The sequence below is a fragment of the Haematobia irritans genome, chromosome 1, assembly GCF_050003625.1.
Source record: "Haematobia irritans isolate KBUSLIRL chromosome 1, ASM5000362v1, whole genome shotgun sequence".
Lineage (NCBI taxonomy): Eukaryota > Metazoa > Arthropoda > Insecta > Diptera > Muscidae > Haematobia > Haematobia irritans.
In genome coordinates this window covers 7326637-7398725 of record NC_134397.1, presented here as the reverse complement: position 1 = coordinate 7398725, position 72089 = coordinate 7326637, and the positions used below count along the sequence as shown (strand labels likewise).

Here is a 72089-nt window from a genome sequence, read left to right as displayed (position 1 = left end):
TTTGTGATTATACCGAGAGTTATATTAAATTTGCCTGATCCTGTTATGGGTAGCACTAAAACCTTTCCAGAAACCTTGTAATTGCCAATTAAATATATATGATCAGGTTTGTATACAATTTCATGTTTAGTAGCTATCTCTTTATCGAAGCCTCTGAAAATAAATTAGAAATAAAATGGGGAGGATATTTATATATGTGTTGAAAACTATGTATATTGATACTGTTAAAAACGATGTATATTCAATTATTCAAAACAAATATCATTCACCAAAAATAATTAAAACCATTATTTATTTAATTGAATCAATATTATGATTGGTAGAATTAATATACGCAAAAATTGATTTTGTTTTTGGAAAATGGTTTAATTTTGTTTCTTTCAAGATAATGTTTAAACTTTTCGAAGGATTGCGAAAAAATTAAAAAAAGCACAACAACATTCTGTTTTTTGCATGTATGCCTATCATATCGTTGCGTTAGTTAGTCGTACCCAACATTTTTTTCTATCTGTGTAAATTCTATACTTACTGCATTCTCAAAAATTTGGATGTACTGAACCCCAAAAGACTGACATTAGTTAACCTTAAGTCAATATTGACGGGACTTGAACTGTCCGGTTTTATATGCAATTTGTCCATTTTTAAGGGATCGAAGGCCTCCAGATTAATATCAGCATAACCTGTAAAATAATATGGAATATTTTTAATTCATAGACACGTTATTGATAGTAGTCTTACCAGAAGGTTTTTCTTTCGCTATAAAATTGAACATTTTTTCAAAGCACTTAGTGTCAGCATACTTGCAGGGCTTAGGATCATCCGCTGTTGGGAAAAAAAAAATAAAAAATAATTAATAAATAAATATTTAAATAAAGGTTTACTGAAAAAAAAAACTATTAACGTAAGCTCAACGATTTATTGTTCTTAAATTAAATTGGTTTATACTGGCCCCCGTAAAAAACCCCAAAAAAATTCTACACACAAAAAACGTTGCCAAACTAATGCTAAAATGAACTTATATTTATTGCAAACAAAATATTTTGTTTTCATTTATTAGTTTTCTTTTGATTCGACCTTTGACAAATGATTTCATTAGATGTTGTTTTAGTTCATTTTGTAATTAAATTTTCTTTATTCCTAATTTTCTTTATTTTCTAAGTATGTCTCAAAAATTTTTTGATGTAAAAGGGGTATAAAGTTCAATGACCGCGCAAATAAGATCAATGTTAACTAAAGCAGAAGAAATTTTATACACTTCTCCAAAATAGTGAGAATGGACTGCGGTGTGGTTAACATGGTTATGATTTGATTTCAATGATTTTTTTTAGTTAATTTTTACTGTGCTTCTATGATGAGTGGAAAGAACTTCGCAATTGTTAGTTAAAAATCCAAAAATGTCAGTAAATTTTGCATCTCAGAAAATGGAATACAATTTATGTTAGTTCAATTTTAGCACGAAGTAGTTAGTTTTACCCATAAAATAGTTCACTCTTTTTCTGTATATCGCTTTATTTTATTTTACTTATTTTACTTCATGAAAACTAGTTTATTTTATTTAAATTTTGCCAAAAATGTTCTATGCTTTAATTATTTTTGCTTACTTTAATGATATGAACAAAAAATGAGAAAAATTTTTTTTTTGTGCAAATGAAGTACACAATTTTACTTAATTCGAATAATATTGTTCATATTTTTTTGAGATAAGTAAATTTTATAATTCTTCAAAACGGAGTAAATTTTACAAAAAATCGTTAAAGACATTTTAGAAATTTTTAACTCAAAACACATATGGAGCATAATGATTTACTAAATTCGTATTTCGCACAAAACAGTTCAGTATTCCCGAAAATTTATAAATGTTACCACAAACGAGCCCATCAAGAACTTAGTATGGCGCTAAAGACCTAATTTCTAACTTCCATTTTTTCTTTCAAAATTCTAAATTTTTTAACAACCCAGCAAAAAAGCGTCATCAAACAGTAAACATGTTCTTTTTGGATCCGGAAGTGGTGCAAAATGGGCGAGATTCCTACTGTCCCTATCTACTATCTAGCGAAACCACAACCAAGCGAACGGGCTTGGAATAATTAGTGGGGAAAGAAGATCCTGTTGAGTTTGAATTTTACATGCACTCAAAAAAAAAGCGATCTCTCTATTTCACTAAAGCCAATTTAACTTTATTTTAGTTCATGGAATTATTATATATGGATAAAGTTTCTTTTACTCTAATAATTTTTTGCGTACGTTAGTTAAATGAACTAAAAAACAAATGAAGTAAAAAGTTTTACTAAATTCGTACTTCCCACAAAATAGTTCCTTATTCTTTCAATTTTTAAATTTTATTACAAATGTGCCCATCATGAACTTCGTATGTCACTAAAGATATTCTTGCAATTTTGAAGTTCAATTTTTTCTTTCAAACTAAAAACTGTCTTTAACAAGTGAAAAAAATTAATTATGTCTAATAAATTTTCTTAAATTTTAAGCAGAAATAAAAAAAACTACAACAATGCTTAAAGAACAAAACCAACAATAACAAAACAAAACGAATGGAAAAAGAAGAGGAAGCACGCTCAAAATAAACCCAGCCAACTGCATTCAAATCGATGATTTGACAGTGGCATAGGAAAAGAGATATGTTTGTTTCGAATTTATTTCGGCATAAGCCGGCTATCATGCAAAACCTTTTTCGGAAGGTTCAAGTTCGGTTCATTGTTGGGTTTAATAAACTGCCTGAATTTATTCTGATAATTGGTTGATAGTTTTGCTGCAAGTAGAGGATGCTGATGAAGAATGTGGTGCGTCCATCCAACCATCTTGCAGTCTATAGGGCTTTGTCCAAATAAATTTGACAAACATTCTTTTCCTCTGTTGGTTAAGCTACACTTATAGTTTAGTCAATGTATGGTTTTAAGCTGAAATAAAAAACAACAACAATGCTTAAAGAACAAAACCAACAATAACAAAACAAAACGAAAAATATTCACTTATTTTTGTGATATCGGCGCGATATCAGCGTTTGTAATACTGTTTAGTTAAAATTTTCTAAAATTATTTAAAAAATTCTAAAAATAACTAAATGTTTTCTTCCTGGTGGGTTCACTGTTTCTTCAGTGTGGGCTTGTCATTGGACGGATGTCCACCATTTCAAAGCCGTTGCACCTAATTTGCATCAGTTCTACAGGTATGAACCGATTTCAGTGTGATTTGGATGTGAATTAAAAATCTGTGATATTTTCCCAGACAATTAACCCTTTCACTACCAATGTCCACTTAGAAGGACATTCTAAAAAGACACCAAATTCTATTTTCCCACTTAGTTTCGATTTATTTCTCGATGTTATTTTAAAGTAGATGCTTTAATCTAAATATGCTATAAATATTGTCCATATTGGTGAGGTCTAAAATAAATTTTTTATAAACTTCTTTAACAATAAACGAAAACTACGAAAATTTGAGACAATTTTTCTACTGTATGTTTCTAGTAAATGGATATTTATACAAAAACTATAGCTGATACTTTTTCGGGTTCTTTTTTGTATTTTTTTCTCACACTTTGAAAGATATTATATGCCTAATAGCGCTTATTTTCTTAAGGCCATTTCATCACAATTCAAGAATCAAGTTTTCAGAACAATGAGCTTGTTATATGAGCTGTATGAGCTAAATATAGCTCTTGAAGTTCCCAGCAAAAAAACCGTCGCCAAAAAAATAGTGAAAATGTTCTTTTTGGATCCTGAAATGGTGCAAAATTGACGCAGAAGCGATGAATTTAACAAGGGCTTGTCATAGGACGGATGTCCACCATTTCAACCGCCGTTGCACTGAATCCAGTGTTTTCGATGTGATTTAAGAAATTTTGTGATATTTTGACGAATAAATAATTTTTAACATTTTTATTGATTTTTAATGCATTATAACGCTTGTCTGGAACGTTTGATATCAAATATTTTCAAAAATTCGCAATTTTTCTAAAAAGGATTTAGCATTTTTTTCGGCAAAATTAAAAAAAAATTGCACTATTTTTTTAATTCTTAATCTAATTCTTACCCTTTTTGAAACAATAACATTTTAAATTTCCAATTAAAAATATGAAAAAAGCGAGTTATAAAAAAATTGACTCAAATGAACTTCCTGTGCAGTTAAAATAACGAACATCTTTGGCAGGACATTTTTGAAAGTGCTTTTAAAGTTGTGCCTTTAGTAGAACTTCCAAAATTTTTTGCTGACAATTTTTGTTCTACATGCTGTTAGTAAAATATGAAAAAATAAAAATATGAAAAAAGCGAGTTATAAAAAATTGACTCAGATGAACTTCCTGTGCAGTTAAAATAAAGAACATCTTTGGCAGGACATTTTTAGAAGTGTTTTCAAAGTTGTGCCTTTACACACAGAAAAAAGTGCCTTCGAAACTAAAGGAAACAATTTTCATCAATATAGTTTATCCATTTTATTTCCATTAGGGTAAATTTTTGTGAAAAATAATAAAATTTACTTGTTTCAGTAAAAAAATCCTAAACTGTAAGCAGTTAGGAATAGTTCATTAACTAGAATAAGGCATGGAATTTTACTCATACTATTTTCTTCGCTGGGTATAAGAATTTACTACTGAAAACGAAAATTTTATTCACCGATAACAAAGCATTCGTAAAAATAAACAAAAACCGAACTAAAACCAAGTTTCTTCAAAATTAGTAAAATTTCTTATAAAATGATAATTGCGACTTCCTTTATAATAGAAAGTTTTTCATACATACGAACAACACTTGGCATAGAAAAATATTTTAGTTCATTCGTACTAAGAAGTATGCAATCCTTTCAAAACTTAAGGAAACACACTTGTTAGAATATAGGAAATTTTCCTAAATTTCTATTATCTACCTGTAATCGATACCTGTCATCGTAATCGATGTGTTTGCGCGTGGGTGTAATCGATATATTTGCGCGTCGGTTGTTTTTTTAGTTGGAATCGTGTTGTTTTGGTATACGGAGAGATTGTTAAAAAATAATATGGTAAAATAATATAATAAATAACAAATAAAATATATAAAATATTTGTTATTTTAAAATAGTGAGAAAAATTTTCGTTTTTTTAAATAAATCTATCAATGTTCGTGATAGTGTATAAAGAAAGAAAACACCAGCAGAATAACAACCCTTTCATTTGTCTTCATTTTGGAATCTTCAATTATCAGGTAATATTCAGTGACGCTAACCTTTTGCAACAAAAATGTTTTATGATTTTTTATATTTGTAGGTATTGAAATTGTAAAAGGAGGACAAAATAGTTGGGCAGCAACTTATTAAAAGTGAAAAGTACAAGAAGAAGAAAAAGTGCGTTTTACAGTTGATAATATCACACGGAAATTGGAAATAGTGGAATAATAAACTAATATTTCAAAGAGATTCGATTCTGTTGATTCTTAATAAATATATTCAATATATTAATAAAACATGTCTTTTATTGAAGATAAAATTGCTTATAGAAATAAATAAAATTGTATTTAAAAACGAAGGTAAGCAGTTCTAATTATGAAGTAAAAGTTTTACCACAAATGTGTAAGATTTGTCGAAATGAATGAAAAAATTTCAATAAAATCATTCCATATATGAATTCAAATTAGTTAAATTTTTTCATTCTGTAGTATAGTGGTATATAAATATAGGAAAATGTTAACTAATATATGGAATGCATTATTCCTAATTTCTACGAAAATCTCATCGTTCAAACAAATAAAAATGTCTTTGGCGCTATACGAAGTTCAACTTTCTTCACAATGAGTTCATTTTAACTTAAAGAAGGGGTCACTTTTTTCTGGGTGTAGAAGAACTTCCAAATTTTTTTGCTGGGTACTTGAGGTAGGTTTTCAAAATGACTATTTTTGTTCTACATGCTGTTAGTACAAAGAAAAACCGAAGAAAAATAGAAGTTTTTAACATAAGGTTTATTGCGGTAGTGAAAGGGTTAATTATTCAATTTTTTTTAAAGAATTCTAATTTTTGTCTGAAACTAGTTATAAAAAAATGTAATTAAAAGAAATTCCTGTGTAGTTAAAATGAAGAACGTCTTTGGGAGAAGATTTTTGGTATATTATTTTTGCTGGGAAGTGAAAGAAAAATAATTATGTGTAACAAATTTTCTTGAGTTTGTTAAAAAATATTTACATATTTCTTTCCTGTTTTTGAGCGTACATTTTCCTTCATGATAGGGTGTCAAATTTGAAAGTATAAAAGCTTCAAAATTGACAGCTATTAAAATACAGGGCGATTATAAACAACACATCTTGCTGGTTGTTTTTTTTTTGTCCACTTATGGTCCCATTTCGTTATCAACTTTCGTTTTCGGTTTGATGTAGCTTACGAATCGATTCATTTTCGTAAACGGATAGTACATAAATTTGAACACTTTTCTTTCTTGTTATATTATTCTATTATGCCGAACATTCTTGTCCTAGTTCGCATTAATCATCCAAATATGAATAAAAACATTTTCACAAAGGACTTTTCGATGTATTTGATTTGATTTTATATTGGAATCGTTTTTCTAAAATCCTTTATTATGAACACATCTGTAAACTACGTGTTACTGACGATCTTGACTTACGAAATTCACTTTTAACACTGCTTATAACAGCAACTAGCAAGACAAGAAAATTTACAAATCTGCTAAACATCTTTCTTCCGCTTTACCGATATCTATGCAAAATTAAATAATACAATGAAATATCTCGGTGTTACCATAGTATTTATATAAACTGATGATGAGAAAAACTCATCATCAGTTTTCTCATCTCTATTACGATATTGCGGAATAAAGCAGCACTTGTTGGTGTAAGAAAATGTATTATGAATGGACGGTAACAAGAAATCTATTAGGTATTTTTTTCCGATTACAATAAGTGTTGATATATGAATTTATACGTTCACTCGTATACATAGAAAATAAGTATAAACAATGTAAATAACTATAACACTATTTAAAATAAGGCTTGTACATAATGTTCTTACGATAGATATATACATAAAGAGCTATGGTCGTCAGGTGCATATACGAGGAGCACTTTTATCCACGACGATCCTATAACATTGTCACCAGAACTAATAACATGATTGTCATCTATCATCATATCAAAAAAATGTCGGCAACACAAATATAGGGCTGTGGTGCAAAATCTGATCAGTAGCAACTATTTTTTTAAGCATCCGTTGCATTGTTTTAGCATTAGTTCTTCAAATGTGATGTTATTTCAGTGATTGAAATTTCGCTTAAAAAATATCCCAGCAAAAAAATTTGGAAGTACTTCTAAAGGCAAAAGTTTAAAAGCACTTCCAAAAATGACCTCCCAAAGATGTTATTTATTTTAACTACTCATGAAGTTCTTTTGATTAAATTTTTATAACTCGCTTTTTTCATATTTTAAAGGGTAATTTTTACTTTTGTTTTGTTTCAAATAGGTTAAAAAAGAGTAAAGATTAATAAAATGGTAAACATTTTTTTCGAAAAAAATGTTAAATCCATTCTGGAAAATTTACGAATTTTGGAAAATATTTGATGTCAATCGTTTCAGATAAGCGGTAGAATGCATTGAAAACCATAAAGAATTTTTAAAATTATTTATTTATCAAAATATCACAAATTTTTTAAATTCACATTCAAAACACTGAATTCGGATGGCGCCTTAAGAAGTGATAAGTGGTTCAAAAAATATCTATGCGAAAAGGCCAAATTTTCATTTTACAATAAACCTTTAGCGCCAGAAAAGCCTAAACCATTGAAAAAACGTTGGGTTTCTCTTCATGGTCTTATAGATGATACTCTAACGCTCTCTATGCTTTTCTGGCGGAAAAGGTCCATTTTAAAATACGATTTTTTTTTTTAAATTTGGCTTTTTCGCATCGATATTTTTTGAACCACTTAACTTATCAAAGATCCAATTATAAACGATTATTCGCCATCTTAATACATTTCATTTAAATATCAACAAAGATATAATAGGACATTTGTAACGACATGTTTTAATCACTATAATCCAGGATAGACTCAGCGGGTACCAGCGTCGTTACAAACCATTTATAATTGACTGTTAGAGAGAGAAAAACACTGCATAAATTCGTTCACATGCACATACAGTTCTTTATTTACATTAAGTACACATAATAAGTACATAAATCCGGAACACACTGACACTAATAGCTTCGTCACGCTTAGATAGTGGATCCTCCGGGCTCTGGGAGCGATCGTGCGAATACACGGGCACGTCTTTCCAAGGTCAGGGGTTGCAGATCGGCGGGCGAACTTCGGATTCGCTGACAAAACAGGGGAAAACGGAGAGGGTTGACAGACGAAGATTTTACTTCGCTGCACACGGAAGGGTGGAGAGGGGGACAGACGAAGATTATACTTCGCTGTACACGGAGGGGTGACAGACGAAGATTATACTTCGCTGTACACGGACGATCGCCCACACACATCACACAGCTGACTGTCCAATCCACCGTTGCTTTTCAAATCCAATAGATGGCGTTATCCTATACTCCTTTCCGTTACATTCAAAAATATAACGTCAAAGGAAACAGCATTTAAGTTTGTTTTAATTTAAATAAAAGAAACCAACAATTCAATAGGATAATTGATAAATTATTCATCCATTATACTATTCCAAATGAATAATATTAGAATAACTATAGGTCTTGTGGGTAAAAACGAGCTGGCGACTTTTGCCCTTACACATTTCTAACACGAGATATAATTTGTTTAGTGAAAAAAGAGCGAAAAACTAAAAGTAACGGGATATCTCAAAAACAGTTCCATAAAAAATTTTTAAACATTTTTCAAATCAAACTACATAAGAAAAGTCGACTCCCAGTCGAATCTCAGTGTACATTTTCAGTGTAAACTAGTGTAATTATTGTTCAAATAGTAGCAAATATTTGCTAGTGTGATTTCTCATTGCTTTTAATTCCATAGGATAAGATGTATTTTGAGAATTTTCAATTTTTAGTTTTTGAAGTTTTTTTTTGCAATTCATTGCAATAGTTTAAAGATTATTATTATTGTTTGTGATGTCCAGTTTTAATAATTTATAAATGAAACAAATGTAAAACAATTATATTTCAAATAAAAAAAATTCTCTGGAAAAGGTCGGAAAAAAGCCGACGAAACGTCGAGTTAGGTTAGGTTAGGTTATGTGGCAGCCCGATGTATCAGGCTCACTTAGACTATTCAGTCCATTGTGATACCACAGTGGTGAACTTCGTCGAGAAAAAACGTCGAGAAAAAAGATGAAATAAACTTGCTTTATTTGCATTTATATATATTGACCAAAACAGCCCATTAAAATAAACAAAAATCTATTAAAACCATTTTTATTTTGAATATCTGTTGCAATTTGGATTTTAAGCTGCATAGATTTAAAGCTGCCTTGCTTCTTTAGCTCGGAAACAATATCAAAATTCTTAGGGAAATGTAAACATATTTGTTTTGAGTGTAGACTAGAGTACTTATCACTCTCGTACAGCTTTATTGATTTTAGAGTATATGAGTGTATTTGATTGGTTCATTTATAGTCGTGTTATTCAAAGTCACCTCATTATTTAATTTTATTTTCTTTCACTGTACTACGGTATATGCGTAACTTTACTGTATATGCAAATCGATAAGTATCTCAGAATAATTAATAGCAGTCGGAAATAGTTCTGAAGTGTCATATAAACTTTTCATGCTAGACTCTAAATAAACAATTCCATGCTTTATATTTATTGGTTATGTTTATTCAACAATAGTTACATTAATTATAATTATAATTGTCATTTCATTTCATTTTGTTTTTTTTTTAATATGTACAAAAACATTTTAATAAAAAGGTATTCATTTAATTCAACAAGTATTAAACTGTTGCGGAGAGTTGAAATAAAAATATATACATTGTAGGTGAAGTGTGATGGCCCACATATATAAAATACCAATGCAGGATTCTTACTCTATACTTTAGAATGTGAATATTAATTAACATATAAGATATATTTTTCGTATATTAATTGACATAACGTTTATGGTATTCCAGCAAAGAAGATTCTGACAAAATATTATCCCCAACTTGTGATCTAGAAGTATTGCTTTAGAAGTTATGTCTTGGAGGTTAATATGCTTGAAGAAATTTGAAATACTGAAAAAATTGTTTTTCATTTTCATTTTCTTAATGTTTTTGATTTTACTTTACTTTTTTTTTTAAATTGAAAAATAAATATTGAGTACAATGTTGCCACCATACTCACACACTAAACCACAAACGCCATAGAATATGATGCATCAAAATGTTTTCGATATGAACTGCCCAGCGAAAACAGTGTCGCCAAAAACGTAGTGAAAATTTTCTTTTTGGACCCGGATCATATTCCTTCTCTGGGTGTGGGGTTGCCATAGGACGGATGTGCTCCATTTCAACAGCCGTTGAACTGAATTTGAACCACTTCTTAAGGTGTGATTCTAAGTCAGTATCTTGGATGTGAATTAAAAAAAAATTAATATTGTGCCAAATAAATAATTTTTATGATTTTTAATTTTTTTAATTCTAACGCTCGTTTGACCTGAAATATTTTCAAAAAATTGCAATTTTTCTAGATTGGATTAAGTTTTTTTTAGACAAACTTTTAATAATTAGTATCATTTTATTAATTTTTAATCTGTTTTTAACCCATTTCAAACAAAAGAGTTAAAATTACCCATTAAAAATATAAAAAAGCGAGTTATAAAAAATTTAATTAAAAGAACTTCCTGTGTAGTAAAAAAAGAACATCTTTGGGAAGTGATTTTAAAGTTGTGCCTTTAGAATAACTTCAAATTTTTTTGCTAGGTGAATACTGCACATACACACCAATTTTTTTTTTCTGATTCAATCGCGAAATTAATTGAAGGTCAATTAAAAAATTAATTGATTCAATTAAAAAATTAATGGATCCAATTAAAAAATTAATGGATGCTATTATTTTTGTGATTGATTTTTGTTTCAATTAAAAAATTTGTTGAATCAGTTAAATTTTTAATTAAATATTTTTTAAAACTCATTTTTTAAAAAATTGGAAAAATTTTCGTGAAATTTTTTTCTGTGTAGTTATAACTTTCCATAACGTTCTACTTCCCGAAATGTTCTTTATTATTATAAAAAAAAAATAAAAACGAAGGTTTGATGCACACAAGCGGTGGATTTTTTCATTATTATTTTTTTTAATTAAAATGTAATTAAATAATTAAACATTATTATGTTTTTTTTATTATTATGCATAATTTTTAAGCAATCTAAACCTTCGGTAAAACACCATAGTTTAAAATCCCTGCTGGGGAAAAATTGGAAAAATTTTCGTGAAATTTTTTTCTGTGTAGTTATAACTTTCCATAACGTTCTACTTCCCGAAATGTTCTTTATTATTATAAAAAAAATTAAAAACGAAGGTTTGATGCACACAAGCGGTGGATTTTTTCATTATTATTTTTTTTAATTAAAATGTAATTAAATAATTAAACATTATTATGTTTTTTTATTATTATGCATAATTTTTAAGCAATCTAAACCTTCGGTAAAACACCATAGTTTAAAATCCCTGCTGGGGAAAAATTTTAATTTTATTTTCATTGTTTTTTTTTAATATTTATTGGATCAATTTGTTATCACAGCTTTAGTTTTCTTCTACTAAGCAACAACAATAAATAAATTTATTCAACAAAGTATTTGTTATAAGGATATTTTGTAAAGACATTAGCAATGACACTAAAGAAAATTTTCCCAAATGCCGATTCTATGGATGGTTTCAATTCTCGATAGATATCTTCCCAATTTTCATTTAAAAATAAATTCATATTATCACCCAAAATCTTATCGCCATTAAATAGATTATCTATTTTATAATGCATTCCCTTGGGATTGAAATCCAAACGGAATTTTTGGATTTTCATGTAAGTAGAGCCATCTTTTTCTAACGATGTGCCAATAAATTGAATTTTCAAAGCAGAATTATCTACAAATAAATAATAAAATTTTTATAGAAACATTGACAATAATATTTTGTGGAAATCTTACATAGGGTTATATGGCTAGTGCCTGTACCAGAAATGGGTAAAACCAAAATGCGACCATCTACATTGTAATTACCCTTTAAATCGAGTTTGGGAACAATTAAAACTATTTCATGTTTCTTTTGAAGATCTTTGCCAAAACCCCTGAAATTAAGTTTTGCAAATTTATTAATCATTTGATAAGTGATTGATCTATCTTACTTGATTTTTTGTACTTTTGCATCCTTAAGTCCTGTGAGTTTATTGTTTTTGAATTCTAAATCAATATTTACAGGACTTTGGGATCCTTGTTTAATGAAGATTCCCTTTACATCCAATGGATCTATTTCAATCAGATTTATAGAACTATCACCTTCGCTTTTCTCATGCATAAAATATTCTATAAGTTTGCTCACACATTCGGCGTCGTCATATTTGCAGGGCTTAGGATCAGTAGCTGGAATATATATAAAAAAAAACTTAAATTAATGAACTATTTAAAATTTTTGTATTATTTGAGTCCAGATTTGTTTTTTTTTGTAAAATTATAAAAATTAATATACACACAAAGCAAAATACTTTACTCCGGAATGAAATTTTAGACAAACACATTTTCTTTAAGAGCAAATAAATCCTAATTTATAACAAGCTATTTCGGCAAAAAAAAAACCTTCCCAAGTCGTTATTGTAATGGACATTCAAAAATGCTCTTCTAAAGAACTATATTTAACCATATTTGTTGTTTTGTTTCCATCTTAAAACCATGCATTAACTAAACTACAAGTGTAGCTTAACCAACAGAGGAAAACAATGTTTGTCAAATTTATTTGGACAAAGCCCTATAGACTGCAAGATGGTTGGATGGACGCACGTTTCGGAATTGCCACATTCCTCATCAGCATCCTCTACTTGCATCAAAACTATCAACCAATTATCAGAATAAATTCGCACTAAACCCAAAGTGAACCACACTTGAATTTTCCGAAAATGTAATTTTAACTTCACAAAAAATTCTTCTGAGGTAATACATGGTATAAAAAATACCATTTACACTATTTACACAATAAATTTAGATTTTCAAAATATTACCGTGTAAGGAAGCTAAAATACTGGAAATTAAAAAAAAAATAAATAAATAAAAAAATTCAACATAGTTCCCTTCAAGAGCGATACAACGATTATAACGACCTTCCAATTTTTTGATACCATTTTGGTAGTACTCCTTCGGTTTTGCCTTAAAATAGGCCTCAGTTTCGGCGATCACCTCTTCATTGCAGCCAAATTTTTTCCCTGCGAGCATCCTTTTGAGGTCTGAGAACAAGAAAAAGTCGCTGGGCCAGATCTGGAGAACACGGTGGGTGGGGAAGCAATTCGAAGCCCAATTCACGAATTTTTGCCATCCTTCTCAATGACTTGTGGCACGGTGCGTTGTCTTGGTGGAACAACACTTTTTTCTTCTTCATATGGGGCCGTTTTGCCGCGATTTCGACCTTCAAACGCTCCAATAACACCATATAATAGTCACTGTTGATGGTTTTTCCCTTCTCAAGATAATCGATAAAAATTATTCCATGCGCATCCCAAACAACAGAGGCCATTACTTTGCCAGAGGACTTTTGAGACTTTCCACGCTTCGGAGACGGTTCACCGGTCGCTGTCCACTCAGCCGACTGTCGATTGGACTCAGGAGTGTAGTGATGGAGCCATGTTTCATTCATTGTCACATATCGAGGGAAAAACTCGGGGTGTATTACGAGTTAACAGCTGCAAACACCGCTCAGAATCATCAACACGTTGTTGTTTTTGGTCAAATGTGAGCTCGCGCGGCACCCATTTTGCACAGAGCTTCCGCATATCCAAATATTGATGAATGATATGACCAACACTTTCCTTTGATATCTTTAAGGCCTCTGCTATCTCGATCAACTTCATTTTACGATCATTCAAAATCATTTTGTGGATTTTTTTGATGTTTTCGTCGGTAACCACCTCTTTCGGGCGTTTACTGCGTTCACCGTCTTCCGTGCTCATTTCACCACGTTTGAATTTTGCATACCAATCAATTACTGTTGATTTCCCTGGGACAGAGTCCGGAAACTCATTATCAAGCCAAGTTTTTGCTTCCACCGTATTTTTTCCCTTCAGAAAACAGTATTTTATCAAAACACGAAATTCCTTTTTATCAATTTTTTCACAATAACAGAAGTTGCTTCACAAAAGACGCTCTATCTCACAAACTAATTGACTTACAGACGTCAAATTTTGACACGAATCATTTGAAGGTTGGTACTATATAAAAATAATATGCATTTAATACTAGCGACGCCATCTATGTGTCAGACCGGGGACTTATCAGCCAACCTGTTAGTTGAGTTGAAAAACTATTAAGAGCATTCGTGTCATACCCACAGCAATACCGTATGCTTGTGAGTAACGACTTACCATCACCGGACTGTTTTGGTCAGATTTTCATAGGTCTCATAACATTTATACATTTGTTGTTTATTCATTAGATCCTCGTGAAAATGAGTGGGCCATGTGGTACTACTCATGAATATCTGGTGTATAGTAATGTCGTGATGGTAAGGTATTGTTCCCAAGCACACGATATTGCTCTCGGTAAGCAGTTTTTTAACGGCAAGCAGTTTACTGCAATGGAATTTTAGACCTATAAGATTTCCTTTTATGGTTAAAATTGTTTTTTTTTTCATTTCAAATCCATTTTAATATATTTCAACCATTTCTATGTTCGTCTCCAACGTGTTACAATTGCCTTTACAGATTCAATTTAGAAAACTTCGTTTGTAGCAATTTTGAATAAATTGCTGTAGTATTCATCATTGTCGTTATTTGAAATTGATTGACGTTACATGAAAAAAGTATTCAACATATACTCGTGTGTATATATATAGTTTTCATGTTCACAATGTTAATTATCAATTATTTATTTATTTTTTTTGTCAATATAACATACGAAAATCTCCCGATACAGTCAATGTACTAATGCACAGGAAAATTGACAGTATCCACAACATCCTCATATTATAGAATCTATTTTATTTGAAGTAAAAATTTTAAGTTTCTCGATATCGCTATGCTAACTTTAACTAACAACTAAAATTGAATCGAATTTATTTTATATATACACACTTTGACATTGGAATTGAGTCAATTGAATTTTTCAATCAAAGTAATTTAATTTAATATAAGGTTAAATATATAAGATTGGAACGTTTTTATGTGCAAAATTTAAAAAAATATATATGGAAACGAGTGGCGTTTTGCCATAAATTGTGAGCTTTTGTACACGCCAAAAATATTCCCCATTAATATTCTATCAAATCCCATTTCCTCGTGATTGTGTTAGTTCTCATCATTTCATTTGGTACAATTTGAAACATTCAGTTCGTCTTCATAATGCTCCCAGTGGCACACAATTTTGTCCAATATAAATTATTTTCACATCTGACTAAATTACAGTCAAGTGGGATAAAATTTGTCCGTTTGAAATCTGGAGTTCAGTGTGAAAGGTACGCATCGCACTATCTGATAATAAAAAGCAACATTTCGGAAAATTTTATGGAAAATGATTATTCAAAATATTCAAGACATAAAATGTGGACTCTCCACATAGACAATTTTTTCTATATCCTGAATGGATTTAAAGAAAGTTAAGTACATTAGAACGTTAACAAGTATTTCAATTGAACTTGAGTCAGGGGCCAAATCACCGCATTCGTCATCGAGTTCTGTTTCGTATCGAGAAACATTTCGATCGCTGTAAAATTTTGGATCACCGCATTCGATCGTAATTTATTTTGTCTACTACTTTTTTTTACATTGCTGTAACCATATGGTAATAAGAAATTGGAAGCAAAAGATGATTTCAAAATAATTTTTTGTGATCAAAATATGTATATGTGTAAAAATTATTATGAATCCATGTGTTTTTGTTTTCCTCGTCTTCGGATTCAGAGGATGAGTACAAAGTGGCATTAATAAGGAAAAATATTCGAGACAAAATCAGTCGTTTAGCATTGTCTGTAAGTGATTCTATTTTGAAGTGAGTGCTTTTAACTAATTGTGTTTTTAACATCCATAGATTTAAAAGACGCTTTCGTCTGTCAAAAGAAGCTTTTAAATATTTTCTTGAAAAAAATGATTTTTTTTTGAAACGGCTACTGTATTTTGCCAAAATATATAAATAATACTTCCATTTTCACCAACTACTTGTTTCTTTTTGTTTACCTTTTTTCTGCTCAAAAAGCACTACATACTTCGTTTTCGATAGCATGCTACCTCTCGTGTTCAACTTCGAGTAGAAACAATTCGATAACGACTGCGGTGATCCGCGTAAACTATATTACGACGACGAAGTACTCGATTTCGACTGCGGTGATTTGGCCCCAGATCGAAGCTTAAAGTTATGCCAGATCATGGACAACTCCGGATCGAAGAAAATGTTTTGACTCACTCATATCAAGCCATGCTATATCAAAATCCGAACAAGGCACTTTCATGGTGAAGTTCTGCATCTTAAATACTCGAAAATATTGACAGTAAGTATTTCTAATGATAATTCTACGATTGGTGGGTTTTCTGTTTTTTTTTTCCGTTTTCTGTGGCCACAAAACAGCACACTTTTCTTTCAAATTACACCTTCACTACTATCCATTATTTTTGAAATTTGGTTCATTTTGAACATAAAAATTACAAATTTTACATCCCTGGTCTACAATCAATGCGATTTGTTTTCTTTAAATGAAGTACCTTTCAATGGGGTTGTGTGTTCGTTACAATCTGATCTACAAATAACTGTTTATCACAATGGACTGAATAGTCTAAGTGAGCCTGAAACTTAATCGGGCTGCCACTTTAACCTACAAATAACTGTTTGAGTTGATTACTATTAGAGCTAAACGGACTAGTGGATAGAATTATTTTGTGCATATAGCTATCGAAGGAGAGGAGTTACTTTGGACAACATCAAAGCGTCTATATAGGATGACGCACAAAAGAGATTTGACCTAAAATTTGCGACTCACAAGATATTAATTTCTTTTCTGATAAACGACATTTTTTTTCTTCAAGTTCGTTGGGAGAAACTTTGTAAAGGGTATCAAGAATAAAGATTTTTTACATATAAGGAGACAACTTGAAGAATAAAAGAAAACATCGTTGACCTAAAATTTCGTTTCGGAGGAATGAACTATTTTTTTTTATGTGTACTGATTATGAAATTAAAAGAATTTCAGTCATATGTGAATTGTTGTTAAATCAGATTATTGAAAAATATGAACTTAAATTCAATGCAGGAAAATCCATAAACATTTACAGCAAAAAAATTCAAACAAAAATAATAAGCAGCCTATTAATTGTTTCGAACGAGGACATTCATGTTTTATTGCAATTATATTTTCCCGATGCAGTTTCCTACATCTGTGAAAATTTACCTGTTATGTTTTTAAACGATCGGCTTAATAGGTAAATTCAATTGAAAATCTTTGAACTTAACATTCAATTCTGACTTGATTGCACATCAATAAAATATAGAATTTATTTAATAAAAATCAAGTCATTATTTGTTACATGAAATTAAAATATTTAGTTTCGATCTCGTGAGATTGTTAACAAACAACGCATCATTGTCAGTCACATTTTGAAAAGTGTATTTACATAAAGTGGAACGAAATTTTAGATAAATAAACGTTTCTTTTGACTCCAAAAAATGTTATTTAAGATCAATTAAAAAAACAAGTAACATATATATGTTACGGCCGTAAGTTCGGCCAGGCCGAAGCTTATGTACCCTCCACCGTGGATTGCGTAGAAACTTCTTCTAAACACTGGTATAATTAAATCAAAAAATATCAAATACGTATATAATTCAGTTTGACAAAATTTTCTATGAAAATAAAATTTTGACAAAATTTTCTATAGAAATAAAATTTTGACAAAATTTTCTATAGAAATAAAATTTTCACAAAATTTCTATAGAAATAGAATTTTGACAAAATTTACTATAGAAATAGAATTTTAACAAAATTTACTATAGAAATAAAATTTTCACAAAATTTTCTATAGAAATAAAATTTTGACAAAATTTTCTATAAAAATAAAATTTTGACAAAATTTTCTATAGAAATAAAATTTTGACAAAATTTTCTATAGAAATAAAATTTTCACAAAATTTCTATAGAAATAGAATTTTGACAAAATTTACTATAGAAATAGAATTTTAACAAAATTTTCTATAGAAATAAAATTTTGGTAGATTATTTATGGCTCGAGTGGCAACCATGATTATGAACCGATATGGATCAATTTTTGTGTAATTGGAGATCGGCTATATATAACTATAGACCGATATGGACCAATTTTGGTATGGTTGTTAGCGGCATTATACTAACACCACGTTGCAAATTTCAACCGGATCGGATGAATTTTGCTCCTCCAAGAGGCTCCGGAGGTCAAATCTGGAGAACGGTTTATATGGGGGCTATATATAATTATGGACCGATACGGACCAATTTTGACGCGGTTTTTAAAAATCATGTTCCAAATTACAAGCGGATCGGATGAAATTTGCTTCTCTTTGAGGCTCCGCAAGCCAATTCTGGGGATCGGTTTATATGGGGGCTATATATAATTATGGACCGATGTGGACCAATTTTGCATGGTTGTTAGAGACCATATACCAACATCATGTACCAAATTTCAGGCGGATGGGATGAAATTTGCTTCTCTTTGAGGCTCCGCAAGCGAAATCTGGGGATCGGTTTATATGGGGGCTATATATAATTATGAACCGATGTGGACCAATTTTAGCATGGTTGTTAGAGACCATATACCAACACCATGTACCAAATTTCAGCCGGATCGGATGAAATTTGCTTCTCTTAGAAACTCCGCAAGCCAAATCTGGGGATCGGTTTATATGGGGGCTATATATAATTATGGACCCATGTGGACGAAGTTTTCAATGGTTGGTAGATACCATATACCAACACCATGTACCAAATTTCAGCCGGATCGGATGAAATTTGCTTTTCTTTGAGACTCCGCAAACCAAATCTGGGGATCGGTTTATATGGGAGCTATATATAATTATGGACCGATGTCTACCAATTTTTGCATGGTTGTTAGATACCATATACCAACACCATGTACCAAATTTCGGCCGGATCGGATGAAATATATACGTAAAAGTGGGCCGATATGGCCCATTTGCAATAACATCCGACCTACATCAATAACAACTACTTGTGCCAAGTTTCAAGTCGATAGCTTGTTTCGTTCGAAGTTAGCGTGATTTCAACAGACGGACGGACGGACATGCTTAGATCGACTCAGAATTTCACCACGACCCAGAATATATATACTTTATGGGGTCTTAGAGCAATATTTCGATGTGTTAAAAACGGAATGACAAAGTTAATATAATACCCCCCATCCTATGGTGGAGGGTATAAAAAACAACAAGACAACAGATACAATGTTTGTTTTAAATTCGGATTTATTTGCTATTAAGGAAAATATTTTATAACAAAGGGGTTATATGAAGTGATGATGCACAGTGGGATTTAAAGATAATTCGATTTAAAGTGGAATAATTCCTATATGTTTTCTCCAATAAGAGTTACCATAAAGGACCCTAATTGAGTTATCTCTCTCAGCCAGATCTATACTAAAGACTGTGAAAAAATGCATTCGCCCGAACGGAAACACGTACAATCAGGCGAGCTATAGATTCTGGCGTTTTCTTTTCAATGACTCAATTTATCATATTCCTTAATCTTCTTTGTCCATATAGTTCGAATAATAATTAATTATAAAAGGGGAATTCCGTTTGTCCAAAATTTCGTTCTAGAGGAAAATATTTTTTCTTTGGATGTTCTTTGCATCAATCTATTGTTTGTGAATATTTATCTTGATTGTATGTGTGGCATATTTTTAGTCTTTCTATTGAGATCGAATATTACTAGAGTATGTCACTCAACACCGAAAAAATATTGACGCAATATTAAGGACAAATTTCTTTAAAATAAAGAAATTTTAATTATAAGAAAGGTCTTTGGACATTTTTTTCATCGGAAAAAAACGATGTTCGTTAAATCTCTTTCCCTCATTCAAGTCTAACTTATTCTAAAATCAAAACAAATAACTTTCTTTTAAATAAAATCAAAACCAAATGTTTTTCGTTACTTTTCAATAAAACAAATATCATGTAGCTGTTATTTATAGTTTTTATCAAATATAGCAGTTTACACTTGTCAACAGCTAGAATATATAATAAAAACTTTTGATTAATGCCATCTCAAGTTATTAACAAACAATTATGTCACTTGTCACTATTACGCTGATTTTTTTATTATTAAGATTTTTCATGTATCTGGTAGTGTTGAATATATGATTGTTTTAAATGTATATAAAAAATTTCACTTATTTTGATATATCAATGAAAACAGCACTATTATGCATTTATGAGAATTTCAAATTCACTTTTTTATTTGTAATTGGTTAAAGTGTATCTCAATTAATTAATCTTATAATGTTATTGAAATTCAATCTGAGGTAAATCATATATGGCATTTTATGTGTTTTTAACTCGAGCCGAAAAGAAATCGGTGAAGTAGTTACCGACTTCTGATTAGAGTGAAAAAAAAGGCGAAGGCTTTCCCCTCGGACGGATATAGGCTGGGTGCAAGTGTATCGAGTGAAAGTGAATTGTGCCATACTCGCATTTGTCACAAATCATTACCAACACAACGACTCTGTTCAATATACTCTTAGCGGTCATTTTTATATTTTTTTAGGACGTTATAAAATTAAAAATATTTATCTTTTACGTCCACATAACCATCAATAATGCGAACTCATTCATATTATCTATAATTGTTAACGGAAACGCGGTATTGAACTTTAAACTATTTATTAATTATCATATGCTTGATTTTTGTATATATAAAACATTACGAGTAAATAAGTCAACTTAATTAGAATTTCATAAGTTAAGTAATAAGCCCAAAGAAAAAATACTTTTCTACGGAACGAAATTTTAGAGAAACGAAATCCCATTTAATGTAAAGTTTTGACTGTAAGAGTAAATAAACCAGAATTTATGGCAAATGATTCATCGATTGTCTCTTATATTTTTTATTCGTTTATAAAGAAAAATTGTTAACGTTAAAAAATTTGTAGTAAGTCATAGTATAGTTTATTATATAACAATAGACAACGTAAAATACACAATGAAAATCAATATACAACTATTGTTAATCGATTACAATGATTTAATTTAAATTAATAAAAAGGTGCCATTAAATTAAATGTTTATAATAACAGGTTGGCTGATAAGTCCCCGGCCTGACACATACATGGCGTCGCTAGTATTAAATGCATATTATTTTTATATAGCACCAACCTTCAAATGATTCGTTTCAAAATTTGACGTCTGTAAGTCAATTAGTTTGTGAGATAGAGCGTCTTTTGTGAAAAAAAATGAAAAAAAGGAATTTCGTGTTTTGATAAAATACTGTTTTCTGAAGGGGAAAAATACAGTGGAAGCAAAAACTTGGCTTGATAATGAGTTTCCGGACTCTGTCCCAGGGAAATCAAGAATAATTGATTGGTATGCAAAATTCAAGCGTGGTGAAATGAGCACGGAGGACGGTGAAGAGGTGGTTACCGACGAAAACATCAAAAAAATCCACAAAATGATTTTGAATGACCGTAAAATGAAGTTGATCGAGATAGCAGAGGCCTTAAAGATATCAAAGGAACGTGTTGGTCATATCATTCATCAATATTTGGATATGGGGAAGCTCTGTGCAAAATGGGTGCCGCGCGAGCTCACATTTGACCAAAAACAACAACGTGTTGGTGATTCTGAGCGGTGTTTGCAGCTGTTAACTCGTAATACACCCGAGTTTTTCCGTCGATATATGTGACAATGGATGAAACATGGCTCCATCACTACACTCCTGAGTCCAATCGACTGTAGGCTGAGTGGACAGCGACCGGTGAACCGTCTACGAAGCGTCGAAAGACTCAAAAGTCCGCTGGCAAAGTAATGGCCTCTGTTATTTGGGATGCGCATGGAATAATTTTTATCGATTATCTTGAGAAGGGAAAAACCATCAAAAGTGATTATTATATGGTGTTATTGGAGCGTTTGAAGGTCGAAATCGCGGCAAAACGGGCCCATACGATGAAGAAAAAAGTGTTGTTCCACCAAGACAACGTGCCACAAGTCATTGAGAACGATGACAAAAATTCATGAATTGGGCTTCGAATTGCTTCCACACCCACCGTATTCTCCAGATCTGGCCCCCAACGACTTTTTCTTGTTCTCAGACCTCAAAAGGATGCTTGCAGGGAAAAAATTTGGCTGCAATGAAGAGGTGATCGCCGATTTTGACAAAAAAATTGTTTTTCTTTGTTAGACCGGGGACTTATCAGCCAACCTGTTATAGTATAGGTTAGCTTTGTTATGGTACTTTTGTATAATGTCTAATGAAATAGATTAGAAATTGGCATTGATACGCTTGTTATAAAGTAGGATTCATTTGCCTTTAAAATAGGAATTATAATCAGAATCAAAAAATCGTTTTTTTTTTTTTAAATTTGGAAAGGTCAAAGTTTCTAGTCTTCAACCTTTTCAAAATTTGGCGATGTCGTTTTTTTTTTGGATTTTTCAAAATGTTGAGTTCTCGATTTTTATTAATATAATAAATCGACTTTTGATTTATGAATTAGGTGAATTTAAGTTCTTTAGCTCTAGACCCACAATTTAAAGCGAGTAGCAGATAAACCATCTCTCCTTTACTGATAGAATTGTGTTCTTAATATAGTTAAGAAATATTTAATAACTGGCTTTATTTGAATGGATAACAAGGGTAAAACACGAGGTTCATAATATTTACCTTGTGTGATTAATATGAACCTCTGACAATTTATGTATGTGTATTGCACTTCTGTACACACATATTCCTATTAAAAGCTTGAAGTTGGAAACACGAGCCACAAGTCATACAAAACTGGACAATTTTTTAATAAACATAAGTCAATTTTGGTCACCATCAAAAGTAGAGTACAATCGATTTCCAAAAATATTAATATTCGATTAGTCGAATTTGAAGATTAAAAAATGTCGATTATTCCCAAAACCGAAAATCTACTATCCAATTCCAAATTAGAACAATCTTATTACCAGCAATTAAATTTATTGTTAACATTTCCCTTAATGGCAACCCTAACAGTATAAATCATATAGAAACAATAGCATGCCTTAAGGAGTATGTAAAATTGCTTACCCAGAATGGATAATGTAAACAGTATTTTCACACTCGCCCTAAGAGTATGCTACATATAGCTAACTGCTAGCTGTTAATGTTGCTATATAAAAACAAGTAAGGAAAGTTAAAGTCGGGCGGTGTCGACTATATTATACCCTGCACCACTTTGTAGATCTAAATTTTCGATACCATATCACATCCGTCAAATGTGTTGCGGGCTATAAATAAAGGCTTGTCCCAAATACATACATTTAAATATCACTCGATCTGGACAGAATTTAGATAAACTTTTACAAAATATATATAGACTCAAAATTTAAGTCGGCTAATGCACTAGGGTGGAACACACTAGGGTGGAACACAATGTTAGTCAAAAAAATATTGGAGACATTTAAATCTGAAGCAATTTTAAGGAAACTTTGCAAAAGTTTATTTATGATTTATCGCTCGATATATATGCATTAGAAGTTTAGGAAAATTAGAGTCATTTTTACAACTTTTCGTCTAAGCAGTGGCGATTTTACAAGGAAAATGTTGGTATTTTGACCATTTTTGTCGAAATCAGAAAAACATATATATGGGAGCTATATCTAAATCTGAACCGATGTAAACCAAATATGGCACGCATAGCTACAATGCTAATTCTACTCCCTGTGCAAAATTTCAACTAAATCGGAGCACAAAATTGGCCTCTGTGGGCAAATGAGTGTAAACCGGGCGAAAGCTATATATGGGAGCTATATCTAAATCTGAAACGATTTCAATAAAAATTTGGCACACTTGACTACACTGAAAAAAATATTGTCGTGAGGTCAAAGATTTCAGGTCTTTAAAATACGAATACAAATTTTGCTTAGCATAGAAGACGCATTTCTCTAAAATAAATTTATTTTCCTTGTCCAAAAGTCGATAAACTTTTCAATGAAGTCGTATTGTCCTTATAATTAAGTGATTTGACTTAAAAATTGGTATCTTAACATGAAAGAAAAAATTTATAGGCTAAGGTCAACTTGACTTTAATAATTCGGAAAAAGTGTTTAAATTTAATGAAATTGTCTTTAAATTTGTTGTCTTTTTGCATCTTGACTACAAAGCAAAAAATCGTTCAAATATAGGACATGTTTTTCAAAACTTTATTTTAAAAAAGTTTTGTACTTGAAACATAGCATAATTTCTACTGGAAGTCGAGTCCTAATTTGGAAAATAAAGTTGCCGTTAACTCGTTTTTAAAGGACTTTGATAGCATATGAAGAAAAAAAGCTGAGAAAGCGAAAAATTAAAATTTGCTTCCAAGAAGCAAGTACACAAAACCTAAATTTAAAAGAGAATTGTGTCTTAAAAGTATCCTTACTTGTATTCTCCGCTTCTTTGGCTCGGAATCAATACCAAATTTTTAAAAGTAAAGACAAAATCTTTGGAACCGAGTATGCTTTTTTTTCAGTGTACACTACTAATTGTACTCCTAGTGCAAAATTTCAACCAAATTGGGGTAAAACTTTGGCTTCTGGGACCGAATTAGTCCATATCGGGCGAAAGATATATATGGGAGCTATATCTAAATCTGAACCGATTTCAATAAAATTTGGCACACTTGCCTATATTACTAATTGTTCTTCTTGTGCAAAATTTTAAGCAAATTAGGGTAAAACTATTGCTTCTGGGACCATATAAGTCCATATCGGGCGAAATATATATGGGAGCTATATCTAAATCTGAACCGATTTCTTCCAAAATCAATAGGGTTCTATTCTGAGCCAAAACACATACTTGTGCCAAATTTGAAGTCGATTGGACTTAAACTGCGACCTAGACTTTGATTACAAAAATGTGTTCACGGACAGACGGACAGACGGATAGCCATGTCGACTCAGGAGCCCACCCTGAGCATTTTTGCCAAAGACACCATGTATCTATCTCGTCCCCTTCTGGGTGTTGCAAACATATGCACTAACTTGTAATACCCTGTTCCACAGTGTGGCGCAAGGTATAAACAGCATAGTTTCGCATTATCAAGCAGGGTTAGCCTGTCGCAAACTGTGACTTTTGCTACATACGTTTACGACGGTATAATACGTATGTCGCAAAAGTCGTAAACCTAATGTAGAAAACCTAATTTTGAATCAAAGAAATCGTGAATATTTTTTAATTTAATAAAGGGATGAAAAAAAAAATTGGCTCTAATAAACCAAAAAGTGATTTTATAAAATTCTCTCTAAACAGCTGTTCACTTATACAAGACTTAAGTAGTGGTTTTACTCCCTTCCAGTTTCTACAGAAATTTGTGAAAGGCTAATTATGAGCCCGTCACGTTTACTGCACTATCGAGCAGTTCATAGTAACTTTGGATTAGAGTCTCCCAATGAAATAAGTCTACTCTCAAGTTTTTTAAATTCGTTAATAATTTTATAAACATTCTTTAAAATTTAAACTTCTTCGCACATGTCATCAATTTTGATATAATCGAATTTGCTGCTTAGTCGAAGCGACCGAAGTATTTTGAGTTTGCGACACTTGTTACTTTTTCTACATTTACGACGCCTATGTGACGTTTACGACGTGTACAACTTTGCGCCAGTGGCAATTAAATGAATTAAATGAATATTAAATAATAATAATACACAAAATTGTGTGAAGAGAAGATTATTAAAAGGACAGCCTAAGCTAAAACTTTTTCAAGCGATACCCAAAATTATTGCTAATTTCAACCTAAAAAAAAAAACATTTCGAATGCATTTCTATTGAAAAGAGAAATTAGCGAAACCTCTTGCTTTGCAACTACTAATTTGAAATGCTAATAAAAATAACTCACTGAGCCTTGAAAGGGTGCGAGCTATCTACACATTATCAAATTGTCTAAGTTATTGTCAGTTTGAATTTGAAGAATCCCATTTGTTTACTTCATCAATGGAATTCCCAAAAAAATCTAAAAATAAAAAATAAAAAAAAAATATTTTAGCAATTTAATTTGTAAGTCACGCTTGTGTTCCTTGTTAACTGCAGCCACATGTCACGATTCAAAACACTGTGATGATATATAATTGATAAGTTACTATTTTGTATACTCCTTTATTTATAAACAAAACACCAGTGATGTGTACATTCTTAGTTTTGTTTATATTATGCTCAATTCATTCATTAATCAATCAATGATAGATAAGAATACATTAAACACGTTTGGAATACTAAGGCATAAACTTTGCAAATAGAATGCCGGTTGGAATGTTGGAAAGAAATGTCCAAAAAACGTTTTGAGTTTAAATATCAGGGGGGAAAAATGCTTTGACTTTTTTGTTGTAATTTCTGTATTGTAATGATTGAACCAGTTTGATCACATGGCAGTATTGCCAGATCATTTTTTAATCTTCCCCCCAAATCTTAAGAAAAAACCCCTAAATTGGTCAAGAGTTTTATCAAAAACCCCCAAAAAATTAAGAATGTAAAAATTACTAAATAGGTTCCCAAAATTTTGCGAAAACCCCTGTAGTCATACATCTTAAAAATTTAATAAAAATATATAATAATACAATATGTATATAAATTTAAAACGCAGGTAAAACCAATCAATTTAATGTATATTTTTAAAAATCAAATTAATTTAAAAAAATCGGTTTATAAAGTAGAAAAAATAAACGATATTAAGTAAGTATATACATTATTCGGCACAAAAATTTTAATCGTCTCTGTACAATTTGTATGTGTTAAATTATGAGACCCATAATCGAATCAAAATTTAGCAATTAAAATGTTTTCAGCTGCTAACTTAAAATAATTTGTTTTTAACTGTGTCAACTATTAAAAATTTCCATTCAACAGAAGCAATTGAAACGGATAATGAAAATAATTGTAATGCATACTTGCTTATATTTAGGAACTTGGGTTGACTTCCTGCATCTTTTTTTCTCCAAATTCATGAATGAAGAATTCTTAAAAATTTGGTTGAGAATGGCTCCACTTTATAAGGTCTAAGAAATTTTTTTACCCCCAAAAATTCCCCCAAATAAATGTTACCCCTAAAAATTCCCTTAAACGTGGAAAAACCCCTAAATTGGGGGGGGGTGGTAAACCTATAACCTGGCAACACTGTCGCATGGTATACTGAGGGAGATGTGGACCCTATAGCAAATTTATTTCAACTCTGTAGTGGAAAGAAGAATGGACCTTAGAGCTTATTTCAGTTTATTTCAACTAAGTAGTGAAACCATTAAACTTTGTGTACACTACCTTAAAATAAAAGAATTATTTTTAGACAAAATTACAACTTTAAGACGAAATATGTTTTTGCATTTCAAAAAAAAAACAAATTAAATTAAGGCTGCAACTTCCTTAAAAATCGTCTATATTTGATGCCTTTTTTATTTATTTCTCCAAACAAAAATTGTTTTTATTTATATTTAGGAAAATTTGCCTTATTCCCAAGGCATAGGTTTTTAAAGAAGATTTGCAAGTTCCAAATTAAATGCATAAACTTTCTTTAAATACATTTTTTTGTAAAATAATTTGTTAGCCAATTTTTTTCAGTGTAAATAACCTGAACTATGGATCCAAATTTTAAATATTCTACAAATATGGATCCCCTAATATGAATTCTTAATTTGGTATTCCTTTGAACTCAGAAAAATATATGTGCTACCATACAACAAAGCAAATGCGTAAATATAAAAAAATTATCACTATATTATTGTATCGAGTATTCTGTTCTGAACAACAAAACCGTTCGTAGTATGAATGAAAATATTCATTGCCTTTGTTAAAATGTTTTTATCTATTACTGGAAAAACTGGAATTGGTTAAATTTTAATGAAATTTTCTTTATGCATTTGGTGGTTAAATTGTAAGGGCCGATGTTGAATGTGAACCACACCTAAACGCCAAGTTTTTTTTTCCGAATTTTATTTGACATTTCTCTATTTCAAACATACTCAATTTGAACCATGGACGTCGTGAATGGGCAGAATGGTTCCAAGAAATGACAACAGTGGATGATCAATTTTCGAAGAAAATCATCTTCAGTAATGAGGCACATTTTCACCTCAGTGGATTCGTCAATAAACAGAATTGCCGCATTTGGGCGAATGAGAATCCAAGAGTGATTGTCGAAATAACAATGCACCCACAAAGAGTGACTGTTTGGTGCGGTTTATGGGCTGGCGGCATCATCGTCAGTTACTGTGAATGGTGTTCGCTATCGTGAGATGATAACGAACTTTTTATGGCCCGAATTGGAAGGTATGGATGTGGACGATATGTGGTTTCAGCAGGACGGTGCCACTTGCCACATAGCTAACGAAACAATGGCTCTTTTGCGCAACAAATTCAATGGCCGTGTTATCACACGTAATGACGATGTCAATTGGACGTCAAGACCATGTGATTTGACACCGTTGGACTTTTTTCTTTGGGGTTATTTGAAAGAAAAGGTGTACGTCGATAAGCCAGCAACAATTCAAGAGCTAAAGGATGAGATAATTCGGCACATTAACGGCATAGAACCTCCATTATGCCCCAGCGTCATCGAAAATTTGGACCATCGGATGAAGGTGTGCCACCGAGGTCGCGGCGCTCATTTGGCCGTTATTTTGTTCCATACATAATTGAGTAATACCAATATATCATAATAAAATAAAATTACAATAATTTCCTAAATAGTTTGTGTTTTATTCAAAATCAATATCGGCCTTTGAAATTTTAACCACCCTTTAGAAAAATTTCGAATTTTTGAAAATATTTTATCACAGAAGTTCCAGACAAGCGTTATAATGCATTAAAAATCATAAAAATTTTTGAAAATTATTTATTTGTCAAAATATCACAAAATTTCTTAATTCACACCCAAAACACTGAATTCGCCTCACACCTTAAGAAGTGATGCAAATTCAGTGCAGCGTCTGTTGAAATGGTGGACATCCGTCCTATGACAAACCCATGTTAAATTCATCGCTTCTGCGTTAATTTGGCACCACTTCCGGATCCAAAAAGAACATTTTCAATACTTTTTTGGCGACGCTTTTTTTGCTGGGTAAATAAACAAAGCATAATTTTTCGCCAGACTGTTTCTTTACATTTTTCATATCTACAAATATATGAGTCGAAACGAATACATTTTTTTAGTTCCAATCCGTTTTAGTTCAATCTCAGCAAATGAAATAAAACAAAAGGAGATATACCAAATATAGTTTCCCGTATTCTACCATACATTGCAAAAATTAAAAAGAACGAAATAAGTATTTTTTTTTAATACACTTTTGAAATGTTACGCTCTTTTAATGAACATTTTCATAACATTTATGAAAAAATTTCGTACATTAAATAAAAAGCTCATTATTTTAACGAAGCCTACACGATGAATAGTTACTGAAGAATATTTCGTAAAAATAACGAAGATTATTTTTTGGGTGTAGGTTATTCTTTCGGTGTAGCCCGTTAATTCAGGCTCTGTTTCCCTATTTCCATGAAGCTACGTTTGTGCTAATGTAGCCCCACAATGAACTATTAAAATGTACGCGTCTCTCAGGAATGCGAACGCGTCAGGCACTTAACTGTTCCAACGTTTTCAATTAAAGTTAATCGGAGAGAAGATATCTGGAATTAACTTTATGTTAAGTGGCAATTACAACCTTAGGGAGCTACATAAAAATGACTGTTGGACTATTAAGTCTATTGTGGTATAGCAAGTTTTTCCCAACTAATGTAAAACTTTCACGAAAATGTGGTTTTCTTAAATTTTAAAATTTTCTACACCTTAAAAAATGTCTTTGTTTTTTTATTGAAAACGATAACATCTTAAATTATGGTGTAATTTCCTTTTTCTTAAATAAAGTTCATACTGAGTCCACTTGTTTTGTACCTAGTACTAAATTCGTTAAATACCTATTTCAATTGTCTTTCTTTAATACGATTATTGAATATCGCTTATTATCTGCAATCATTTGTGATTTATTCAGCATTCTCCAAATTAATTCTATACACAACCAGTGCCATCGATATGGTCTATGATCCATGTTATCCATCTAAGTAGGGACAACATCGATACGAAAAAACAATAAAACACATTTTTGGTATTCAATAATCAATTTTTGAGATACGTTTCGTTTTTTTTTTTATTATATGTTGTGAATTATTTATACACAGATTTCGTTTGTATACGAATGAGCTATTTATAAATGATCATAAAATTTCCGCATTTCTTTTTCGTTTGTTTTTTTATACCATAAAAATCCGGAATTGGTATTTTTCTTTATAATTTTTTGTTTTTTTTTTGTAATAGTTTTTTTATTACCTAAAAATGGAGAGATACCTAAATAACAACTATAAAAATAATATGAATCGAATGCGAAAGGGATACGTAAACAAAAAAATAAAAGGATGGTAATTTAATGAAATGACTATAACCACAGATCATATGGAAATTCGATGAGATTTTCTTGTGTGAGATTCTATGTACTAGGACTCTTAAACAGCTATATAATGACTTTTATGTATTTGCAAGTGTATATTCACTCTTTCACTCTTAAAAATCCAGGAAATCTTCATAGGCGAATTCCTTAAACATGTTATCTAAAATCGCCTTGAGAATATCTGAGATGGTTGATTGTACAGCTGGTTGTAGTTCCAACCAAACGTCACTCCAATTCTCATTAAGGAATTGATTCATGTGATTACCCAATGCTTGATCACCATTGAAGAGATTTGCCAATTTAATATTCATTCTGCCAAAACAGGAAGAAAACAAAATAAATTCAATTAATATTTAAGCAAAAAAGAATAATGAAACAAAAGTTAAGAGAAACCAAGATTCCATGTGATGTCAACGAATTTTCGTCGACAACAAATGAGATCTGTGTTCAACATTTATGCTTTTTTTATTATAGACCTACCTTTGAGGCTCCAGCAAGACCTTTAGTTTATCGACGGATAAATAGGTTTTGCCATTTTTGGGATGTATGGCAGGCTTGAATTTTGTTGAAAATTTAACATTTTCAAATCCAATATCAGCATCTCCATCACCCTGAATGGGAAGAATTAAAATACGACCATCGGCATTGTATTTGCTTCGAATTGTAAGCTTTGGAAGATTGCCATACAATTCAAATTTACTGGTGGCGGCGTCTGGAGTAAAACCACTGCAAGAAAAAGAAATAAATTATGATAAGTTATGCACTGAAAGAATTGTTGTTTTTTTTTTTATGCCAACAAAATTATAGCAAACGGCAGAACCGATTAGATATGAAATCTGCTACTAGTGTTTATTTCTAAAGAAATACTTTCGTTTAAGAGAATAGCACTTTTTCTTTAGTTGCGTAGTTGTTCCCTACACACAAAAACATTTCACGAAAAATTTTTCAATTAAAATTTTAATTGAGTTTTAAAAAATATTCAATTAAAAAATTAATTGATTCAACAATTTTTTTAATTGAAACAAAAATCAATCACAAAAATAATAGTATCAATTATTTTTTTAATTGGATCAATTAACTTTTTAATTGACCTTCAATTAATTTTTTAATTGATACTATCATTTCTGTGATTGAAGACATTTTAATTAAAAATTAATTGGATCAATTAATTTCGTGATTGAATCAGAAAAAAATTTTTTGTGTGTACGGGAAATTGGAGTAATTAGCCACTGATGGAACTATCATAGAACTGCACACAAAAATATTTTTTTCTGATTCAATCATGAAATTAATTGATCCAATTAATTTTTTAATTGAAATGTCTTCAATCAACGAAATGATAGTATCAATTAAAAAACTAATTGATCCAATTAAAAAATTAATTGATACTATTAATTTTTGTGATTGATTTTTGTTTCAATTAAAAAATTTGTTGATTCAATTAAATTTTTAATTGCATATTTTTTAAATCTCAATTAAAATTTTAATTAGAAAAATTTTCGTGAATTTTTTTTCTGTGTGGTAACAGTTCTGCAGTTTATCGCAGTTTTTAAAATTTTTTGAAAGAGAGGTTTGCTTTTATGAGAATCGAATTTTCTGCTTATTGAAAGCAGGTCCCTTATCATAGAATCGGGCAGCACTCACTGATAAGAGAGAAGTTCATTACGAGTGGCTACAATGGAATGAACATGGAGCCTAAAATGCCGGACTGCCGCTATACTCATAGAGAAAATTGAGCCAACGAAAATGTTTCATAGCCATAACGAACATTTTCTCTTAGGATAATTAACATGTTCGTTAATACCATTAACTTTTTCGTTTTTTAATGGAATGATCATAACAATAACGAAAAGTTTCATTGTATTTATGAGATTGTTTCATTGCGTAAATTTTAATGAAACATTTCGTTGATATTACGACGCTTTTTCTACTGGTGTACCTAGTGTGACCGATTGCTTCCATTCATTTTCACTAGAACTGGGACAAGTCAATATACACTTGGGGCTAATTCTGTATCGGTCCGTGGGTTCATCCATACTTTCATGCTCGCTTTTGTAACTTATTTTTCCTACACTGGCTGAAAAACCTTCATAATTTTAATGAAAGTTTTCATTAAAATTGAATCAACTATATGATTTTATAAATACAATGAAATATTTTGTTATTGTAAGGTTTGTCCTACTCAATGGCGAAGCATTTCATAATATTAATTAACATTTGCATTGCCTTAATGAACATTTTCATCCTTGAAAATTGTTTAGTCTCATTTGATAGTTGCGGCAAACGTGTTCAGTACTATGCTGCTAAAGTAAAAAGTGGAGGATTTCGTTTCAAATTTCAATAGAATTGATCCTATAAATAAGATCAATGTTAATAAAAGTAAAAGAAAATTTTCGCAATATTTCTAGGAATAGTAAGAATATTTTCTTTGCGTTTAGTTATTTTTTTTTTCATTTATGAGAAGGAAAATAGCATATAATCTAAAAAATGATCTGTGTAAGAAAATAAACTAAATGAACCTTGATATCTTTCTCTATTGCCATTTTGCTGGCTATTTCATTTGCTAAAATATCCATTTGCAATATTCTTTCAATATTCTTTCCTATTGACACTTATTCTAATCCGCATACATTTTCATTAGCTATCAATATAAATTTGTATGCGAGATTTTAAATATTTCACTTACACAGCACGATCGAATTTCACACTGGACAGACCCACCACGTCCACATCACGGAGTGCGAATCTCAAATTCAACGATCCACTGTGACCATCGGACAGTTGGACCTTTCTCAAATGGAATGGCTCGACAACAGGGAAAAATGCAGCAGGGAAACCTTTGCGTGCATGTGTCCTCAACAAATCATTGGCGGTTCGTACAATACAGTCTGTCTCACCGGGATGACAGCGTTTAATTTCAGCAGCTACAGCCATGAAACGAAACACAAATGGAATGTGAATTTCATTAGAGTCAAGGTAGAAGGTAAAAGGATTAATGACAAAGAGGCCATTGCCAAAGTTAATAGTATGGGGACTATGGGCAATTTGGGATACTTACGAAATATGGAGGCTGCCATGGTATGCGGAGCAATGTAGATTGCCATCAGGCATAAGGCCAAAATATATGATCCCATATTTATTTTTGGGATGGGAATTCAAACGAAAAGAAAAACTTTAAAAGAGATTTAGGATAGGTGCCAGCCACGATCAACGACCTATCTTGGGCTCAATTGATGATTGAGGGGAGTTTTATTGGTGAGATGGTTAATTTTTGTTGTTTTGGTTAAAAAAAAAAATTATCCTTTTTTTTTGGAATGCCTTTAACTTTTGTTTCACACGGTTCACTACAATCACAAAAAAATCACTTTTTTCAATTTTTTTTCTTTCAAACACTTTAGCGTTTCATTTATTGGGAATGTAAAAATGAGATTTTTTTCTTTTGTGTTTTGTCTTCAGAGGGACCACAGAGTATCTCGAGGTTAAGTTTTTGTCCGAGGGTGGGACAACACTTGTTTTTTGCAAATGTCTGAACCAATGTCAATGTTAAACTGAATTCAAATTTCAGAACTTCACTGGCATTTATAATGCCTTCATTGATGATGTCTGTCTGTCTGTCTGTCGGTTCTCTTTCCTTACAAGCGGGCCGTTAATCGAACATAGCCAATAAAACTGACCAATCAACCCATCATCTCCAACCAACAAGCAAGCAAGCCAAGCAACCATCCAGTCAGTTAGTCACCTGGCCAGTAAGCGAACTGCCAATATTCTACTTGTCTAGTCTAGAACAAAAACTAAAGTTTTTTGTATTTTTTTTTTAAATTTTTTTTTTGGCTACCAACAACGAAATTGACGATATCAACAACAACGACTGAGTATCGTTAACATACTGGACTAGCAAACCAATTTTTTCGCTGTTCTGTATTGAATCCATAAAAATTCTTTATTGAGAATGTTTGCTTTAATTAATTATTTTTCCCAACCCTTTTTTGAAAGAGAATCGGGAAGGCATATAAAGTTCATTTGGATGACATGTAACAGGTTGAGCCTTTTTCAAAACTCGGTACATTAATGAAACACGTTTTGAATTGCTTTCGATTGTTACAAAATAAAATTTTATTTGGAGATTTGAAAGAAAAGGAATTAAATTAACTTCAAAATTTTTATCGAATTATCTGAATTTTTGAATTCTGATCAAAGAAATTAAAAATTTTGACTAATTCATCCGATACATTTTTAATTGAAACCACCTCTTTTGCGAAAACACTTGACTAATAAAATGTAAAAATTATTTCTTTTTTAAATTTTATTTATTTTTATAATTGACTTTCGATTTGGTTAAAGATTAGTTTAATCCATTACCAAAAATGTAAATTTTTCAATCAATCAATAATTTTTTATTTTATTGTTTTTCTTTATCCCAGACACTTTTCTTCACCATCTTTAGTTTTGATTTGTTGAGATATTGGAAAAATCTGCTACCGATGCAAATAAATAAATCTCTAGTTATCTTAATTCTTACCTCATTATATATTGCTTGGTTACTAAATTAAATAATATTTAAATTCAAAAATATTAAGTTTAGGTGTAATATTATTCTAATACCAGAGAGGATAGTCTGTCACAATCATTGTTCGCTCTCATACCGTTAACAGGTTGGCTGATAAGTCCCCTTCGGTTTTACCTCAAAATAGGCCTCAGTTTCGGCGATCACCTCTTCATTGCAACCAAATTTTTTCCCTGAGAGCATCCTTTTGAGGCTGAGAACAAGAAAAAGTCGCTGGGGGTATGATCTGGAGAATACCGTGGGTGGGGAAGTAATTCGAAGCCCAATTCATGAATTGTTGCCATCGTTCTCAATGACTTGTGGCACGGTTCGTTGTCTTGGTGGAACAACACTTTTTTCTTCTTCATATGGGGACGTTTTGCCTCGATTTCGACCAATAACACCATATAATAGTCACTGTTGATGGTGTTTCCCTTGTCAAGATAATCGATAAAAATTATTCCATGCGCATCCCAAAAAAAACAGAGGACATTACTTTGCCAGCGGACTTTTGAATCTTTCCACGCTTCGGAGACGGTTCACCGGTCGCTGTCCACTCAGCCGACTGTCGATTGGACTCAGGAGTGTAGCGATGGAGCCATGTTTCATCCATTGTCACATATCGACGGAAAGTCTCGGGTGTATTACGAGTTAACAGCTGCAAACACCGCTGAGAATCATCAACACGTTGTTGTTTTTGGTCAAACGTGAGCTCGCGCGGCACCCATTTTGCACAGAGCTTCCGCATATCCAAATATTGATGAATGATATGACCAACACGTTCCTTTGACATCTTTAAGGCCTCTGCTATCTCGATCAACTTCATTTTACGGTCATTCAAAATCATTTTGTGGATTTTTTGATGTTTTCGTCGGTAACCACCTCTTTCGGGCGTCCACTGCGTTCACCGTCCTCCGTGCTCATTTCACCACGCTTGAATTTTGCATACCAATCAATTATTGTTGATTTCCCTGGGGCAGAGTCCGGAAACTCATTATCAAGCCAAGTTTTTGCTTCCACTGTATTTTTTCCCTTCAGAAAACAGTATTTTATCAAAACACGAAATTCCTTTTTTCCATTTTTTTTCACAATAACAAAAGTTGCTTCACAAAAAACGCTCCATCTCAACTCCATCTGACTTGCATACGTCAAATTTTTACACGAATCATTTGACGGTTGGTACTATATAAAAATAATATGCATTTAATACTAGCGACGCCATCTATGTGTCAGACCGGGACTTATCAGCCAACCTGTTAAGTGCGAAAGCAAAACGCAGTCGAACGCATGCGAAGCACTTCCAAGCAAATGATCGCCTGTTTTTCAAAAAAACTGGACATGGGGCAATCGTACCGCTAGAACGCAGTATTGTCTAGCGACACTATCTATATGTCAGACCGGGACTTATCAGCCAACCTTTCTCACTCTCTCTGAATAACATTTTTTTAATATAGATATGGTAGATATCTGAACTAACCAGAGCCACCCGTGTTGCGCTTCTCTCTTATCAAAGAGGCACTTTTTTATTACTGTCGAAATAGAAGGATGCAAATTTCAAACACGCATGTCTTAAGACGAAGTAAATATTTCTTAAATAAAGATTATAAATTATTTTTAGTATAATATCACTAAAGAAACTGAATCTTAACAAGTGTGGGCCATATCATTTTTGTCAATTTTTTTCTTCTCAGTGTAAATCATTTTTAATTAAAGGACTTTTTTTTATTGATAAAATCATTTCATATATGACAGTTTTTGTATATCTCAATATGTCATTATTTTCTTATGATAACAACAAAGAATTTTTAATGGAAAGCTTTAGTCTTCCCTGTGCTCATCAATGTCTGTCTTGGGATATTTCAGTTTACTAGAATGCGAGTATATCAAAATTCTTGGCGAGCTGTTTATCAGAAAGACAACTCCATTCTCATCGTCATGACATTGTCATAATCATCATGATGATCATAATCCACCGCAGCAATATTCATAATTAACATAATGAACGCTTTCATACATACAAATTAGTAACAGCTATTAACAGGTATACGACAGGAATACCATAATATTTCTGGTGGGAATCAGAGTAGACGAACTCAATGTACCCTACAATTCCTCATAATATGAAAAATATAGTTTTTGTAAATAAAAATATTTTGTATTCTCTATTTTGAGTGGGTTTTTCTCATTTATACTTACTCCCTGTACTCATAGAAAAAATCATGAACTACTCATTTCAAAACGATCTGTTCGCACAAAAAAATCTGATTCAATCACGAAATTAATTGATCCAATTATTTTTTTAATTGAAATGTCTTCAATTAGGAAATGATAGTATCAATTACCATTTTTATTGAACATTAAAAAAATACATGATTAAAAAATTAATTGATTTCATTAGCAAATTTCAATTAATTTTTTTAATTAATTCAATTAGAACTTTAATTTATGTTGATTGCAATACTCAAATAATTTTTTCATTAAAAACTTAACTATTTTCTTACTTACTTACACCCATTTTCATGAAGCTCCGTTAGTGATGCGTTAACTAACGAACGTTTAAACCGTGTCATGCCTTTAAACTACCATCTTGCCTACATATTCCATATGTCAGCTAGGTACTTAATTGCCGAAAATATTTCAGTTAAAGTTTTCCGGAGAGAAGATACTTTGAATTTAATTTTTGTTAACTGACAGTTAAAGCCTAACGGAGCTACATAAAAATGGCCGTTAGTGTTTTCAGTTTGATTAAAACATTGATTGTTTGAAATAAATTTATAGTTAAAAATTTTAAAAATCCATCACTTTTTTTAATTGCATTAGGCTTGATTGTATCAATTAATTTTTTTAATTAAAAATTTTCAACCATTGACTTAATAAATTTAATGTCTCTATCTTGATTAAAAAGGTTATTGTATCAATTAATTTATTTATTTAAAAACATGTTCAACATTTTCAACAAGCAACTTTTTAATTGGAAATATTTTGGTGATATTTTTTTCTGTGTTCATTACAGTGAATCAACATACATGTGGTGTCAAACGGACAAAGGCGGTGTCAATCTGACAACGATTAAATGACATTATGCGTTGTCGAAACAACAACCAGCGTTCATGATCTAAAAAAATAATGGTTACGAATTTATAAACAAAATTAAAAAAAAATCCGCTACAATGACTCGAACTTGCAGTGTCTGCAGCATACGTGTTAACAGTCGCCTTGGCACATTGCACTACCGGCGGAGTTAATTTTTGGACTTTTCATGGCCAAAGAAAAACGAATACCGTTCATGAATCGTGAACATTCCGTTTTGAATTTTTATGAACGTTTCCGTTTCATTTTGTCACCTTCCGTTCACGATTGTGGAACGTAATTATTCTTATTGGTGTATAACATTTCATTTAACTGAAGAATAGTAAAATTTTTTGATTCCGAGCAGCTGTTTTATCGATAAATTAAAACAAGGTAAGACATTGATTTGAATTGTTCTTAATTTAATTATTTTTTGTCGACACATATGTATTTATCCAAAGATATTTCCGTCTGAATGTTTTGCATTGAAAAAAAAACACACACACACACAAATTGATAATTTTGTAATTACATTGAGCCAATTTGATACTTTTAGCATTAACAGGTTGGCTGATAAGTCCCCGGTCTGACACGTAGATGGCGTCGCTAGTATTAAATTATTTTTATATAGTACCAACTTTTAAATGTTTCGTGTCAAAATTAGACGTCTGTAAGTCAATTAGTTTGTGAGATAGAGCGTCTTTTGTGAAGCAACTTTTGTTATTGTGAACAAAATGGAAAAAAAAGGAATTTCGTGTTTTGATAAAATACTGTTTTCTGAAGGGAAAAAACGGTGGAAGCAAAAACTTGGCTTGATAATGAGTTTCCAGACTCTGCCCCAGGGAAATCAACAATAATTGATTGGTATGCAAAATTCAAGCGTGGTGAAATGAGCACGGAGGACGGTGAACGCAGTGGACGCACGAAAGAGGTGGTTACCGACGAAAACATCAAAAAAATCCACAAAATGATTTTGAATGACCGTAAAATGAAGTTGATCGAGATAGCAGAGACCTTAAAGATATCAAAGGAACGTGTTGGTCATATCATTCATCAATATTTGGATATGCGGAAGCTCTGTGCAAAACGGGTGCCGCGCGAGTTCACATTTGACCAAAAACAACAACGTGTTGATGATTCTGAGCGGTGTTTGCAGCTGTTAAATCGTAATACACCCGAGTTTTTCCATCGATATGTGACAATGGATGAAACATGGCTCCATCACTACACTCCTGAGTCCAATCGACAGTCGGCTGAGTGGACAGCGACCGGTGAACCGTCTCCGACGCGTGGAAAGACTCAAAAGTCTGCTGGCAAAGTAATGGCCTCTGTTTTTTGAGATGCGCATGGAATAATTTTTATCGATTATATTGAGAAGGGAAAAACCATCAACAGTGACTATTATATGGCGTTAATGGAGCGTTTGAAGGTCGAAATCGTGGCAAAACGGCCCATACGAAGAAGAAAAAAGTGTTGTTCCACCAAGACAACGCACCACGCCACAAGTCATTGAGAACGATGGCAAAAATTCATGAATTGGGCGAATTGCTTCCCCACCCACCGCATTAACCAGATCTGGCCCCCAGCGACTTTTTCTTGTTCTCAATTCATAATTAATTTCTTATTTTTAGTTGAATTTTTGGAGCAATACTCGTGGACGACAAGTTTAAATCTAAGAGCTTATATCTTCTGTTGATAATAAAACCAAGTTAACCTTAGTCCAACAAAATTTTCTTTCATGATACTCATTTTTAAGTCAAATCACTAAACTATGGTAAAAGAACAAAACGACTTTATTGAAAATTTTATCGATTTTTTTACAAGGAATACAAAACTTTATATCAAAGAAATGCGTATTCTACACTCAAAAAAAGTTTACTTGGATCCAAAGATTCTGACCTTCCTTTAAGGATTTTGGTAATGATTCCGAGCCGAAGATGCGGCTTCTTTAAAATAAAGACATTTTTTACGGACCTCCCTGGCTTTAAATCTAAGATCAATAAAATAAAAATTGGATACAGATCTCATTTATCGAATTTTTATTCTCTTTTTGCGATATATTAATAAAGCTATTCACGTACAAACAATTGCCAGTTTAAAAATCCAAATTATGATGGACACTTCGAAGTAAAAAATATTCTCTTAATTTCAAAAAAAAAAAAAAAAACTTTAAACCAAAGATGCTAAATCCTCAAATAAGTCTTAGCCTATATTTGAAGCGTTTTTATCTTAAATCTAAAGATTCAATATTTAAGTTAATTTAAGTACGCTTTCTTTAAATCAAAAATGTGGTTCTTTACTCTTAAGGAAAATTTGCCTTAGTTTAAAGACATGCAACTTTAACGAAGTGACGCAAATTTCCAAAATGTGTGTCCTAAATTTAATGAAAAACAATTTTGAAGCAAAGATTGAAAACATTATTTTAATTAAAATTTCATTATTTTAAGGAAATTTGTCCTTAATAGTGTGTAAATTGCGCATCCTAAAATTGAGGTTGCGTAATCTTTAATATCACGTAAATATTTTTTTCAGTGTATGCTAAGCAAAATTTACATTCGTATTTTAAAGACAAGAAATCTTTGGCATCACGGCAAAATTTTTTTCAGTGTAACAAGATATCTAAACTCCTCCGTGGTGCAATGGTTAGCATGCCCGCCTTGCATACACAAGGTCGTGGGTTCGATTCCTGCTTCGACCGAACACCAAAAAGTTTTTCAGCGGTGGATTATCCCACCTCAGTAATGCTGGTGACATTTCTGAGGGTTTCAAAGCTTCTCTAAGTGGTTTCACTGCAATGTGGAACGCCGTTCGGACTCGGCTATAAAAAGGAGGTCCCTTGTCATTGAGCTTAACATGGAATCGGGCAGCACTCAGTGATAAGAGAGAAGTTCACCAATGTGGTATCACAATGGACTGAATAGTCTAAGTGAGCCTGATACATCAGGCTGCCACCTAACCTAACCTAACCTAACCTAAACTCCTCTCTGCCTCTTTTGGTTTTCACGCAAGTTGCACATGGCAACGCTAGCTTGAGTCAATTGAAATCAATAGTGGTCAAATCAATGTTGCCATATTTTTTATTTAAAATCCCTAAAACGACGTCCAAATAAAATTATAGTATGAATCTCTCAGATATGAACGAGGTTTCATTTTACCAATGAGTATTGTCTTCTCAATTTTTAGCACAGTAATCATGGATATCCTTCACTCAAAAAAAGTTTACTTGGATCCAAAGATTTTGACCTTCCTTTAAGGCTTTTGGTATTGATTCCGAGCCAAAGATGCGGCTTCTTTAAAATAAAGACATTTTTTATGGACCTCCCTGGCTTTAAATCTAGGATCAATAAAATTAAAATTGGATACAGATCTCATTTATCGAATTTTTATTCTCTTTTTGCGATAAATGAATAAAGGTATTTATGTACAAACAAATTCCAATTTCATAATCCAAATTATGCCAGGTACTTCAAGGTAAAAAAAGTTTTCTTAATGCTAAAAAAACTTTAAACCAAATATGCAAATCCTTAAAATAAGTCTTAGTCTATATTTGAAGCGTTTTTATCTTAAATTTAAAAATTCAATATGTCAGTTGAGTTAAATACGATTTCTTTAAACTAAAAATGTCTTTATTTTAAGAAAAATTTGCCTTACTTCGAAGATCTACAACTTCAGCAGAGATACACAAAATTTCAAGATTTGTGTCCTAGGTTAGGTTAGGTTATGTGGCAGCCCGATGTATCAGGCTCACTTAGACTATTCAGTCCATTGTGATTTGTGTCCTAAATTTAAGGGAAAAATTTTCGAAGCAAGGATTATAAACTTTCTTTTAATTAAAATGTCATTATTTTAAAGAATTTTGTCCTTAACGTTGGATAAATTTCGAATCCTAAAATTTAAGTTACATAATCTTCCCCATTAGGTCAATATTTTTTTCAGTGTTGAGGATATTCTATGTAATCCCATGCACAAATCTCTCATTTTATTGTGTATTTTATTGTCTAATAGTTTTAAAACTATTGTGAAACCAAAACTACCAATTAAACTCTAACAACATCTGTCTCATCCAAGCCTGAGGGTATTATTCAACATCACAAATTAGCCGGTTATTTGATGGTGTATACAGGCAATCCATAGCAGTGGATTTTGCAGACGGTTGAGTTTAATGTATTTGCTTCGGGCGAGGGAAGTTAGTGCAAATTTTTTAAATTATGAAATAAAAACAAATATTTTGAGAATGACAAAATTTAACAAGAATTTTGAAAAGAGGTTAAGAATGATCTAGAAAAGTGAAAGTGATGATGATTTTTTCATACAATTATCGTCTATTTGATCTCCGGTCCATATGAACTTTATATAATATAATTCTAGACCTTTTTTAAATATCTGTCCATTTCACAACTTATCATGTGATATATTCTATATTTAGTAAAAAAAAAAAGTAAAAATTATGACAAACCATTAACTTAAAGTATTTAACAAAAATCTCAGAGTGCAATTAATCAATGTCGTTTTGAGCTATAACAATTATTAATTGTACTTTTGAGACCATCAAAACAATTGCAATTAATAAACAATTATTGTTAATTAGTCACCAAAATGGACACGATTATTATGTTCGATCTATAAAACCAGCTTCATGAGGAAATTTTTCTGAAGCTTCCTTCCGGTTTAAAGGCAAGTTAATACATACCGTCGGTCATTCGCCTGTCAAATCTTATCCATATCCATTTTAAAACTTATCGTTGTATTCTAATTTATATTTTACTTCGTTTTTTTGCCTTTTGTTCTTTCCCGTATCTATTAACAAATTGGTTTGGTTGCGACGTATATACAACAAAAAATGAAAAGAAAATAAATATTGACCATTATTGACCATTGGTAGAAGCTGTTGAATCATTAATAATCACCTACGAAGATGTTATAAAATTTTATTCATATATCGTTTAACACGAATTTGCACATAAAAATGCAAATAATATACGCAAAAATATACTCATACACTTGCGCAGAATGGAAATATAGATCGAATTTTGAATACGCTGAGCTTGATTTTCTGAATAATATTTATAGAACTAAGAGAAATTTAGTATTCATCCGAAGAGTGGAGAAGAATGCATACACTGAAAAAATTGACTTAATTTGAAAGACTATGATTCTAAATTTAAGGACAAATAATTTACACAACGTTATTTCTTTTTGATATATATATATATTGCCATAGGTTAGGTTACGATGAAAAAAATATTGCCGTGTGGCCAAAGATTTCATGTCCTTAAAATACGAATTTTGCTTAGCATAGAAGATGCAATCGTTTTGTCATTATAGTTAAGTGATTCGACTTAAAACTGGGTATATTTACAAAAAGAACATTTTGTTGAACTAAGCCTAACTTAGCTTTAATAATTCTAAAAAATTCTATACAATTAATGGAGTTTGTTGACTTTTTGTATTCTTGACTACAAAGTAAACAAGCGTTCAAAAATAGTAGATGTTTTTCAACACTTTTTTATACTTTATTATCATCCTCGCTAAAATGGTCTTCGAAACGTGCAAACTAACTTGAAAATGTTAAGTTTTCTGCAGGTTCGTAACGGACCTTCTTGAATGTTCCTGGAAATAATATCCATCAATGCCTCTTGATGCTGTGGAACTGACGTATCTGGAGAAATTTGTGTTTGTGAATTTAAATTTCTCGATAGCATTTCCATTAAATCCTGTTGGCGTTTTGCCGTTTCTTGTTCAATTGGGCTAGAATATTTTCTAAAGTAGCCATCGTGTAGACTCGACAGAATCCTCGTCGCCAATTGTTACGTTTGTGTTATGTTTTCGATTTAAATCCAAAAACTCAATTCCCTTTTATTTTGTTCACTTTGGAAAACTTACGAGTATGTCTAAAAAAAGTGATGGCTACTACGATTAGAAATCGTTCAAAGTATTGTTCCAACAATTTGTGTATAATTTTTTCCCGTTTTTTAGTTTATTTAACGTACGCAAAAAATTATTAGAGTAAAGGACACTTTCTCTAAACATAATAATTGCATGAACTAAATTAAAATTAAATTGGCTTTAGTGAAATAGAGAGTTCACTTTTTTTTTTGAGTGTATGCACGCTAACCATTGCGGGTTTATAATCTTGGATATTAAAATTTTCTAATTAAATTGAGGACACTTTTTTTGAAATTTTTAGGAGTAAAGCGAAAATAAAAGATATAATCTTTAGCTGATGATTTTAATCTTAGCTGTGTGGCAAGTGGCACCGTCCTGCTGAAACCACATATCGTCCACATCCATATCTTCCAATTCGGGCCATAAAAAGTTCGTTATCATCTCACGATAGCGAACACCATTCACAGTAACTGCCTGACCGGCCTCATTTTGGAAAAAATACGGCCCGATGATGCCGCCAGCCCATAAACCGCATCAAACAGTCACTCTTTGTGGGTGCATTGGTTTTTCGACAATCACTCTTGGATTCTCATTCGCCCAAATGCGCAATTCTGTTTATTGACGAATCCACTGAGATGAAAATGTGCCTCATCACTGAAGATGATTTTGTTCGAAAATTGATCATCCACTGTTGCCATTTCTTGGATCCATTTAACACGTTGTTGGATTGTGTATCTCTCCATGGTTCAAATTGAGTAAGTCTGAAATAGATAAGTGTCAAATAAAATTCGGAAAAAAACTTGGCGTTTAGGTGTGGTTCACATTCAACATCGGCCCTTACAATTTAACCATCCTTTAAAATAAAATTACAATAATTTCCTAAATAGTTTGTGTTTTATTCAAAATCAACATCGGCCCTTGAAATTTTAACCACCCTTTAGATTTAGACCAACAAAAAACCCCCAAAAAATATATCAAATAAAAACAAATATATATCACAAAAATAATTGATTCAATTATTGTATAATGCTATAATTCATTAACAGTAAATGATTTTTGATTTATGGCTAATTAAATAAATTATTGAAACAATTAAATTTTTATTTTTTATGTTAGCCTGATATCAACGCAGGCTGGTTTTTTCGTCCAAATCAATTACTTTACATATTATTACAATTTTTAAATGCGAGCTAAGATTATGAAGATTAAGGATTTGGTATTATTATGCTATTGAAAAGAAAATGCCAGATACCCATCTTACAAACTTGACTATACATATGTTTCAGTGTCGGCCAATCCACATTTCCATAGTCTTTAGTAAGATCTGGCTGGTTGATGTGATTCAATTTTGGTCTTATATGCTAATTTCTAATGAAAATTATATACGAGAATCATTTCTCCCATGTTGAGTAATTTTTTCACCACCACTGTACATCATCTTTTCATTTTTGATTGAATATTTTCTAATATTTAAGTAAAATTTTAATTGGAAAAGGTTTGGTGACATTTTCATCGTTGTAATATTAGGTATACAAAATATGATCGGACGGCTTTCTCAAATTGTCGGATTTCATACTAGAATGGATGCATGTCAACACTTCTTAGTGCAGTTTCGGATTTTCACATATTCACCAGTTCTCTTGAACTACTGCTTTGAATTATTACACATATTTTAAGACCTTTGTATTACTATGTTAATATCGTTCATGTCGCATATATTAAAACGATAAGTTTAATACTTTAAAAAAACCCTTTGTTTTGTTTCAATTACCAAATTAATTGATTCCATTAAAAACATTCTCAAATCGCAAAAAATAACACCAATCAAAAAATTAATTGATCTAACTGAAGATTTGAGTGATTTATTTGATTTAATGAAATTTTCAATAGAATATTGTTTCAAATTCAATTAAGGTTTAAGAATTTGCAATATTTTCTATGCGTGCACAACCATAGAGAAAAGTATTCATTCAACATTTTTACAATATTTAGTTTGGGAATCGTATGCACTAAAACATGTGTTCATCTCCAATTAGCTTAGAAATATATAACTTTTAGTTGTTTACATAAATCTTAGTATGAAAACTTTCTTACCAATTAACCTCCACTTGAATTGCAATTTAATTAGCCAAAACATTAAAAGTTTCAATGTAAAATACACCTTATATAAGTTCGAAAGAACAAATGGTTTTTGCTGTAAGGAAGGGAATCAAGCCCTATAAATACTTGAATACAGAGAAGAAATGTAGCGTAATTTGATTGGGACTTTTTGTGTAAATCGTTGCAACGGAATATGTCACAAAAATCTTTTAATTTACCATTGAATACAAATGTGGCTTTTCGTTATCAATGGAAAGTTTGGTATGGCATGGGTATTAAGGCTCCCAAAAACGTTAATACCAATACATATAAACTCTATGCCATATTTATCAATTGCTTCGTTACTTTACTCTTCCCTTTGAGTTTGATAGTAAATGTGTTCTTGGCCCAGAGTTTACAACAACTGTGTGAAAATTTAACCATAACTCTCAGCGATTCTTTGGCCAATGTTAAATTTATAAATGTGTTTTTGGTGCGTCATGATTTGGATAGAATAAAAATTATTCTCCGAAAATTGGATGCCAGGGTTCAGAATCCTGAAGAAATCAGGATTCTCAAATCGGCCATAAACACAGCCCAGAAGACATTTCTAATTTTTCTTCGTCTCTTTGTCGTTGGCACAATTTTAAGTGTGATCAAGATAGTTTTGGCCGAGGAACGCTATCTACTTTATCCGGCTTGGTTTGGAGTCAACTGGAAGGATAGTTTTATGTGGTATGCTTTGGAAAGTTTGGTATGGCATGGGTATTAAGGCTCCCAAAAACGTTAATACCAATACATATAAACTCTATGCCATATTTATCAATTGCTTCGTTACTTTACTCTTCCCTTTGAGTTTGATAGTAAATGTGTTCTTGGCCCAGAGTTTACAACAACTGTGTGAAAATTTAACCATAACTCTCAGCGATTCTTTGGCCAATGTTAAATTTATAAATGTGTTTTTGGTGCGTCATGATTTGGATAGAATAAAAATTATTCTCCGAAAATTGGATGCCAGGGTTCAGAATCCTGAAGAAATCAGGATTCTCAAATCGGCCATAAACACAGCCCAGAAGACATTTCTAATTTTTCTTCGTCTCTTTGTCGTTGGCACAATTTTAAGTGTGATCAAGATAGTTTTGGCCGAGGAACGCTATCTACTTTATCCGGCTTGGTTTGGAGTCAACTGGAAGGATAGTTTTATGTGGTATGCTTTGGTCATTACCTATCAATTGTTCGCCCTAATTGTTCAGGCTCTGCAAAATGTGGCCAATGATTCATATCCTCCGGCATACTTGATTATTCTCACGGGCCATATGAAAGCTTTGGAGATACGTATCAAATCTCTGGGCAACTCAGAAGATGGAACTCCGAAATTATGGCTAACCACTAAAGAACAAAATGATTATTTGGAAGAATTCAATAGATGTATTGAAGACTATCTAAATATTATCAAGTAAGTATGAATATGATTATTACAGCTATTGTTTAGAGAATATAAACCATTGACTCCATTTATAGACTCCATTCAACCATACAACGTATTATATCGAAGGCTTGCTTGGCCCAATTTATATGTTCGGCTTTGATTCAATGCATTGTGGGTTTACATTTCCTTTATGTAGTGGATACAGCCAGTATTGAGGCCACTATATTGTCGGTGATATTTTTTGTTGCTATAACATTGGAAGTTTTTGTGCTTTGCTACTTTGGACAACTGATGAGCTTTCAGAGTTGGAAACTTACCTATGCATTCTATTCCTGCGGTTGGTTGACTCAATCACCGGCTTTCAAGCGTAATCTTATAATCACCCTATTGCGAACTCAAAAAACTTTGTTTATAAATGCTGGATCTTTTTTTCCAGTAGATTTGCCAACATTTGTGAAGGTTTATGAGTCATTCTTCCTTTTTAAAATCCTGGAACTGAAAAAGTTTTTTGTTTTTCATTTCAGCTTATGAAGTTTTCATATTCTGCTTTTACTCTGCTGATGCGTTTCAAATAATTGAATAAATTGATACCATTGGAGTAGCTTTAAACCAACTTTTAATTCTCTAGTATTGCGCTGCACTTTATTTAACTAAATATCAAATAGAATTATAAAAATTGCACGGATTCATTCACGAAATAAATTTGAGAATTAATGGGGCGAAATGGAATTAATAAAGGTATTCTCAATTTTTTTTAATGCTGTTATTTTTTTAGTTATCAGTTTAAAGGGTGATACGGTCAAAATTTGGTCAAGGGAAAACGCGTGTAAATCGGTGAAATCGTTTATTTAAAAAATCAAATTAAATTTCTTTTTCAAGTTCAATTAGTATAAAATTCAGGAAAAATATTCAGTTAGGCTTTCGCTTTTCCAAATCCGTATTGCCGGGCCTCACGCTTGACACCTGCCATCAGATTTTGTACAGCCACCTTGTCCACCTTCTTCGCCGCAGAAAGCCAGTTTGCCTTGAACTGCTGCTCGTCCTTAGCAGTTTTTTGGTCTTCTTTAGGTTCCGCTTGACAATAGCCCAGTATTTCTCAATTGGGCGGAGCTCTGGCGTGTTGGGAGGGTTCTTGTCCTTGGGAACCACCTGCCACTTGTTGTCGGCGTACCACTCCATGGCCTTTTTACCGTAATGGCAAGATGCCAAATCCGGCCAAAACAGTACGGAACAACCGTGTTTCTTCAGGAAAGGCAGCAGACGTTTATTCAAACACTCTTTCACGTAAATTTCTTGGTTGACAGTCCCGGAAGCTATGAAAATGCTGATTTTCAAGCCACAGGTACATATGGCTTGCCAAACCAGATATTTCTTTGCGAACTTTGACAGTTTTATGTGCTTGAAAATATCTGCTACCTTTCCCCTTCCTTTTGCCGTATAAAACTCCTGTCCCGGAAGCTGCTTGTAGTCGGCTTTGACGTAGATTTCATCGTCCACTACCACGCAGTTAAACTTCGTCAGCATCTTCGTGTACAGCCTCCGGGATCGCGCTTTGGCCGTGGTAGTTTGTTTATCATCGCGATTTGGAGTTGCTACCTTCTTGTAAGTCGATAGTCCGGCTCGTTTTTTGGCTCGATGCACGGTTGTAGACGATACACCCAGCTTATTTGCGGCATCTCGGAGAGAGAGGTTAGGGTTTCGCTTGAAACTACCGGCAACTCTCTTTGTCGTCTCAGCGGCTACCGGTTTTCGATTTCCCCCGATCCAGACTTCCTGGCTGTCGGCAAACGTTCCCCAAACACTTTAATTACATTTGTAACAGTTGATTTGGCAACTTTTAGTGATTTTGCCAGCTTTGCGTGCGAGTAGCTCGGATTTTCGCGATGCGCGAGCAAAATTTTGATACACTGCTCTTCTTGCTTGGACGGCATTTTGACAACTGAAGAGTGAATTCCAAAATCAAAATAGGAGCAACATTCTACACACACACACCTTCAAAATGAGGGGTGTTCAGGTTTTTTAAATGCAAAATTGAAAGAAATACGTCAAGTTTATATTGACCAAATTTTGATCGTATCACCCTTTAGTATTATGGGGAATAGTAGTTCCAATCATAAAACTGGTGGATTCGACATAAGACTATAATAATTGGGTGGGTTTAAATTTCAAAATGAGAAGTATCAAATCGTCGTATTAATTATTTTTAAATCGCCTAGTTTCATAATGGGCAGATAGTGTATCATAGTTGATCAATTTTGAATTATCTCTACCCAGCAAAAAATTGGAAGTTCTTCCAAAGGCACAACTTTAAAAGCACTTCCAGAAGATGTTCTCCCAATGATGTTCTTTATTTTAACTACCCAGGAAGTTCTTTTAATTCAATTTTTTATAACTTGTTTTTTTTTCATACTTTTAATGGGTAATTGTAACTTTTTTTGTTTCAAATAGGTTAAAAACAGTGTAAGAATTCATAAAATGGCACAAATCATTTAAATTTTGTCGAAAAAAAAAATGCTATATCCAATCTGAAAAAATTGTGAATTTTGGAAAATATTTGAGATCAGACGTTTCCGATAAGCGTTAGAATCCAATAAAAATTATAAAAAAATATAATAATTATATGCTATTACATATATGCTATGCTATATTAATATAACTTATATGGTTAATTATCTATTGATGACAATACAGCTACGTAGCTCAGTGGATAGTGTGATGGCTTACAAATTGCATGGTCCGCGGTTCGATTCTCCGTCCAGGCGAAAGGTAAAATTTTAAAAAATTATAAAATCGTATAATTTCTTCTGCATTGTTTGTATTACAGAAAAAGGCGCTAAGAACTAAAAAACCTCGTGGATGTGAGAAAGATGTGAGGGAAAATTCAATTAGCCAGAAAATATTGTTTTTGAGTTAGTCTTTATGAAATTATTTTTACATCCTGGTTTACTCTAAACGTTTATCACAAACAGTATATACTTTTCTTCCAAATAAACTTCCTTACGGCGAAAAGCAAATTAGAAACGAACTTTGTTTGTCTAAAATTTTGTTTGTGAGGAAAGAATTATTTTTTTGCGTGTATAGAACATTTTCTCAAAATTTTATTTCGATATAGAAAATTTTGTCAGAAGTTTATGTCTATAGAAAATGAAGTACCTCTTTGCAAAATCTACTAAAACGTCAAAACTTCTACCAATCTACAAAACAATGAAAAAAACTACAATTTCCACACAATGTTACTACTTTAAAATATATGTTTTTTTACTTGTATTGGGTATTTTTGTGAGGAATTTAAATGTAAATTGGGGATTTTTGGGGACGAAAATATCATAATTTGGGGACAAGAGCCAGAAAAATACTGGCAACACTAACCTAACCTACGATACCTAACCTAATATAATAAAATATAATAATTTTTGATAATTAACACAAATTTTTACTAGAAGTCCTTCGTTTACGCCAAAAAGCCAGCAAAATAGAGCCAGAGAGAGAGAGAGAGATCAAATGTGACATTTGAGAAATAGAGAAGTTGCAAGTTTTTGCTAGGGATTTTTGCCAGTAAAAATTTGCAAGAGTTTATCATAAACAAATCGTACGTGTAATAAATTTCACATAGTCAATTAGAAAAGTAGTATAAAAAATAAATATTTTTATTATTTTAATCGATTTAAAAGCTTTAAATTTGCTGATGGCAAATTGGTACTGGATGGCGTTCGCGTACATCTCTTCTAATTTTAGCAAAGAGAAAAAAATCCATTTTTACTCTCTTGCAAGTGTACGTTTTAATGGATTTTATGTTACAATAAGTTGGCAAAATATCTCTTTATGTTAAAGGGACTGTTCCTTTATTGTTTTATAGAATATTTTTTGTAATGCAAGCAAGCGACTTTTTTATGCGACTTTTTTTTAATATGCGACTTTTTCAAAATTTCCAACGGTAACACTGCATGTATATGTTTGCCGGGAAAACATGTTCCATGCTCACCGTCCAAAAATTACATTTTGCTATTGAAACATGTTTAGGGTGAACATATTCCTTCTCTACGTGCAGTTCCAAAAAACTCCTCGAATTTAACGACGATTCGAAGAATTGCTCCCAATTTTTTTGAGGAAAAATTTAAGTAATTTCAATAGAAATTTCTTTAATTTAAAGTCGGATAGGGACATTTTCAAGATGGATAAGGACGGAATGTATTCATTGAAAATAATATGGTTTCAGAGAAATGCTTCTTCTATAGTAAGCAAGTCTCACATTCGTAGTTTAGGGACAAGAAATTCTTTTAACTGAAAACAATATTTTTTCAGTGTAGAATGTAAACAAATGTAGTGAAAGTTTAGCTGGCTCTTTTTGTAAAATCAAATAGAAAAGATTAAAGTCAATCGATTGGGATTAGTTAAAGAGATAGGGGAATTGTCTAAAATATTGTTCCGTAGGAAAGTTACTTTTCTTTGTCTAGAGTTTCTTAGTGAGAAGAGTTATTACTTGCTTATTTCACAATACGACTTTCAATTTAATATTAAAATTTTATAGTATAACTTTATTCAACATTCCCAGATAAATTTTTGTAGAAGATTATTATTATCCTCAACATTTTGTTGGTACATTTTAAAAAAATCTTAAATATAGGAGTGAAAATAAAAACTAAACTTCTAGAATGCTGAATTTTTAAGTTCGTCATAAAGTCAAAAAAGTTTAAAATGTGAAATTCTTAGGTTGATCTTCAAAACAATAATTTTCTCCAGAATTTATTTATGTGCATATAAATTAAGAATCTTTCTCTCTCTCTCTCTCTTTCTCAATGACTGTTCTTTCTGCTGACTTGAGTTCTAATATTTCATTCACCTTTTACCCCAATAAAGATCTTCCTTGTTTGTATTGTTCGTCTGATTAGATTCACACATTCCAATGGTTAAGTTATGCGAATATTTTAACTATTTTGTAAATTATTTGGCGCCAAGCTTATGCATGGGTTTACATATTTCCATGCCAAAAAAAAAAACATTTGGGAAAAGATTTTAGTACATTTAGATGGCTTCTAAAAAACCTGATACATCATTCAGTTCGGTAGTAGGCCATTCTACACGAAATACCCACTTTATTGTGAAAATGTTCAAAGTTTAACAATTTAGCCTAACCACTAAACTGGTATAAGATTATGATTTAAATGAACAGCAAGATTAATGAATATTCATAAACTTTCCATTACAGCCATTGACATGTCTATACAATACCCATAAACATATCTGGTGAATACATTTATCTATCATATAAATTAATTAGGCGTTAATTAATCCAAATATTTTGTCATCGTTAAAATTTATTAGTCACCAATCGTTTTTCAAACAGCAGCAATGAGATACGGATTTAGTCTATGTATCATCATGGGTGATCATACTGCATTTCCATAAAAAGAATACTAAGAGGTCACTTCCGTTTGCACATGCGGTTACCGTTACGAGTATGATCTTGGACAAATTTCGGAAGACATTTAAATTAATTGAGTTCAAGATTTATTTTGAGGATGTTCAATCCTTGATTTATGTTTTTATACCCTGCGCCACACTGTGGAACAGGGTATAATAAGTTAGTGCATATGTTTGCAACACCCAGAAGGAGACGGGATAGACATATGGTGTCTTTGGCAAAAATGCTCAGGGTGGGCTCCTGAGTCGATATAAGCAAAGTCTAGGTCGCAGTTTTAGTCCAATTGACTTCAAATTTGGCACAAGTATGTGTTTTGGCTCAGAATAGAACCCTATTGATTTTGGAGAAAACGGTAGATATAGCTCCCATATATATCTTTCGCCCGATATGGACTAATATGGTCCCAGAAGCCAGAGTTTTACCCCAATTTGGTTGAAATTTTGCACTAGGAGTACAATTAGTAGTGTACTCAAGTGTGCCAAATTTTATTGCAATCGGTTCAGATTTAGATATAGCTCCCATATATATCGTTCGCCCAATTTACACTAAGATCACCACAGAGGTCAATTTTTTACTCCGATTTGGTTGAAATTTTGCACAGGGAACAGAATTATGATTGTAGCTATGCGTCCCAAGTTTGGTTGAAATCGGTTCAGATTTAGATATAGCTCCCATATATATGTTTTTCTGATTTCGACAAAAATGGTCAAAATACCAACATCTTCCTTGTAAAATCGCCACTGCTTAGTCGAAAAGTTGTAAAAATGACTCTAATTTTCCCAAACTTCTAATACATATATATCGAGCGATAAATCATAAATAAACTTTTGCGAAGTTTCCTGAAAATTGCTTCAGATTTAAATGTTTCCCATATTTTTTACTAACATTGTGTTCCACCCTAGTGCATTTGCCGACTTAAAACCTTTATATATAGTACCCAACACATTTGACGGATGTGATATGGTATCGAAAATGTAGATCTACAAATTGGTGCAGGGTATAGTATAGTCGGCCCCGCCCGACTTTAGACTTTCCTTACTTGTTTTTAATTATTTTACTTTATATTGGCTGATATTTTTTGAAAACATAATCATTTCGTTCGTAGCTTTGTTAATACACCTGAAAATGCAAAATACATAAATTAGATTTGTACCCTTATTTCAATTTTATAAATCTAATTTATTGCATCTTTTTTGATTCTGCTCTTTTACCCAAACAAGCCTAATATTAGGCATATTGTTATTTCTTTAACAAATTTATCTAGGCATCCTCAGTGACTTGTGGCGCCTAATGATATGCTACATATTATCGCTTGTATACGAATATGAGTATTTTACTGTTAAATGATTTGAATTTAAAGGTGGATATTAATTTCGAGTTTAGCCGCTACAATCGAAAACAAATCAGTAGTAAACAGTATAAAATTAAAACTTGATGGGGAATATCCCAAAGCAACTTTTCACAAAGCATATATTATTTATAATGGATTATTAGAAAAAAGTAATCGTGAAAAAAGGTGTTGTAAAATACTTGATACAATTCGTTGCAATTGCCGCCAATAGCTCCCTCATGGCTCTTCCATGGCATTGTAACAATCAGAATGAATTACAAATATTTTATTAGCTCCGTTCAAGAACCCGATAATTTTTGCTAATTATCACAAAATTTTACTGGAAGTCCTTCGTTTACACCAAAAAGCCAGCAAAAGAGAGCCGGAGAGACTACATTTGACAGTTATGAGAAATTACAAGTTTTTGATAGAGCTTTTTTCCCCAGTAAAATCTTGCAAACCATAGCATACGTTGCCAGTTGGTTATTGATAGCAAACAAAGTACCAGTACAATATACATGTTCGGCAACTACGATAAACATTATTGTTTTAACAGCTGAAATATTGAATGTGCAAATAGTTACTGGATAACTAAAAAAAGGCCGATTTTGACAACATTTCCTATAGAAGGTTAGGTTAGGTTAGCCCGATGTATCAAGCTCACTAGACTATTCAGTCCATTGTGATACCACATTGGTGAACTTCTCTCTTCCATGTTAATCTCAATGACAAGGGACCTCCTTTTTATAGCCGAGTCCGAACGGCGTTCCACATTGCAGTGAAACCACTTAGAGAAGCTTTGAAACCCTCAGAAATGTCACCAGCATTACTGAGGTGGGATAATCCACCGCTGAAAAACTTTTTGGTGTTCGGTCGAAGCAGGAATCGAACCCACGACCTTGTGAATGCAAGGCGGGCATACTAACCATTGCACCACGATGGCTCCCTTCTATAGAAGTAAAGTTTGGAAAAAATTTTCTATAGAAATAAAATTTGGAAAAAATTTTCTATAGAAATAAAATTTTGACAAAATTTTCTATAGAAAAAAAATTTTGACAAAATTTTCTATAGAAATAAAATTTTGACAAAATTTTCTATAGAAATAAAATTTTGACAAAAATTTCTATAGAAATAACATTTTGACAATGTTTGGCATGGTTATTAGCGGCCTTATACTAACACCACGTTGCAAATTTCAACCGGATCGGATGAATTGTGCTCCTCCAAGAGGCTCCAGAGATCAAATCTGGGGAACGATTTATATGGGGCTATATATAATTATGGACCGATATGGACCAATTCTTGTGTGTTTCTTAGAGACCACATTCTAACACCATGTTCCAAATTTCAACCGGATCGGACGAGGTTTGCTCCTCCAAGAGGCTCCGGAGGACAAATCTGGGGTCGATTTATATGGGGGCTATATATAATTATGGACCGATATGGACCAATTCAATATACTAACACCACTTACCAAATTTCAATCGGATCTGATAACTTTTGCTCCTCTAAGAGGCTCCGGAGGTCAAATCTGGGGATCGGTTTATATGGGGGCTATATATAATTATGGGCCAATGTTGACCAATTTTTGCATGGTCATTAGAAAACATATACCAACACCATGTACCAAATTTCAGCCGGATCGGATGAAATTTGCTTCTCTTAGAGGCTCCGCAAGCCAAATCGGGGGATCGGTTTATATAGGGGCTATATATACTTATGGACCGATGTCGACCAATTTTTGCATGGTTGTTAGAGACCATATACTAACACCATGTACCAAATTTCAGCCGGATCGTATGAAATTTGGTTCTCTTAGAGGCTCCGCAAGCCAAATCGGGGGATCGGTTTATATGGGGGATATATGTAATTATGGACCAATATGGACCAATTTTTGCATGGTTGTTAGAGACCATATACTAACACCATGTACCAAATTTCAGCCGTATCGGATTAAATTTTCTTCTCTTAGAGCAATCGCAAGCCAAATTTGAGGGTCAGTTTATATGGGGGCTATACGTAAAAGTGGACCGATATGGCCCATTTGCAATACCACCCGACCTACAACAACAACTACTTGTGCCAAGTTTCAAGTCGATAGCTTGTTTTGTTCGGAAGTTAGCCAGATTTCAACAGACGGACGGACGGACATGCTCAGATCGACTCAGAATTTCACCACGACCCAGAATATATATACTTTATGTGGTCTTAGAGCAATATTTCGATGTGTTACAAACGGAATGACAAAGTTAATATACCCCCATCCTATGGTGGAGGGTATAAAAACAGTTTTTACTTTGAAGAGAAGGGAAGTTGATAAATGAGATCTGTATACTAGTTTTAATTTTATTGGTCCAGTTAATATCTTTATTTTAAAGAAGCCGCATCTTTGGATCGGAGTCAATACCAAAAGCCTCAAGGAAAGGTCAACACCATTGGTAAACTCTATTTTGAGTGAACTATCTATTTGATCGAAATTGATGTTTTTGTGCATAAGGGTAGGAAATGCTTAATGTCAGATAAGCCAAACCAAATATTTATGGTGTCCTTCGTAGATATTAATCTTGATACAGAAATATAAATAAAGACATTCATTAAATAGATTTTAATTATTTTTTTTTATTTTTTCTTATTCAACATACATAGAGTAGTAGATTGGTATGTTAATTCATAGAAATCTGTTACAAAAACTCGAAATGGAGTTTATATTACTACTTGTTTTATTTTTTTACTTATAAATATCACACAAATACCATTATTATCATTCATTCATTCAATATAAAATACATGGTAAAGCTAAGAATCGCATCATGATTTTGGGAAAATGGATTATTTAGAAATTCGGATTTGTTTACTTTGAAAAATAGTCTCTACATTTTACTCTTTTACATTTTCTTCTTTTCACTATAAACTATTTTATATAGTAGATATGATAAATATTAATAAATCATGCTGTTAAAGATACATTAAAAAAAGATGAAATGAAGGATGATAGATATGTCGAATTACTTAGATTCTCTGATATTTTCTACATTGTTTTATTGTTTGACTGATCTTAACCTAACAGAAAGAGATAGTTATTTAAATTAATATTAAATAGATAATAATTATGGTTATTATTAAGAAGTCCCCATTAAGGCTTTATCCATTTCATGGACAATCTCCGTCGCCAGTTTTCTGATATGCTGTAAAAACAATTGAAGGTTGATATTAGATTTCATTTTCATTTGCAGCATGCATTTGGATACTTACAAGTTTTACGCAGACAATTTTCAGTTTTTATAATACACATATTATTGAAGGTCTTTGTATCTCCACTATCATCTGTGCCACAGACAGGTTTGTAATCTTGCAGATCACAATTAAATTCACATTCTGAATCTCCGGCAGGCGCTGAGTGTACCAAAGATATGGCGAATATGGCCACTGAAATTATTAAAGAGAAAAATCAATTTGTTAATATTTTTACGAAGTCGGAAATAGGGAAATTATCTGATGGTGACCCAATGAAAAGCATATAAATAAACAGTTAGTTCCCTATGTACCAATCACCAAATTCATAGACTGGTTGTTAGTTCCGTCACTTCCACTTCTATAATTCGACAGTTCTGTTCCTTTTTTAATATCTCATTTCAATTTTATCACCTTTACGACATCATCATAGGCAAAGAGACTCTCGAAGAGAGAAAGAAATGTGCAAATTGTTTAATACATTTAATAGAAAATCAATAAACACTACACTGCATACAATCAAACTCCTCTCATTACTTGCTTATGAATCAGTGCTTTAGGTTCAGGTTGAACTGTCTCATGTCTCAGGTGACATACACCTAAGCCAATCTTCACATTTTTGAGCGCTTTAACTTTTTCGATACCCTTTATTCCAGGAGTAAATCCTGCCTTTAAAACGCTCTACATGCAATATCCCCTGCTGCTTCGCAGATGTGCTCTCAATTTTAGATGAGCGGTCATTATTCCCACGGCCCTGATGACTGTCGTCCTACTCTCCTTGAATAATTCGCCAGTCTTTTCGCTTTAGGGTCACCCTATAGTATTTTCGTCGCCCTTCCAATTGGTCACATCCTCGAACTCGGCCCGCACTGCCTCTATTCGCTTTGCGTTCTCTAAGTTCACTTTTCTATGGATGCTAGCTCTTATTGCCAGTTTATTTGCCTCTTCTTTCGGCATGTCCGAAACTCATATCATACGGATCCTGCCGTATTCTGAGTAAACGTTTATCATGCTTTTGCAATCCAAAACGGTTCGCGATGGAACCATAATGTCTGTTATTGTCTTCATTGCCCTACGGAAATCTGTGTTAACGTTTTGTGGCCCCGTATTATTTTCGAGCCATTTAAGATATTCCGTTATGGCAAACACTTTTGCCTGCAGAATTGTGCTGTGGTTCGGTAATCGGTTGTGGTTTAAGGTTGTGGAAGAGAATCAACAGCAGATCAAAGGAACGATAAAAAGTTGGATGAACCAATAGCTTTAGAATAACTAATCTATCAATTTTAATTTATCACATATTTGTATAAAAGCAAATCTTCTAGAAGAAGTCATTGGCAAGAAAAGGTGGCACATCATTTTAAAAAGGTCTCATACTTTTTTATAAAGAAAAAAACCGGCGAAAAAATGAGCTTTTTCAAATTAGATCGTGGTACCATGGTATGAGATGGAAAGAGGATCTCTGTAGTTGATAGGGATGTGTGCCAAAATTTACACAAAAATACTAAAAAAGAATTAATTAAAAAGTGACACTATTTGGCAAACAGTGGCATAAACATTCAAAAAGTATGACATTTAGCAGCAAAAAAACTGTCATCACTTAAAAAAGGGATGCAAATTTGCCACTCAAATGCAAGATGTTTCTTCTCAGAATTACCAACATACTAATCAAACTAAAGCCAAAGTAGCCTATCATTTTGTCTTGGATGTATGTGCGAGCAATATGTATAGTGCCATAGAATTCATACAATATTTTTGTATACACTGAAAAATTACGTCGCCATATCGTCTGGTCTTTTCTGCCATAAAAAAATCTTTGAGAGGATTTCAAAACGTGTCTATAAATTCAAAATCAGCATGACATTATCTCGGACATGTGTTGGTAGACACAAATGTATAAGTAAATTTCCTCTAAATATTTATTTGTGTGGCTGAAAATGTTAATGGTATTAGAAACATAAAAAATGCTATAAAATCATATATGAAAAAAAAAATCTCACAAACATTCGTAAACAATTTGTCAAAACAATAATGAAATATGAACACTGGAAACAATTTTAGGGTAAGTGGAAAATCGAACAAATAGTTTGTGTAGATTGAACCCGATTCAACATTTAGCTCAATAACAAGGGAAATCCTTTTTATAGACTAGTGGCAAAGGCGTTTAAAACTACAGTGTTAGGGGAACGCGGGACCCTTTGTGTACCATAATTATAATAGTCACCATGTCGATTTTCATACAATTTTTCTGCTGATGGTTAGGTTAGGTTAGGTTAGGTGGCAGCCAGATGTATCAGGCTCACTTATTCAGTCCATTGTGATACCACATTGGTGAACTTCTCTCTTATCACTGAGTGCTGCCCGATTCCATGTTAAGCTCAATGATAAGGGTTCTCATTTTTATAGCCGAGTCCGAACGGCGTTCCACATTGCAATGAAACCACCTAGAGAAGCTTTGAAACCCTCAGAAATGTCACCAGCATTACTGAGGTGGGATAATCCACCGCTGAAAAACTTTTTGGTGTTCGGTCGAAGCAGGAATCGAACCCACGACCTTGTGTATGCAGGGCGGGCATGCTAACCATTGCACCACGGTGGCTCCCTTTCTGATGATGGTGTTATGGCAGACCAGGGAATGAAACCGCCGAGTCGCTCCGCCGACCACTTTTTGCCAGTCAACGCAGCCGACAAATTTATCGACTCGCGTTGACCCAAATTTAGCCGCCAATTAATCAAAAATATGTATTTGAATCAGATAAATTTGTTTCTAAGTTTTGTCTGCCAAAATTTTGAACCTTTCAACTACAATAATTCAATATCGAGTTGCTATAATAATTTTTCAAAAATCTAGATCAGATAATATGAATCAAAAAGAGAGAATGAAGTCGAACCATATTTGTCGATGGCTGCCACTCAACTTTTGCCACCGGCGGCTGAGTCGGCTTAATCCTCTGCTACCCATAAATATATTTGAGGAATACTTTTTATAGCACACTATTCTAGCATACGCACAAAAATATTTCACGAAAATTGTTCCAATAAAAGTTTTAATTGATTTTTCAAAAACTATTCAACTAAAAAATGTAATTGATTCAACAAGTTTTTTAAATGAAACAAAAATCTATCACAAATAGCATCAATTAATTGGATTTTAATTGCATAAATTAATTTTTAATTGTTACTATCATTTCTGTGATTGAAGACAAATCAATTAAAAAATTTATTGGATCATTTAATTTCGTGATTGAATCCAAAAAAAATGTGCTTGAAATGCATTCATATTTTTTTAAATAAATTTGTATGCCTTGCACAATATATATATATTCTTCCATATTTTTTGAGCATTTACAGAATGAAATTTACCTCCGATTTTCCTGAAAATGTAAAGGTGATGCTTTGAAAGAGTTTTGTTATTGCAACTTTAAATCGAAATCGACACCCATTTCGTTAGAAAGGATAGAAAGTTTTTGTAATGGGTTAACAATTTTTTCAGTGTATAGTTTATAATCTATGTTGTCGTACTTATTGAAGAGTATTAACATACTGTACTGCTACATTTGTGGATTATACCTAGAAAATCAGACATTTGCTTTGAAAGTTGATCGCTATTGCTTCATTTTCACTAGATGTGAATAAATGCTTAGTACTAAATATTTCAAAAACTGATTTTATGGAGGCACATGTGGTCTTTGATGATAGTCGAATATGTATAAATATTAAATAATGTTATCAAAGAATGATTTCATTATTATTCTTAATTTTTTTCTCTCAATTTGCGTAATTTCTAATGGACGACTACAACTTGCGAGTATATACGTAATATTTTCAGTTTTCTTTCAAAACTTTCGTTTAAGGTCGGCCAACGAACTCATAAAAAATTCGCATGTTTTGAAATGGAAAAATTTCGAAATAAAAACCTTGGTAATATATTGGCAATTGTATGGATTTTCATTATTATAAGTCACTTAAGTCGGGTAACACTATCTACGCAAATACGTTCCTATCAAAGATTTTTGTTTTACAATTTTATTTTATAATTACACTCCAAATCTTTGAGTATAAAATATAGAGTATATTGGGCTTCCACATCGGTTGAGATTTCAGACATATATTCTTTTTATATTATCTTTTTACTGTTTTTTCATGGTCAATATGGAAAATGATTGTTTTTTTTTTTTGTTTTCAGACATTGTTTCTAACCTATTGTTGTCTTCGATTGTGACTAGAATCTGGGTACGTTCACATCGTAATATAGCGCCTTAGCACACTCAGGTAAATGTCTTAACTTTAATACGATATTTATATAACTTTCTAACCAATGTAGATGTTCTTTATTGTAACGAAAACATAAATACTTATATTCGAGTTCTACGATTTACGGATTTTAATTTTATTATAATAATTTGTTACGTTCTTTTCGTTATAATATATCACTCTTTCAATTCACTAAGTGATGCCATGCGTAGGGAAAAATTCTTTTTTGTAGGGATTTTTTCCTAAAATTACATCTGTAGGGAAAAAAGGACAGATTTTTCATTTTTTCTACAAATGTAGGGAATTTTTCAAATTTCCAGAGTTTACTACATTTTGCAACAAGAAGAGTACTTTTCCTTAATATTCCAGATATTTGAAGATCCAAAATATATAGTAGTCAAAGCTTCAACGAATGGAATACGCAATTCACCGTTAACGATGTTATTGTAATGATTTTATTTAGAAAAGTTCAACGTTACCGCTGAGATGTTTTGCATTGGTATTTAGAGAAGAAAATAAAACCATTCCAACAAAATTTAGAAAATAGCCTTTTGACCATATTGGCTCATTGTTGAATTAAAGCGTTGGCTAGAGGCGGTTGAAAAAGACGATTTTAAATACCAATGCATTGCTTGTGGAAAGTTCGTAAATTATAGAAATCAGACCTGAAGAAACACGCGGCCATTAAAGTCCATAAGAAAAATGTTGGTAGTGTTAAAAATGAGCAATGAGCAATGTTGCAAGGTTCGAAATCCGATTAAAAATGTCAATATTCATATTATTGAACATTTGGTCCCTTTATTGAAGGACTATTAAGGACTGACTATTAATTTTAAAGAAATTGAATTCAATATAAAATATTTGTCATTTTCTTGCCAAATTTGTTTGAAGTTAGTACCGTAGGGAAAAATGTAGGGGAAAAAATTTTGGGCGTAGGGAAAAATGGGAATTTTTAGGAGCCGCGAAGGGATTTTTCAAAAAACTTCCTGGCATCACTGATTCACTTTTAAATTTAGATAATTGAAACTGGGAAACCAATTATAATTTATGATTACTTTCATCTTTTGTTTATAAGGACAGCTTTTATAATAATTAAGGAGCCAGTCAGATTTATTAGAAACAAGATGACCTGATTTCATTAAATTAATCTTATGTGATAAAGAAATTGAAAGGCAACTACTATATACGCTTCATATACTTTCCTTTGTATTTTGAACCACGCTTTTATTTAGGTCGAATGTTTCGATGTGCAACCATCTGTACCGTAGACTACCTACAGTGTAAAATGGGTTGCACATTTGGTCTTGCGATGGGTTACACCCCATCAATAAAACGTGCACATTTTTGGGTAGGTTGCACAGGATTTTCAATCGAACAAAAAAATTCGATTTATGGGCAAAAGGTGTACTTATATATTGTACATTTCATTTCTAAAGAAGAATTTCTCTCTCTAAAAGCTAAATTATATTAAGAACAAATATGCGAAGGTTTTGTAATGGTAGTTATTTCCTTCGTATTTTTTTAGCAAGTTCTATTAACATTTCAATTAAAGCAAATTAAGGTATATACCATTTCTTAAGTATTTTGTAAAAAGATGAAAAAAAATGTTTATTATTTTACTACCTGAATAAATAAATAAATAAAAATATTAAGAACAGAAAAAATATTTTTTTATTTGGCTCCAATTAAAATTTGAATTGAAATTTCTCTAATCACAGAAATATATCAATTAATAATTGAATTGATACAATTATGTTTTGTTATAATTAAGAAATTAAATTTATAATTGTAAATTTTGGAAAATATATTAAAATTTTAATTGGAAAACTTTTGGTGATATTCTTTCTGGGAACAATGATTGACTAAATGTATATCCAAGTATGCTCTGAAAAAAATATTGACCTAATATAAAAGTTTGTGGAACCTAAATTTGAGCATATGCAATTAACATAATATTAAGGACAAATTTCTTTAAAATATAAAAAAAAATTATGACCAAGTTTATAGTATTTGCTTTAAAATTGTAATTCTTTAAGCCAATCTTTGAAATTTGCGTCTATCTGTTAAAGTCGTATGTATAAAAGTTAGACAAATTTTTCTTAAAATAGGGAAAACACATATTTGATTTAAAGAAATAATCCTTAAATTAATATTAAGAATTGAATTGACTTTGGATTATAAATAAAAAGCTTAAACAATAAGCTAAATCTTATTTGGACGTTTTTGGCGTCCTTGGTTATTTTTTTTTTTGCTTTGAAGTATGTGTTAGATTTTTAAGCTGGCATTTATTTTTACATGAACAATGTTGTTAATATATCACAAAAAATTAAACAAAAATTCGATAAATAAGATATGTATGCTAATTTTAAATTTATAGAGAAAATATTTAAAGCTAGATAGCTGCATAGCTCGGAATCAATACCAAAATCCTTAAGTGGAGGTCGAAATCTTTGAATTCCAGTAATTTTTTTTTTAAGTGTTATATTTTAACTCTTAATCTAAACTCTCAATCTTATCCGACATTTTCAATAGTGTTCGATTTTATACCAAGAAAATCCAAATATTGTACTGATTTTCACAAGTATTAATTAATAATTGCGACCTCTAACTTGCGATCAAACCATCGGTAACAAAAGTTTAAATCAACTCAGGAAGTAATCCTTAACTGATCGGTGTGTTCGTAGGAATTATACACAGAAAAAAATTTCACGAACATTTTTCTAGTTAAAATCTTAATTGAGTTTCAAAAAAATATTCAATTAAAATTTTAATTGATTCAACAAATTTTTTAAATGAAGCAAAAATCAATCACAAGAATTAATAGTATCAATTAATTTTTTAATTGGATCAATTAATTTTTTAATTGACTTTCAATTAACTTTTTAATTGATACTATTGATACTACTGTGATTGAACACATTTCAATTAAAAAATAAATTTCGTGATTGAATCAAAAAAAAATTGTTGTGTGTACTAGATATTATTAGCACCAAGTATAGAATTTATACGGAAAAAAGCCCATCAATATATCTGTGCTTTAGCTGATGGCCTCTGTAGCCAATGCTACTATTCTAATATTATTCTTATATTTTACTATAAGTCTAATTTTGTAAATAAATAAATAAATATTTGTGCTAAATTTAACTTACTTCAATATTGTTATAATTTGGCGCCAATAAATATTTTCTTCAGCTTTTAATTTTTTCTTTTATGCACACAGAGAAGGAATATGATCACCTCAAACATGCTTCAAGAGCAAAATGTTATTTTTGTATGGTGACCATGTAACATGTTTGTCACTAAAATGTTATTTTCTCGTCAAATATAACCTGCTTGCCGAAATCAGATACATGATTTCCGAGAAAATAACATGGTTGCGAAAACCATGTTACATGGTCACCACCCAAAAATAACATTTTGCTCTTAAAACTTGTTTGAGGTGATCATATTCCTTCTCTGGGTGTGAGAAGAATTAACTTCGCAAATTTTCCATAAAACAGTTTACTTTTGGTCGGTGCATATTCTTTACCTAATACTTCCAAAATCCACTTTAACTAGATTTCAACTGGCATTTGCCTTATACAAAAAAGTGATTTCAAATCCACACTGAAAAAAATATTGTCGTGAGACCAAAGATTTCATGTCCTCAAAATACGAATGCGTTATTTGCTTAGCATAGAAGACGCATTTCTCTGATATAAAGTTTTTTCCCTTGTCCGAAAGACGATGAAGTTTTCTATAAAGTCATTTTTTCCTTATAATTAAGTGATTCAAATTCAAAATGTATACCTTAAAATTAAAAACAATTTTGTTTGACTAAGGTCAACTTGTCTTTAATAATTGTAAAAATTCTTTAAAATTAAAGAAATTGTCTTCAAATTTGTTGTCTTTTTGGCATCTTGACAACAAAGCAAAAAAGCGTTTAAAAATAGGAGACGTTTTTCAACAAGATTTTTACTTGAAACATAGCATAATTTCTACTTGAAGTCGAGTCTGAATTTGAAAATTTAAGTTGTCGTTAACACTTTTTTAAAGGACTTTAATTGCACATGAAAAAAAAACAGAAAAAACGAGTAGTAATGCTATTGTATTGTAACTGAAAATGTCTTAGGGTCTGATGTTGCATTCATGCAGAAATAAATAAAAAAAATTAAAATTTGCTGCCTAGAATCAACTACGCAAAACTCAAAATTAAAAGACAATTGTGTCTTGAAAGTATCCTTACTTCAATTCTCCGCTTCTTTGGCTCGGAATCAATACCAAAATCATTAGTGTAAAGAAAAAATCTTTGGAACCGGGCATGCTGTTTTTTTTTCAGTGCACTTTTAGTATATTTTGAGCGTAATGTGAATATTGTCATTTTTACGATGAGATTTCATTGCCTACAATTTATGTGATGAATATTTATTAAATATTTTATAAACGATAATCATAAAATGTCCTATTAGATGGAGTACTAAAATTATTCAAAAACAAACAAGAAAAAACTAAGGAGGTACATACTCGCTAAAAACAAGGGAAACAGCTTCATTTTGTTATTCCTTGTTGTGTTACTACTCAGCCGAAGATTATAATCCAAAATAGAAATAGTATTCCACAAATGGCAGAAGTCTGTAATAATCCACAATAAGTGATTGTAATCCAATAAATGGGTCAGAGCCGATATGAGGCAATGATGGTTGATGATGCCACCGAGAACGATTTTTCCTTATACAACACTTTCTTGCATTCAAACATAAGAAACACTTATTTGCTTTTGAAATTGAATATTTTCACTATTTTGTTTGCAAATTGTATAAATTTTTAGAGATATTCTTTTGTTTCTTTGCTGGAATAATTTCTATTTATTTTTTATTTTCTCAATTCAAATATCCAAAATTTTCACTTATAAGACGCGCAAATTCTCTTGGAAAAATAAAACAGCAAACTGATTATAGCGCGAAATTTCGAAGCATAACAGACACGACCGCAGTAAATTGCAAACTGATCGATCGGCACACACAACACTCGACTCGCCCGATAACCACTTTGACTGACGTTTGTTGAAGGCTATTGTGGGCAGTCGCCGAACGACAACTGATCGGTCAATAACAACAGCGTACAAATAACGCTGAAACCCCAGCCGCTTGTCTGTTGACTCTTCACTGCTAGCGTTAATGTGGCCGTCCGCGTTGACGTCAACGTCTTGTTGGACACCAACGAAGATCATGTAGAAAGTTCAATCGATTCGTTGTGTTGTGGCCGCCTTCGCTGTTGTTTTCGCGGTATTTTGTGGCAACATTAAATGGTTGAGATTACTTGGTATTCAAAGTGGTATTCCTAACCTTAGGAGAGAAGGTTCCACGAATGCGATACTATCCTCAAATACCAAGCACGTACGCCAGTTTATTGTGGAGTCGCATATGCATAATCCACTTAGAAACACCAAAGATCACGGGAATGTATTGGGAAGGCCGAAAGGAATCTCGAAGATTTTTTGTTCTTGATACAAATGCCGCAATACACTCAAGTTCGGCTTGCTTGATTGACGTTTTTATGCGATAGTTAATTCTCTGAACCTTTGCAATGACCGGCACACAGTGTTAGTTTCTGTCATCGAATCATGGACGATTGTGCAAAGTTTGTCAGTTTTATAGATTACGAGTGCGCGCGACCACATTCGTATGTTGTTCATCCGAATTCCAGTCGATTCGATGCGATACTGAAGCTCGTAGCGAACATTGTTACGAACGTGCATTTTACTCCCTTGTGCTTATTTCATAGAGTCATTTCACTCACTTATCGGGTGTAAATCTTATGAATGGATGATTGCTTCCACTATGGGATTTACAAGATCAAAGATTTCAGCGGCCACTAATGCTGTGATTATTCTTTACAGTCACAACAGTTATGTTTTCTTCTCATTACAGAGAACATAAAACACAGAGATTATGATTTATGATCCATGGGAAATTTCGTATGTATTTTTCGTTCGTTGGAATTTACTTATCGGGGATTTTCTGCTTGGAAAATATTGAATTACATGAATTAAAATGGGAAAGTAGAAAGCAATTCATATGGACAAATAAAATCCTAAATTCTAAGATTTTCCAGTAGGTTTGCTATTGAAATTTTCATTTACAATATTTTTATATAAAATAAAACGATCACCTTATACAGAGTTATTGAAGACAACATATTTTTCGTTTTATTAGTGAACCTGAGTATCTGCAAATATTTTTGATGATGTCGAAAAAATATGGTATAAAAATGGTATAAAAATCAAATGGTATAAATCACTGTTATTTAGATATAAAGGGTGGCCGATGTGTATTGTAACCAACTTAAGGTTAATGTCATTTCTAAATCGCTCATCTGACAGTTAACAGGTTTATGCCAGTGATAGTTCATTTTTTTTTTTTTGTATACAAGCTGGAGGTATGAAAATAATCATCAAAACCCAAATGAAACAGGAAAGAATGAAAATCGACCCCAAAATAAAAGTAGGGCTCATTTTGATTTTAAATACCGTGTGAAGAAATCCCAATTGATAGATAAAATATGAAGTTTTGAGATTATAAAGGGTGATTCTTTTGAGGTTAGGATTTTCATGCATTAGTATTTGACAGATCACGTGGGATTTCAGACATGGTGTCAAAGAGAAAGATGCTCAGTATGCTTTGACATTTCATCATGAATAGACTTACTAACGAGCCACAACGTCGAATTTTCAGTGAATGGGCCCTAGAAAAGTTGGCAGAAAATCCGCTTTTTTATCGACAAATTTTGTTCAGCGATGAGGCTCATTTCTGGTTGAATGGCTACGTAAATAAGCAAAATTGCCGCATTTGGAGTGAAGAGCAACCAGAAGCCGTTCAAGAACTGCCCATGCATCCCGAAAAATGCACTGTTTGGTGTGGTTTGTACGCTGGTGGAATCATTGGACCGTATTTTTTCAAAGATGCTGTTGGACGCAACGTTACGGTGAATGGCGATCGCTATCGTTCGATGCTAACAAACTTTTTGTTGCCAAAAATGGAAGAACTGAACTTGGTTGACATGTGGTTTCAACAAGATGGCGCTACATGCCACACAGCTCGCGATTCTATGGCCATTTTGAGGGAAAACTTCGGAGAACAATTCATCTCAAGAAATGGACCGGTAAGTTGGCCACCAAGATCATGCGATTTGACGCCTTTAGACTATTTTTTGTGGGGCTACGTCAAGTCTAAAGTCTACAGAAATAAGCCAGCAACTATTCCAGCTTTGGAAGACAACATTTCCGAAGAAATTCGGGCTATTCCGGCCGAAATGCTCGAAAAAGTTGCCCAAAATTGGACTTTCCGAATGGACCACCTAAGACGCAGCCGCGGTCAACATTTAAATGAAATTATCTTCAAAAAGTAAATGTCATGGACCAATCTAACGTTTCAAATAAAGAACCGATGAGATTTTGCAAATTTTATGCGTTTTTAAAAAAAAAAAAGTTATCAAGCTCTTAACAAATCACCCTTTAATTATAACTGCCATCATTGTAAAATCCCAGAAAGCGAAAAAGGCCGCACATGAAAACGAAGCACAAACCAAAAAAAAAGAAACTGGGATTCTTTATCAGTTGAAATATTGGGTTTTATTTCCATAATGCAGGGCCCAAAAATAAAATAATGTTACACCCCCAGAAAACATAAAAATTTCTTGTTCTTGTTTTCCATAAAATTTTTTGGGGGTCCTACTTCATTTAGGTTTTACCGCTAATATACATGGGACACATATTCATAGCGCCTTACAATCATACAAAAGAAATTTGATCTATTGCATTCACGTGATTGAAATCCATGCCGTAGTGGTGGAAAACTTGCTCGCGATCTGAACATATCGCGACAACGAATATTGAAAAATGAGCTGGAACTAAAGCCATTGAAAATCTAAACAGGGCAAAAACTCACGCATGCACAAAAAGTGAGACTGGAAGGAGCAAAGGAGTTATTTCGCTAGCACAAAAGTGGGCATTTACCGAATTTGGTTTTCTCTACACTGAAAAAAAGCATGCTCAGTTCCAAAGATTTTGTCTTTACTCCAATGATTTTGGTATTGATTCCGAGCCAAAGAAACGGAGAATTCAAGTAAGGATACTTTTAAGAAATGTGGGTTTTGTGTACTTGATTCTAGGAAGCAAATTTTAACTTTTCGTTTTTTCAGCTTTTTTTTTTCTTCATATGCTATCAAAGTTCTTAAAAAAAGTGTTAACGACAACTTTGACACCCAATTCAGACTTCCAGTAGAAATTATGCTATGTTTCAAGTAAAAAGACTTCATTGAAAAGTTTATCGACTTTTGCATAAAGAAAACTTTTGGACAGAGAAATGCGTCTTCTATGCTAAGAAAAATTCGCATTCGTATTTTAAAGACAGGAAATCTTTGGCCTCACGACAATATTTTTTCAGTGTATAGAGAAGCCTTTGATCAGTTTGTAAACAAACAAAATGATCGGATTTACTTGCAGAGAAGTCGGATGAAAATGTACACCTTCAATTGGCCAACAGAACTCAAGAACCGCCGATGGTAATGCTGTGGGCCGCAGTAATGCTCTATGGGCTTATTTATCGATCTTGGGGTTAAAATAAATCCAATTATCGGAAATATGTCATTGGGAACAGGATATTTCAACGGGACTCTACACCATCTCACTCAGAACTCGTCAACCAAGAAAGACATAAACAGGAAGTTCCTTGCTTCATGTTTAAAACACAATGATTACCAAAATCTCCAGATCTCAATCCGTTGGCCTTTTGTTGCCAGAGCCACTTCATGCAGCGTGTGAGGGCTTTGTTGGCCGTTCGAAGCAAAGACAATAAACTTAAGGAAGATAGGAAATTGGCTTGTGTCATACCAAATGTCGCATTTACCATGTTAGTTCCATACATGTTGTTAATTTTTTTATTTGTTTTTAGTTTTTATTTTTTAAATGAAAAACTTAATTTTCTTAATGAAACAATGTTAAATTTTAGGCAACAAAAAAAATTTAATTTTCCCCTTTATGGAAATTTATTTCGTGCTCTTAATTTCTTTTTATTTGCATTTTAATGATATGTCAATACTTGTCGTATACGCGTTTGGTTCAAGTATTAAACTAACCAGGTAAATGGTTCGATCTCCTCAGTAGCTAATTTCCTATCTTGCGGAATCTATCATCTTTGGTTCGAAGACCATAAGTCGTGTCAATGGTAGCCAACTCGAACAAATCCAAACTGATACTAAAATCTAAAATAATTATTTTGTCTAACTGGAATTTATTTAAGGACAAATTATTACTTAAAGGAACCCTAAAAATCCAGGTAGTAGTAGAAATCCCATTGGAAATTTTTTATTTCATAAATAATTTGGGAAAAGCCAAATATTCCAAAGGCATCTTTCATTGGCTATTAGCCAAAGCAATTCTTGAGAAATTGGAAAGACCTAATGAATTTTGTGTAATGTCTCAAACAATTAGTCCAGTAAAATAAACATATGTCAACAGTTTATTCGAGGATAGTATTTAAAAATGCTCGTAAGTAATCTCGGACATTTATTTAAATATTACACTGAGTATTTGGTAGAAATGAAATATTATGATTTAATGTCTTATCAGCATTTTTGAGCTATGTCTGTATTAGGAAGCATTTGTCATTATTATCAGAATGATAGTGATGGTGCTTGGTACTCTTGTCCCATTAACAAATCGCTGGATTGGTCCATTATGCCGTCATCGTCAGTCGACTAGTAATGATAATACATTCATATATAAAATCTATACAATTAAAAATAAATAAATGGGCATATTGAACTGCAACTTATATTCATGATTTACTAATTCTCGGTTCGTCCGTCCATCCGTTCACAAGGCACAATATTATGAATATCACTTGGTATTTGGTCGTTGAGACTCATAGTCTCAAAACTGTCATTACCAAGTAATCGTAGCGGTGAGCTATTACAAAAATTAGAAAATAGTTTTTATACCCTCCACCATAGGATGGGGGTATATTAACTTTGTCATTCCGTTTGTAACACATCGAAATATTGCTCTAAGACCCCATAAGGTATATATATTCTGGGTTGTGGTGAAATTCTGAGTCGATCTACGCATGTCC

General features: G+C 32.1%; 3 protein-coding genes across 3 annotated transcripts; 1 reads left to right on the top strand and 2 right to left on the bottom strand.

Annotated features, from left to right (window-relative positions):
• Nucleotides 1-11695: 11695 nt before the first annotated feature.
• On the bottom strand, nt 11696-34459 carry LOC142220873 (uncharacterized). The gene is made up of 9 exons (XM_075290258.1): nt 33799-34459; nt 33427-33664; nt 31221-31466; nt 30856-31052; nt 14498-14717; nt 13139-13158; nt 12272-12506; nt 12075-12214; nt 11696-12012 (listed from the first exon to the last, which is right to left on the bottom strand). Exons 1-9 carry the CDS (start codon nt 33872-33874, stop codon nt 11711-11713), a joined length of 1674 nt encoding a protein of 557 aa, XP_075146373.1. The 5' UTR covers nt 33875-34459; the 3' UTR covers nt 11696-11710.
• A 12022-nt stretch (nt 34460-46481) lies between these two features.
• LOC142220148 (odorant receptor 2a-like) lies at nt 46482-48453 on the top strand. The gene is made up of 4 exons (XM_075289120.1): nt 46482-46618; nt 47091-47773; nt 47839-48205; nt 48271-48453. The coding sequence occupies exons 1-4, from the start codon at nt 46532-46534 to the stop codon at nt 48319-48321; spliced, it is 1188 nt and encodes a 395-aa protein (XP_075145235.1). The 5' UTR covers nt 46482-46531; the 3' UTR covers nt 48322-48453.
• A 9054-nt stretch (nt 48454-57507) lies between these two features.
• peg (pegasus) lies at nt 57508-67591 on the bottom strand. The gene is made up of 3 exons (XM_075289119.1): nt 66484-67591; nt 57751-57924; nt 57508-57683 (listed from the first exon to the last, which is right to left on the bottom strand). The coding sequence occupies exons 1-3, from the start codon at nt 66509-66511 to the stop codon at nt 57649-57651; spliced, it is 237 nt and encodes a 78-aa protein (XP_075145234.1). The 5' UTR covers nt 66512-67591; the 3' UTR covers nt 57508-57648.
• Nucleotides 67592-72089: the final 4498 nt, after the last annotated feature.

Coding starts and splice junctions, on each gene's coding strand:
- LOC142220873 (XM_075290258.1), bottom strand. CDS start 33,874: ATGGGATCATATATTTTGGCCTTATGCCTGATGGCAATCTACATTGCT. Junction 31,053..31,220: donor GTCTTGCTGGAGCCTCAAAG/GTAGGTCTATAA, acceptor CTGTTTTGGCAG/AATGAATATTAAATTGGCAA. Junction 12,507..13,138: donor TATTTTAGCTTCCTTACACG/GTAATATTTTGA, acceptor TATATATTCCAG/CTACTGATCCTAAGCCCTGC.
- LOC142220148 (XM_075289120.1), top strand. CDS start 46,532: ATGTCACAAAAATCTTTTAATTTACCATTGAATACAAATGTGGCTTTT. Junction 47,774..47,838: donor GACTATCTAAATATTATCAA/GTAAGTATGAAT, acceptor CTCCATTTATAG/ACTCCATTCAACCATACAAC. Junction 48,206..48,270: donor ATTTGCCAACATTTGTGAAG/GTTTATGAGTCA, acceptor TTTTCATTTCAG/CTTATGAAGTTTTCATATTC.
- peg (XM_075289119.1), bottom strand. CDS start 66,511: ATGAAGCTGTTTCCCTTGTTTTTAGCGA. Junction 57,925..66,483: donor GTTTCCCTTGTTTTTAGCGA/GTATGTACCTCC, acceptor TAATAATTTCAG/TGGCCATATTCGCCATATCT. Junction 57,684..57,750: donor AAATTGTCTGCGTAAAACTT/GTAAGTATCCAA, acceptor TTGTTTTTACAG/CATATCAGAAAACTGGCGAC.